We start from the raw sequence: 69660 nt of genomic DNA, 5'->3' as shown, positions 1-69660 counted from the left end.
GGCCAATGTAGTACAGAAACCTTTGTATTGCATTCTTTTCAACAATTATTATAAAAATTGTGGAAACTTAGACGAAAAGGAAGTAATCACTCATTTTCTCTGACATCGTCCAGTTTTGGTCATCAGATAGGACAGATTAGTGGAAAGTATTTTTTTCTACAGTTGTCGTACTGGAAAACGGCAAGTACAAATGTTTCATCAAACTATATATACTCAAGAGTGGGTGGAATCTTATCGTCGTGAGAGAAACAGGGTTTAAAACTTATAAGAATTGGTCGTGTAGGAGATAATCTGGTATTACAATCGACCAAACAAATATATTGCACTCTTGGTAAAAATAAAATTTTTTAATATTGATGTTTAAATTCACTTCGAAATTGTGTAAAAATAATAAAATAGTGAAACTTCAAATATATATAAAGTTGAAGAGTTGAAAGACAATGTACTGGAATCTTATCGTCGTGAGAGAAACACAGTTTTAAACTTATAAGAAGTGGTCGTGTAGGAGATAACCTGGTATTACAATCGACCAAACAAGTATATTGCGTTCTTGGTAAAAATAAAATTTTTTAATATTGATGTTTAAATTCACTTCGAAATTGTGTAAAAATAATAAAATAGTGAAACTTCAAATATATATAAAGTTGAAGAGTTGAGAGACAATGTATTATTCGCATTATATTTTCTTTTTTGAAAATTTGTTTGAATTATTTTTCTCCTTCTTGTTACTTCATACTTTTTATCTCACAGTGACCTGTTTTTCGTATTATTTTGTTAAAACTTCTTATTTCCTTTGCGCCAGTTACATGATTTAAAGTCGTTAAAGAGATTTTAAGTAAATAATGTAATGAGCGAAAACAATCGAAGCAATGCACCTGCTTCATAATACATGAACCACGCCACTGCCTCGGGTCATACAACTCTGCCATTCACAGTTTTTGCATTTGCGGTAGGAAAAATATGTAAAAAATTTTAAAATTTTTGCTTGAACATAATTTATGTCATTTTGTGATAAATTAAAAACGGAAGTATGCGGAGAGACATTGTTAACGCAGTATCTACTGCAAGAAACCTCAATTCGTACGCGCGGTTATCTGAAGGAAGTACGAAAAAAGTCGACACAACGAATCCTGTTTATGTGGCACAACAAAGCGGAGTATCTTTTCGATGTTTGGCGCAAATTTTGTATTTTTGTATTTTTGCGAAGTGGCAAACCTGAAATAATTGGGCATGTACAAGGCTTTAGGGGCATTTAAGTGCCACGGATATTTTGTAGGATAATAACCGCACGGCTTGAAACCTGTTCCATGCAGTGCGGTACGGGAGTTACTATATTTGAAACGGTTCTCCTTTGAAACAGTTAAAGTAAATTGTTATATTGTAGCTCATTATTTATAAAAGGCGCGTTTTTTGGCCTTTCAGTTTTTTCTTCTTTCACAAAGAGTTTTCGACTTTATTTGCTTTATTTTTTTCTTTTCTTTTTTCAATTTGTTTTACTAAAATATTTCATTGTGAAACATCTGTTCACTAAACAATCGTAAATTTTTGTACTTCATATTGAGTCTACTGACCCTCTATCATCACTAACACATCAATTGAATGGAAACAAAAGTAAGGTAAAGAGTTCAATATATTATGGCACTTACCTTTTTCTCGGTGAGTTTTTCGCAGCGCCGTTGTTTGCAGATCTGATGACTCTTGTCATTACGACACGGTGCACATTCGCCGCAGTTGTCTTTGCGTTGACAGCCGATGCATTCGCCGCAACGCTTGCGTTTCTTCTTCGACTGAAAGACAGACGTTTGATTAGACTTAAGCAAAAGATTATTTGTTGAAACTAGATTTTCTCTCAAAAACTCACCTGTTTCTCAGTGCCGTTAGTGTCATTACTGTCACCCATGCCTAAAGCGCTTAAGGGACTCTTAAAATTGGCTGTACTTGATACAGCGTCCACTTGTCCCGGATTGCTAGGATCAACATCCATAGCACTGGCTTCAGATTCAGCACTGGATTCAAGCGAATTAGCACGATTTTTCCGCCGTTCCTTCTTACGCGCATCTACACGTGTTATGGGTGAATTAAGTTCCTTTTCCACCTTGATGCGCGTAGTTGTCGTCGGAGTGGGCGTATGCGACTGTGTTGTATGTGGTGTATGCGGTCCTGTGCTATTCGTATGCGTAGAATGTGGCGTGTGATAGCCGACACCACCATTTGTTGCGTCCATCATAGAGGAAGTGTTGCCATCATATGAGGGCGTCGGTGTATGCATACCCATAGGCGTAGTTGCAATATTTTGGTTGTTTGACAGGGCAGTTAGGCCGTTGCCATTATTGAGATCAAATGTTGTATGCAAAGATTCCTTCTTAGAGAGGCCACTGTGCGTGAGCTGTGAATTTGCACCAATATGTGTAGCCGGTGTTAAAGTCGAAGTTGGCGGAGGTAATGCGGCTGAGGCATAAGAAGTTGTTAATGGTTGATATAAACCTAAATGATGACGTCCATCATCCAACGCCGTGCCACTCCCATAAGCAGCAGTCGTACTTTGTAGAGTAGTAGCAGCTGGTGGAAGTGCAGCTGGCACTAGCGGATACGTGGCACGATGGTGCGGATGCGTATTTACTGCGCTAAGTGGGTGATGAAATGTATTGGGCGGTGGTGGTGGCGGAGCACCTAGGGCAGAAAATGAACTTGCTGGTGGCGTTATACTTGTCTGTAGACCGCTCAATTGTGTTAGTGGCGAACCAACACTCACCATGCCCGGTGAGCTAACTGATATGCTAGCTGGTGACATGGCGACAGTTTGCAGTGAAGACATAGAGGGCGGCAGTGTTGCTGACAGTGAAGCAGCATCTGCCATTAATTGATCGTTATAGCCATGAAATTGACTTTGAAATGAGGGCAGCTTCGAGAATGGCTCGAAGCCGCCTTTCGTTGTGTCCTTTGTATCCATTTCCCAAGGACGTGTGTAATTATTATTGCTATTGCCGTTCGTTTGAGATTGATTCACTGGATCATTTCCATTGTTCGCATCATTGCTGTTGGCATTCGAGTTACTGTTGCTCGTTGAGTTGGGGGTGGTTGATTGTGTTGATTGAGTTGTTGACTGTTGATGTTGTGTTGTGGTATTGGGCGGTGGCGCTGTAGGCTGTTGAGGTTGTTGTTGCAGATTATTTGTTGTTTGCGATAGTTGTTGTTGGCGTGCATAGTAATCCCAATGTTGCTGCTGCTGCTGCTGTTGCTGTTGTTGCACCTGCTGATAGTGCAAATGCTGCTGTTGCTGTTGATGATGCAATGGTAGCAAATGTTGTTGTTGCTGTGGATGCTGCTGTGGATGTTGATAGGTTTGCGTCGTGTAATGTTGACTCAAACTGCTCAAATGATTCAAATGCGAGTTGTGCAAATTTGAAGCTGTTGTTAAAGGATTTGTTGTTGCAGACGTTTCTACTGTACCGCCGCTTGTTTGAGCAATTATTGAAGACGCCATTTAAGTGCGAACACTAGCATGGCTGAGCGTGCTAATCAACCAATGACGATGATGAAAAGTTTAGATTTAGAGTGAGATTTTTCAATTTAATTTTTAATATTCGTTAATATTTTTATTCTTTAATAATTAAATTCGTGTATCCTTCGTTAAGATTACTTTTTAAAAATTAATTTGGGGATTTTGTAAAGTTGTTTTATTAGATTTTGTACACTTTATATTTGTGCTGTTTTTATAAAAAAAATTTGTAGGTTTTTTTTGCAAAAGTTTTATTTTGTACACTGAATTTTTCACTTTGAGGTAGTTTTTTCTTAAAAAAATTCTTTTGTTTTTAATATTAAATTTGAACTTTTTTGAACTCACTGGTTTTTAATTAATAATTTTTTTTATTTTCATCAGAATTTTTGTAGATAAATTTCTACATAATATTTAATTATTGTTATTAAATTATTTTATATTAAATATTTATTAAATATCTTATATATGATTTAATTTCTAATTTGTAATTTGTATTTTGTAATTTGTAATTGCTTTGTTGTAATTTAATAAATTTAATATTTTGTATTTAACGTTGCCTATGCGTATTGTGATTTAATTGTTGATAATTGCGTATATGTTTAATAATTTTTTTATATTTTTATTTTTTAATAATTACTTTATTTAATAATATTATTGCTATTAGAATTCGTAGATGTGCAACTTTTAAAAATTTGTAAAATTTGTTGTGTATGGTTTGTTAGCTTTTGCTTTTTAAGTTCGGTATTTGTACTTTTTTGTTTGTAGATATTTAATTATATATATATATTAAATTCAAAAATTTGTATTTTGTAATTTGTATGTAAACGGCAATTATTAATATTACTACTAAAATTTGTAAGTTGTGTAATCGCTACTATTTTTCTATAATAATTTTATTTCGTTTTTAATATTTTTAGAAAAACTTTTAAAATTTGTATTTAAAACAATGTTTCAAATTTAAACGATATTTAATAATTAATTTTTTTTTTGGTTTGTTTTCAGACTTTTAAACTTTGTATAATTTTGCTTAAAATTTTATTAAATTTTTTTGTTTTTTTTTTATTTTTAATTTTTAATAAATTATTGAACTGCTGCTATTGCGTTGCGAAATACGTTTGAACTTTTGTACTTTAGATTTTTAATATATAATTTTTTGTTTTTTTGAATTTGTGATTAATAAAAAAATATATAAATTTTTAACGTTTGAAAAATTTTGTAAATTTTATATTAACATTGTTTGATTTATTTGACGATTATTTTATTTGTATATAGATGTATATATATAAATGTGTTAAAAATATTAATAATTATAATTTTTTTTATTCATATATGTAAGCATTAACGTATAAATCTATAACTAAAATCTTTGTCTTCCACTGGTTTGTTTGTTTTGCTTAAACTATTTGTATGCTATATTATAATATATTTATTTAATTTGATTTTATTATTAATTTTCATAAATTGTTTTTTGTTTTTGTTGTTAAAAGAAAATTTTGTAAATTTTCACATGTGCTCGTTTTATATACAAGAATTATTTTTAAAATAAATTTAATATTTTAATTAATTAGATTTTTGGTTTGTTTATTATTTTTCTGTTTTTATTATTAATAGAAAAATAAATATTAATCTAAACTAAAATTAAATAAAAATAAAATTAATTAATAAATTTAGAAAATTAATTGTTTTTGATTATATTCGCTTTTTGTTCGATTAGTTTAGTTTTATTTAATTATTGGAGCTAAGATATTATTCGAGTCAATGTCCTTTGGTGAAAATATTAATCTGAAAGAGAAAAAAAATAAATCTATTATTAAATGTAAACAATATAATAAGATCAATAACAATGAGTAAACTAAAATAATAATAACAAATTATAATAATAAATAAAATAATAATAATCAATAAAATAATAATAACAAATTAGATAATAACAATAAATTAAATAAGATTAATAAATATAATAACTATTATTGGTTTGAAGTTTTTGTTCAAATCAAAATCTTGTTCTCATAATTCTTCATATAATTCTTTTTCTTCTCAAAAACATTGAGAATAACACAATAAGATATAAGCAAGACTAATATTTATACATATTGGGCAATAGCTTACTCGGAAACTCAAGAAATGTACGCTATAAAAGCAGTTATGAAACTACTGGACTACATTTTATAAATAAAAAATAAGATATTAGAACTCAAATTTCACCGAAATTGTAAAATTCATCATTGAGAATAACCTGGAATATGTTAGCAAACTTGTCCGAATATTTGCAAAAAAAAGTTGAGGTAGACCTCCAAAAAGATGGACATATAGCTAATAAATTACTTCTTATTAATATTATATTTTTGTATAAATTATTATAAAAGAATAGAAATTGATTAACCCAAGTACTGGCGGTGGATAACTTACCATAACTCATTTTTATGAAGAGTTGCACGTGGGCCTAATATTTTTTTTATAGATTTCAACGTATGCTGTGCAGACAAAAATAATATGGTTGATATTATTCTCAGTATCAAGGGTGAGTGCTGGACACAAGGCATAATGCTTGCGTAAGTTTTAAAAGTTCTAGGCGTATGCATATAAAATAAAACTCAATAATTTACCAAATTGGTGGAGAAAGTTGTGTGAAACGCTTTCTTAAAATCAGTTATCAGTTATTTGAAGACTACTTAAGTATGACAAATATAAAGAAATTGAAAGAAGATTGACTTTATTCAGTAGCTTAATGAAAATTTTTTTATTAAGTAATATAAATATTATTTATGTACATTTTTAGTGTACAAATGATCAAATATAATAAAAACTTTTATTATATGTTATATAAATATGTTTCGCATTCTGGTGTAAACATAATGAAATAAATTTTTAACTTTATTTTTATCCATTGTATCATTTCTGGAGAAACTCATAAACTAACCAGTGTAAATAGATATATAGTTAGATATAAATAAATCAAATAGCATATATAAGTTAAAGTTTTTAGACATTATTCAATGAAATTAATTAGGTCTGCTTTGAACAAGAACAGAACATGAGCTGATAAAATGGTTTTATGTGAGTTTCTGTATACATCATATATTTACACTCAGGAGCCTATTTACATACTTGACTCAAATAAACTGTTTGTTTGACTTACACCATATTTCTACTTGTCTCATTTAAGCAGTTTTGCTCATCAGGATCGTTAATAAAGGTAACATACCATATAAAGAGCCTTCATTATAATGAGCTCATTATAAATAAATCAACTGACTCAAAGCAAAAAATGTGGAATGCAAACCTTAAAAATAAATTATCCATAAGATAAATTATCAAACTTTAAAATATTTGTCATATGTTTCATATGTAAAATGTAAACAAACAAGCTATTTCACATGTATAAATTAACTTATGTAAACGATCAAATCTTAACGTCATTAACATAAGTAGTTTACGCTGCAGTAGAAACATGATATTAAGCCTTTGATATCGGCTTAGTAAAATGAATCACACTAAATATATTTGCAATTGGAGATATTGCTCACAGCGTACTTATATCATTACAAAATATTGTCTAAACATTCTTGGTACCAGTGTTTGTTCTATGTATGGTATATGCAACCCAAAAACACTCTAACCGACAAATTCAGCTAATATTTTGGATTATATACTAATCTCTTTCTGTTTATAAGACATAACCCAATATTTTTCTAAGTATGATTCCTGTTATAAGACTTATTTCTATATCTCTGTTAGTATAGTTCCAATTTGGTAACAATAATGCAAAAGAAATGAAATTGTAAGTAATATATATATAGGGATATATGTGTGTGCTTGTGAACATATAGTGCCATTGTGTGCCTTCAAAGTCGTTTTAGGTTCACAGGTAAGTGAGCAAGCATTTATGAATGTACAGGCATGCACACTAAAAATTTTGTTTTACTTTTATTTCTGACAAAGAAAAGGGACACAGGTGTACTCACTTTTTTGTGCGCTTTTCTTATTACAATTTTTTCTTTTTCTTTCTGTTTACTTTTTGTTATTGGCACCATTCTGTTGTTGTTGTTGTTGTTGTTCTTTTTATTGTTACAGTTTGTTTAAAGATTTCCATTCTGAATCTTTTAAAGAATTTTGCATGTTGCATGTTATTTTTGTATTAAAATTTTTTCTACAGTTTGAAGTGATTACTGAAGGTTGTAGATGTATAACAAAACGGAGTAGAATAAATGCAAAAAATAAGAGGGAAAATGAAAAAATAATTTTTTTTTGATGAATTTGTAAAATTCAAATTTTCATAAAAATTATATGTCAATTATAAAGATATTCATATGGGAAGAGTATAAGAACTTATGTTTATGTTTACAAGTAAGTTTTGTATTCAAGAATTTTTATTAATTGAAGTTTTAAAGTTTTATCAAATCAAGATCTTTGAACCAGAACAAATGTAAAAGATGTCAACCTTGATTCTTGCAAAAGATAATTTGGATGTATCGGGCACAAACTTCGAAGGGCTCCTACCGAAATTTGTCAACAGGCGTTGGTATACAACATGCAAAGTAGCAGAGAAAGAGGTCGTTCAAAAATAACATGGATAAGGTCAACGTTAAATGAAATAAATACCGTTCTGCAGCCCCTAGGAAGAAGAATAAGAAACATTACTGATATAAAGGACGTACCGAAAAGTGAAACCGGTTTATATATAGCCTATTCCCAGTATAGGTTGTGCTCGAAATCATTGACGTCGAATAAGGCTTATTATTAAGTTCTTAAGATTCTTTCATTTTTAGTTTTGGGCCAGTTTAAGGCATTCTTTGTTTTTATAATTTACTTTATTCTTTAGTTATAGAATATTCGTTAAAGGGAAATTTACTATATATATATAACAGAAGTACTAAATTATTTTGAATATTATTAATATTGTGTACTCAGACAAAATAGCCTGCAATGTCTCCAACACCATACAGGGTCACATTGACGTGCTTATTCAGTATTTTAAAAAGTGGAAAATAAAATTGAACGCAGAAAAGACTCGGGCAATTTTCATTACCAGGAAGCGCCGCCAAGCACCCAGAAAATTAATGGTAGAAGAACAAAAAATAGAATAGGCCGATACTCTCAAATACCTAGGCATAACCTTTGATAACAAGCACTCCTGGAAAGCACATTTCAGGTCCAAACGAGCTCAAGCTGCCCGAATATTACACTCCCTTCACCAGCTCATCAGCAGCAAAAAGCTAAACATAAAGAATAGAGTTAGCATATTTAAGCAGATTATTAAACCTGGACTACTTTATGGCAGTATTGCGTTTTGCCAAGCGCCAAACTCAACTTTAAAAATTCTTCAAAGTGGGCAAAATATTGCCTTAAGAAAACTGGTTAACGCCCCATGGTATGTAAGAGGAGCGGATATCCACAGAGATCTGAGAGTCGATTCAGTCGAAAAATACATTAAAGATCGTGCTCTGAAACTGTTCAATATAATTGACAGTCACAATAATCCAACTCTCAGCATCCTAAAAATACAGTGTAATTTGATAAACACAGGCAGATACAAAGGCATCAGATCCATCATATTATAAAGCCCCGTATTCAGTTGTTCTTAGTGTGACTTAAAACTGTCCACAGATAAAATAGAGAAAAGGTGCTGATTCACCAACTCAGACATCTGAATATCAATCAATCAATAAAATATTTTATAATACATTTTAATTCAATACAGTGTATTCAAAGATTAATTGGTTAATTTTTAATTATTAAAAATTAATTAATTAAGTAATTTGATTTAATTATTTTAAAATTAAGAAAGAAAACAATGATTTATTATATTATATAAAATATATAATATATATATAAATATATATAAATAAATGACCCAGTCTCAAATATTTTAAAACTTACATTAAATATTAAATGGTAAAATAAAAGTTTAAAGTCGTACTGATATTTATTTATATTTTACAGCATTTTTGAACAGTATCTTTCCCTGCATAATAAGAGATGTTCTCAAAGGTCTCAAAGAGGAACAAAGTTTTCTGCTGAGTGTGTTTTTTATTTTATATTCGTTAAAAATTTTAGCAAAAGTGTGATAAAAAGTTAAAATGATGTTAAAATTCTTTTGCAGAATACGCGAAATAACAAATAAAGAACTCGTTTAAGGAAGTAACAAGGAGAATATATTAAAAAATTGTGGGGCTGGAGAGAGAGAGAGGAAAGGAGATTGGAAGAAAATGAAACAAATAAAAAAAGCATCAAATGTAAAAAGTTTTATTGTAAGCCAAATTAAAAATTGTGGGTGGAAGTCTCACTACCAACGACACTACAATGGAACCTAAGAAATATTTGTTTTTCCAAGCGAAAATCGTTAAAAAAACTTCTTTAAAATAAATTAATAAAAATGTTCCTTTTTATATACAAATACAAGTATTGTACATGTAAAATAAATTATAAAATTTTGAGATTTATTTTTCAGTTTTAATAAAAAATCATTAATTAAAAAAAATATAAATACAATATTTTTTTGTTATATTTATCTTGCTTTACTGACAAAAGTTGCAGCTGCCATGACATATATAAAGCAATTGCAATTTTCATTTTTTTTTTTCATAATTGTTTTTTTTTTTTGTTATTACAAGCAAATTTCAGTGGCACAAATTCGTCATGTTGATTGCAGGAAAAGAAAAAAATTTAAATACGCGTACTTAACAACAAAGCGGCGCACTGCACTGCGTTCACAACGCTTGTTTTCACAGTTGTCGGATGAGAGAGGAGCGCCAAATTATCATAGCCGTTACATTGTGAAAGAAGGTTCCTGAATGCTAGCCTGAAAAAAACCCATTTTTTTCGAAATTAGGCCAACGAGCATATGAAAATCATATGAAAATAAGTTGCATGCAACATGTGCACAAAGCGCGGTTCCTTTTTGTTTTGGTGCAGTAAACATAATAATGAAGTTATATATAAAACAAAAATAAAAAATTACCCGTACATATCCGACACATACTATTTATAGCTATATATTTGTATATAGTTATACTAACACTGTAGCTATAAATTAATATATAGCTATATATATATTTCGAATATAGCCATATTACTGTGCTATAAATGAGAAACCTATTTTAAACAATAATTGAACCATATTTTTACTACGCTCTACTCTTACTAAAGACTAAACCAAAGAGCTACTACTGACACTATTCCGACTTGCAAGAATTGACGGAGGCTGTTTGTAAGTACAGCTATTTTGGACAACTGTTTTCAGTAACTTATAGGAATAATGAACTTTTAAGTTAAAAATTGCAATTTTCGTATGTACACCCTCAACAAAAATTACGTTAACATTAACCATCTGGACCCACCTATACATATAAAAATTCACTATACTATTGATTGACTATTAGACAGATGGCACATCAAGTTTTAAGTTAGTGTAAAAAGGTAATAACTTTAACCTCAATATATTTAAAAATAGAAAAATGAAAAAAATAAAAATATATATATCGCGAAAGTTGCAAAAATTTGCGTAAAATAGTATCACTACTAAAATCCGAGGTCAAATCACACTTACATAAACTGAAGAAACGCAGATGTTCGAAATATATTATATTTTAATAATATATTTTGAATGGTTCTCAAAATGAATTATTTTTATTCGATTTTTATTAATTTTATTTAATATTTATAGAAGTTATTTTATAAACAAATTTTATTGTTTAGGATATGATATAATTTCTTATGGATTGATTTTATTGAGATTTTCGGTTAAGGATTTTCTAACATAAGTTCCCGTCATAGGAATAAGGAGCAACAGTGAGAGACACTAAAAGTAGAAAAACTCAAGGAAATTAACCGAAATAAAATGAATATAAATAAAACAGTAGCAATTACAAACAACAACAACAAGAAAATATCTTTTAAATTACAATTCAATATAAATTTTTTTTTTCATTAGGTGCTATATAAAATAGTAGATACTGTTTCCACGTTTGAGCTATATACTTGAAAAATTGGAATATTTAGTTATAATGACAAGTCACAATATAAAAGATAAAAATTCTACTTTCAATTGCACTCAACAGAAAGTAAGTACTTATATTTGTTGTAGATCATAACAGAACTGCTTTATAAAACTGATAAAGAAGTCCATCTGTCTATGGAATGATGTCAATTTATTAATTACCAAGTATATTTTTTCGCTAATATTCTAAACTGAAATTCTATTATACTAAAAACAACCAATGAATTGAGAGAAACCACAGAGACTTATAATATTCAGTATCTTTAATGACAACACTAAAGAAAATTTTATAATGTGAAGCAACAACCACACAGTTTGAATTCCCACCAATCATCTGAACTGTACTCAAATGGTACATTAGTAAACCGTCCAGTTGAAAAACTAGTGATGATAAATAATCGCCTATATTCAAAAAACTTTCTGACTTTTACGATGCGGATGCTATCTGCTAATTGACTGGCTGATAAATATCTCAATATTCTCGAGGATATTGAGGAGTCTTACTAGCTTAAAAGCGTGATGTTTAAAGGTGAAAAGGAAGTGAGCGTGAATATAATACTAAGAAGAGGACACGTAGTCATAAAACCATATGTAATATATGTCGAATTTTATATAAATATGAGTGTGCTAATGGAAATTATTGTGTTTAGATGTGTTTTGCTACTGCTATAATAATTAATAGGAATCCATACTTCAGATTTCTGCTCGTGATGTAAAAAAATATTTAGTAAATTTACCAAAAAGGGGATCAAATCTCTCTTGATCCGAATATATTTCTTAAGTGACAACATCACACTAAATCAGAGTTTAGTTTTCAAGTAAAATCTATGGTAAATAAATAGCTTAAGTGACATTACTTGTAGATAGTAGTAATTCCTATTTCTGAGCATTCTAGTTCTGAACGTGGAATATTTATTATTAATAATTAGTAAATGTACTTTTTAAACTATTCTTGATTAAGTCATTCAAAATGTATGGGGTCTTGTGTAGATTCATCGTATTAATATTATGTGGATATGTATATTTGCATAATATATTTGTATAAGTATATATATATATATCAGTTATTATAAATATTGCATAATACTGGCCACATACTACATAACGTTAGTTGTTGTATTAATTGTCATATCATATTTCATATCGACGATATCTAATCTCAAAGTTGAAGTTGTGTGAAGGCTTTAGCTTCATTATTTAATTAAACATTATTTCAGAAAGCTTAGCAATATTAACAATATGTTAAATAAGTACACAGCAAAATGTTGAAGTGGTCTTTGAGAAATTTTCTTGAAATATTACAATGGAATAAAATATTTTCCATAATTACAGATCAGATATATGTACTTATAGTGTATATATATAATAAGAATGTTTCTTTTAAACGGAATAGAGTTTTTAATAATTTATAATGAAAATACATCTGACCACTTTTAACCTGATTAGAAAGTGAATGAATATATTGATGCTCTAGATTACTGAGGAAAACAGAAGATTTTTTGTTTTGTATTATAAGATTATTGGAAATAACATTTAGTTTATTTTCCTAATGTAAGTTATATTTTAGTCTTTTTTCGAAATGACTTTTTTCCGAAACTATTAAGGTAACTTTTTGAAAAAAATTTTTTTCAATGTTTTTAATACTCTTTTTTGTAAGGCCTTGGTAACCTCTCTGGAAAAGACCATGCAGCTCCAACTTTTATTATATTACTAAGAGTACTTAAATAGAAATTCTAATGAATAGGAATTTGGACCAGTGCTAAGTGATACTTCATCACTATAAATAAATAAATAATGGTTAAATGGTCTTTCAATAAAAAACACAATAGCTAATAGTAATACAGCAATTTGTATAAAGTTACTAGAAAAGAAGAATTATTTTCCAAAAGCAGTTTAATGGAGGATCACTAACTCATCGACATAATCTCCGTTCTGATTTTCAGCACACAGTAAAACTTTCCATTGAGTTTCTCCAAACTGTTTCTCATATAGTGAGTCTCCCGAATTCCTTACTCTTTATTTTAGTGAGATTCGTTAAATTGAGCATTCATTAAATTAAATATTCGTTACATTGAACATTCGTTAAAAAGAAAATTATTTAAATTAAACATAGGTTAAATTGAGCATTCATTAAATTTAATATTCGTTATATTGAGCATTCGTTAAATAGAGCATTATTTAATTTAAATATAGGTTAAAATAGTTAACATTCGTTAAATTAAAAATTCGTTAAATTCGTTGATTTGAAAGTTCTTTGAATTATGAGAAATAATTTTTTTAATACATTTCGTTCAGTGTAAACTAAGTTTGTGTATAAAAACCGCTATCGAGTTGATGGCATAGATAACATTAAATACTTTTATATATAAAAGCAAATAAACATTTTTAACAATGTTCACAATTCATTAGAAGAAAAACCTTCACACTATTATGTTCTTTTATTTTATTTTGTTTGAAAATTCAAATTCTTATTTAAATAATTTTTTTTTTTATATTAATTTCTTAGTAAAAAAATAATTAAATAAATAATACATTACAATCACACACGCACACCAATATAAACTAACATAATCTCATAAATAATAACTATGTAAAACTAAGGAAATAGGTGACTTAGCGGCAGTGGCTCAAGGGTACCTACGCCACTTTATTGCAGATAATTACACACACACACAAACAAATAAAGTTATTTATATATTTTTGTTGTATGTAAAAAGCAGTGGTAAATACTTTAAATTAATGAATGAGAATGAGAAGCGCGAACGCCCAAAACGCAAAATGCAAATACAACAACAACAATACTAACTGCAGCAGTTGTAAATACTAAAGAGGAAATGCATAAAGACAGGTACACTTTTGCAACTGACGCTTAACTATTTTCCCAAGTAATTGGGAACGTAACAGGAATCAACATCCAAACCATTCAACCAAGTAAAACACCAGCGAAGACGCATAAAAACAACTAAAACAGTTGCTGACAAATTGTTACGAGCATCGAAGATAGCAGAGAGCAGCGATAATAGCAGCAGCAGTAGCGACAGCGGCAGCAATAACAGCGGCAGCATAGCGTAAAACACTTGCTACGAATTTCTTACTGCAAATTTATAACACAAGTGCAGCATTTGTACGCAGCGTGTTTTAGCGCATTTTACCATGGCAACGATCTAAGGACACCCTTTCCTTTTCGCGTTTTTTTTTTCGTTTCGTTTCGTTACTCGTTGACTTACTCACTCACTCACTTACTCGCTGCCATTTAGAGTTTGTGGCCATTGTGCACATAAGTAAACCTCTTGACGTTTGCTGTCAGTTGTAAACTTTTGCAGCGCGAAAAATAACTGAAATTAATGAGTTGCAGTTGTAGTTGCCGCTACTGTTACAGCCACTGTTGTTGTTGTTGTTATTATTGTTGTTGCGCTGCCTTTTGCAGCTAAGTGTACCCAAACTCCATGACGGAATTTAACAGAAAGTGAAGTTTATACTACCTTGGGTTGCAAACTTTATAGCTACGAATATTTGCTGTACGTTATTGCAAATATGTGCCTTTGAACTGACAAACGTAAACTTAAGAATATATATTTTTCTCGTATAAATTATTTTCAGAGTATCTTGTAGATGAGTATAGACTATAGTCAAAATATCGGTGTCGATGAAATATATTTTTGAGACTAATTTAAAAAGCAGTGTATTATTTGACATTGATCAATTAGATTATAAATAATTTATTGAATTATAATACATTAATATTAAATTTTATTATTTAATTATTTAATATAAACATATTAATAATTTTTATTATTATTAATATAATAATAATTATAAATTTTTTATAAATTATTATTAAAAGGGTTAAAAATTGTATATAAGAATTATTTTTATGTATTATAAATAATTTATTAAATTAATATATTTATATTAAATTTTATTATTTAATATACATACATTAATAATTTTGTAACAATTATAAATTTGATATAAATTGGCCATTCAAATACATATAGGATTTGATCATTAAAACAATAAGTCATAAATAATTTTATTTTAAGTTTAAGGTAGAGGATTAAATTTGGCTGCACTTTTTAGATATTATATATAAAAACCAATATATATGATTAAAAGTAATTAAAATCTAATTATAATCGAAAATAATTTAAAAGTGTAATAAATGGCATTTCTTCAACTATGTAATAGTTGTTCTTCATTATTGAAAATGTTAACAGTGTAATTATGAAGGAATAACTAATTTAAAGGACAACGACTTAATCTTAAACTTAAAAAAGTTTCCTTGGCTACGTTCACTTCAAAGGCTCGCAGTTACAGTTGCTACGATGAAATCTAAATAAAAAAACTACAATCAGGACAATTTGCAGTAAATCCTTTGAGGGCTTCACAATGCAATTCATTACACGCTATAACAACGCATTCTGTCATAAAGAATTTAAGTTGACACATTCAACCATAAACCAAGTAACTCACTAAATATGCAGTGTAAAAAAATTAAATAAAAAAAAATTGAAATCCTTTGCGTACGGGTATAAAAATCACACGAAAAAAAGTTTATGCATTAAAGGATTGGAGTTAATGAAAATTGGGTATTCGATGCCAATGTGGTGGCTGGCTTTTACATTACCAGCATTAAACAACATAAACTCTTCTGTGTCTCCGTATGCATATACATATGTATGCATGGCCATGAATGTGTGTGTGTGTATTGCTTATTGTATTACAATGTGCACACAGTGCAGTGCAGAAGAATCCTTATGATAGCATTAATGACATCACGTACAATAACAACAACAACAACAACAACAATAATAAAAATAACAACAAGCATTAAAGAAGCACTACTGCGCAACACATAAACCTATTAAAACTGGCAGCATAATGAGTACCAATTTCCTATATGCACGCGTATATATGCAAATATGCTTATATTTACTCTCGTATACAAAAACAAAAGTTCATATAAACACAATAACTTACATACATACATATGTATATACGATTTTATAAAATTATGTGTACAAATTTACATGCAAATTTTTACCTTAACTGACAGTTTACAAGGCAAAAAAGGGTTAATACACGCTTAAGTTTCTCTGTTCAGCACACACGTTCGACTTAATAAAGCACACACACTGCGTATTTGTGTGTGTGTGTGTGTGTGTGTGTGAGTGCATTTGTTTGACAAAGCAGGGTTCCTTGCAAAATAAAATATTGCTGCTTTGTTTGTAAGGTTCAAAGGTTTGGGTTTGGGTTTGTTGATATAAAATGCCGCGGGTAAGTAATAGCAAATTGGGCTGGTGTAAAAATTTCGCACATGAAGTGTTAAATTTGAATTCTTTAATTGGAAATTTTTAGTTTCAGATGAAGAATAAAAGGGGATTCAGATTCAGTTAAGATTAGAGATGTATTTATAGCTGACTAAATAACTTTGAAGTACACAATTACAAGTGTACGTTAAACACATACACTCGTTTAGTTGTCTTTAAAACTTTATTAAATTTACAACAGTTACATTAAAATTTTTAAATCCTTTTTAAAAATATTATTTTAATATATTAATGAAATTGTTATTTGTCTCTAGTAAAATTGAGACTTTTAAGCCATGTAGCAAATTTGCAGCAGCATATGCGTTTTCTGTCAACGTAAAAGGCACGTACAAAAATAGATCCATACTCCATAAGCAAGAAGTCACGCACATGTACTGGGTCAAACCTTAATTTACCTTAGCCTTGTGACACGTAAAAAAAAACAAAAAAGTAAAACAAAACAAAATGAAATGGAACGATACACAATAAACAAAGACAAGGAATTATGAATGAAACGCGTATACTGCAAAAAATGTTTGTCCTTCCACCTGCCTCAACAAACATCACCAGGACCACCAAGTTCGTGGTGTAGAATGTGCACCCAAAAAATAAAGCAAAATTTACAGCTGAATGGGCCCACATACACCCATGGCCACATGTGAACATTTGCATACATAAACAATTCTGAGTGCAGTATTTTATGGGTTCCGTATACATTTTTTTTCTTTTTTGACAAATGCGATTTCAAGTGTTTTAAGCCAAGAATATGGTACTCACGTTTGGAATAAAGCCTATATATGTTATGTATAGTATGTGACGTTTGCTGATAATTGTAAAATAAATAAATTATTACACCTCTACGCAATACACTCTAAAAAAAGCAGTTTAATATTTAAAAATTGAGTGGTTTCTATAGATTTTTTTTTGTTAAAATATTTGAATTTATTTTACGGTTTTTTTAATAAAGGTAACTGCAACTTTGGCTGTTGTTTATTTAAATTTATACATTAAACTTAGCTGTGTAGTCAGTGTCTGAATAAATAAAGTAGAGTGGTTATTTCGTAAATGTGATAAATTAAAATTAGTAGAACGACTATTTTGCAGTGTAACTATTTTTGCAATGAATTGATAACTTATTGTAGGCATTACGAATATATAGTATCTTGTGACTTTTGTGGTAATTTTATATGGCATATCGTACAAATATTAAATATAAATAAATATATATTAAATAAATTAAATATATAAAGAGGTAAAAATAGTATCTATTGATTCAAGCTTTTTTCTTCAAAAAAATTAGTTTAGATTATACCGGCGACCCTAAAGATCCACTTAGACCAATAGCATATAAGATCCGTTTAAGAACTCAGAGGCTTGAAAACCTTTTTCAACATTTAACAATCCTGCCATCTTGCTTTCCTGAGGTTCACCCTGATTAATTTAACTTATACGCCGTGATATCTGGTAAATAAGCCCTGACTACTTATTCAGAGACCCATTGAAATAATTTACAAATCATTATACATATATTTTATTATAGTATGTTTGTATAAAATAATTTATAATGTAATGTTATTAGTGTTTAAGATTTTAAAACTTATTGTTACGCTTTAATTTAAAGCGATTTAAAAAAGACGTGTTTTTAAAAAAAAAAAAACAATTGCTAAATGTTTACAAAAATAAACATTCTGGGGCTGGTTAATATTGTGAAAAAAGTAAACCTCTACTTAAAAGTCTATGAAAATACTTTATATTGATTAATTTTAGTATGGCTTTCAATGTTCTTTAATAATTCGGTAATGTTGCTTTAAATCTCTTACAAAAGTTTAAATATTTCCGAACATTTTCAAAAATTTTCTTGAAGTATTACTGACATGAGGATCATTCTTTTGTGTCTCAAGATTCTTGATAGTAGATAGTCTACCAAAGTTATTGCGTATATTTTGGTTTTACAACTTATCTGTACGTACTACGTTTCCGATAGTTACCAAATTACTGAGCTAGGACTGAGGTCGTGTGCGAGTTCGAGTAAATTGAGGTAAGTAAATTGAAATTTCCCTTGGATTTTTTTGCACTGCACTTATTTATATTTATTTATTGCAGTTATTTATTACTTCTGGTTAAAAGTTTTTAAATTCATGCTATGAAAATTGTATTAACAAATTCACTTGCTGTGTTTATAATAGAACGAAATCATAAACCGTCATCATAATCTATCATAATCTAGGAACGAAAGATTAAACATTTTATAAAATTTTCACAATGGTAACACCTAATTTACCAAATTTTTAACTTATTTACCCTATTCGAAATTCTGATAAATAACAACATTCGCTGCCATACCGACATAATTTACTATTTCCCTCAATTTACCATCAATTTACTCGAACTAGCACATGGCCTGAATATCAATTGTATACTAGAATCGGTACCAGAAGCCTTCTAACATAATAAATAATATTATTAAAAGTGAAAATACGACAATAAAACCTTAATCTAGAACCCACCGATTTTAATACAAGTTAAATAATTTTTCAAAAATGCTATTAAAAAACTAATGCAATCGAAAACGCATTTTATCATTTATTATTATTTTCTGTGTATTTACGATACACTACGAAAATATTTAAACAAACTGTATGACAAGTCAATAGTGAAGTTACAGTACAGCCAAAGTAAGTTTGTTGCTAAATTTAAACTAAAGTAAAAAGCAGCACGTACCAAATGTTAATTCGTTGGGGGTAAAAGAGCTGACACTGTGTGTCTTATGACTATTTGGAGCACAAGGCAGCCATTTTTACAGTAATTTTATGAGTGTTTTGTGCCAAAATAGACAACGAAGAGTTCGCCGTTTGCCGTTTGCCACTCTCTGCCCAAGAAACTAGTAATTGAAACAGAAATAGCACTGCTAGACGTTAGCAATTACACTAAATGCTTCGTGTAGGACATAAAAAAAAATTTGCTGATTGTTTTATTTGTGAGCTTCAAGACAAATTAACGCACTTACAAGTGCCACATAATAAAAGCACACATGTTTCAATAAATTTATACCCTACTAATGCCGGCATGTATGTACATTTATTTTGATGCTAACAGAGCCGAGCTGGGCTGTACAGAGCGCTTATACAGAATGCTGGTGCTGGTGCTGATGCACAGTGTGGGCTGACTGTAAGGAGTTAAATATTTCGAATTTGTTGAAAATGTGCTTGTGAACTTGAACTTCTTTTTTCATTTTATACCAAGCATTTCACAGCATACTTCTTAGTGAAGCCGGCTATTTTATTTTTGAACATTTGTTTTTACTCTTATTTTCAGTATATTTTTGCTTGTGTATGGTTTTGTTTTTGTTTTTGTTATTTCTTTGTTTTTGGTTTTTGTTGCTTTTTCGAATAGCTATAAAAGCGAAGAAAGCCTAAATGATATGTGGCACATGCACATGTGTGTTTACTTTGAGTTGCTGTTAAAGATGCGCCACGGTTCAGGCTGTATATTTTTTCTTTTATATTTTATTCTTGTGGGGAGGAATGGTGGAGTGGTGGAACTTGTGTTATGAACAAGAATTCTCTATTTTGTTGTGTTTTACTGGTTTGTTGTTGTTGTGACTACAGTTTGTGTTTTTGTTTTCGCTTCATATATGTTGTTGTTTTTGGTTTTGTGTTTTTTTTATAATTGTTATTATTGTTGTTGTTGTTATTATTGTTGTTGTTGCGTTTCATTGGGGGCCTTAAGTAATTCTGTGCATTCGGAAATGTGTTTGGCGCTTATTTTCGCTTCACATTAATGTTTTTATATTTATGTTTTTTATTTGTTGTCTTTAGAATTTTGTGCTTTTTTCTTGTGTTTCTACTTAAATTTAGCATGGTTTTTGTTTTTATTTAGTAATCATTTTTATTGTTGTATTTGCTGTTGTAAATACATTTTGACATGCTTGTTGAGAGCGCTTTTGCATGAGTTGCTGCTGTACAACCTCATACATAGTTGTTGCTTTTTAAGCTTTGTTTTTATTTTGATTTTCTTTTCACACAATATGCGGGCATACATTTTTTTGTTACTGTGATGTTATTTTTGTTTTTGTTTTTTTTGGACGACTTTGTGCTTGTGTGCTTTTGTATCCCACATATTTGTTTTTTTTTATTTTCATCATCTTACACTTTACCATCTTCTATTGAGAAGGACAAACTTGCCTTTATTTTAGCTTTACTTTATGGGCTTTTCAATTCATCTTTATTGCGTTGTATGTTTTTTTGTTTATACTTTCCTTTTTCGTTCCATTGCTGCTGCTGCTGCTTGTAGTACGCACGTTACTGTTATTTACTGAAATGCGCACGTTCTTTGCACGTTTCTTTATAAGTTGTTTTTCGTCTGATGCTCTTATTGTTGTTGTTGTTGTTGTTGGTTGCTTCTTGTTCTTAACTTTCAATTTTTCTGATTATTTCTTTTTTTATTACTTTTAATTTTTTTTCTTGTTTTTTTTTTACTAATTTGGTGCTATGGCGCAATACAGTAGTTGCCTGCCTATGTCGTTGAATGCGGGCATTGTAACTGTGTTTAGTTCCTTATAAATGACGTTTCATGTTATGTTAATGTCGTTGTTAATGTTCGTGTTGATGAGTGGAGTGTTAAGAGTCTTGCCTTATAGCAACAGTTTGACTATCGTAAACGTTAGTAACATTATATCAGTTACAAAGTAGACACTTTTTACATTAATTTATTATGGTTTTCGCTTTATGACTGACTTTTAACTGTACAGGCGAATGCAAAAGTTTTTTTTTAAAAAATTATTTTTATAATAAAACATATTTTTAAAAGATTCTATGTCTAAACTATATAAACCAAAAGTTTTGTTTTGTTCGTAAAAATACAGCAAATGGTTCCCGACGAAAACATTTTTTTAATTTTAAGGAATTATGAAAATATTAGTTATTTTTACTAACAAATCTAATGTTAATAATTTTTTTCATTGACCGACTTCAAGTGTTTTTGATAATTTATTTTAAATTAGGAATTCTTCTGATGAAGGCAAAAAGCGAATTTGTTGAAATACGTATAGGAATATATAAAAAGCAATGATCGAAATAAAAGTTAAAATTCTAAAAAAACAAAACCGACTTTAAAATAAATTAATACTCATATTTTGCTATAATAAGATATAATATTATAAAAATAACATGAAGTCACAAATTTGATTAGAATTAGCTAAAACTTACTGCGGCTCTGTGACATTCCATGTACATAATTGTGAAATGATGTTTGACTGACTCACAGAAATTTTTATTATCATTGGCTACTGATGTAGCTTTGGCTACTGATGTTGGTTGAATAGTCGTCGAATTAAAATTGTAAAGTACGCTAAGCTAGCTCTCAACCATATAACTGGATAACATATGAAAATACTTGCATGAAATGAAGAAGTAGGCACTTATAACATAATCGTTATAATATTTCTTAGGGTATATAACCATGGTTAAATCAAAATAAAGTGAGGTTTTAGCGTGGTTTAACTGTAGTAAAATATTAATCTAAAGATTTTATCCTGAAATCAAAGAAGAATCTAAACAGTCTTTTGAGATATGAAGAAGAGGTTTGAATAAGACGATATGCGTTATCAGTCAGTAAGGTAGCCACTGATTTTTGGGATTATATGGAAACTTTTCTGTAGCATCACTCGAAATATTTCATATAATAATTGTATTATCTTAGACTACATTACTGAATAAATTGAATATCGTAACAAATGAGAATCATTACTATTTGTAAAGAAAAAAAAAATTTTATATCGCCTCACGAATTGGGCGATACACAAACTGTCTACCAAAATTGTGTATTGGTAGACAGAACTCACGATCCTCTCAACTCAGCTGCTCTGTTGGGAGCATCCCTCAAGTTGGGAGGACCCAACAAGTTATTTTTTGCATTCTAAAATGAAAGTTTAAGTATGTTTTAGGAAAATATTTTAAAATATGTACACAAATGAAATGTGATTTCAACTTAAGCCGTTTGCATTTTCAGTATTGAGGTACATGATGTAAAAAAAAATTTAATTATGAAAAAACATGCAGTCACTTAAATCACTATATCTATATCTCTGAAATTAACATCTGATATAGGTAATTTTCAAACTATTTTTTTGAAACACTATAAAAGTAATATATATTCAAAACAAAGTAAATGCTGAAATTTATTTAAAAAAATAATCCAATACTTTTGGACGACTTGAATAAAATGCTATTAGAAAACATAACGTATTGAGTATTTAAAATACCATACATACGTTCTGAAGTTTGAAATAAAATACATAAAACATACACCTATTAAAATGTTAAATTTTTATTTGATTACATATAGGACATTCTAAGCTTTCTCATGTCCATGAACAGCCATGGTGGGCTGTCCATTTTGTAATGGATTACTGTCTTAAGATCATATACTCTATAATAACTTTATATATACTTATGATTTTATTCGAAATAATATCTTTTCAATTATTTTACCTATAAATACTTTAATATTTGTACATTGAACAATTAAATTTAATTTATAATATTCGAGCTGAAAGTCCTGACAGCTAGTGCTTGTTTTCTTACTTCTTATGGAATATTTTATGTCTTGTAATTAATTATAATAAATAAAAAAAAATAAAATAAATATTTCATATATGTATTTATCAAAATGGTGCCTTATTTAAAATTGTCTCAAATCTGTCAATCTAATTTTAAATGTTTAATTAATTTTAAGTTTATTCAGCTGTGATGGATATTTCCTTGACCAAAATGGCAACTCTACATTTGACTTTGTCTTCCAAAATTAAATTTGAGTTTTTTTTTTAATTTTTAAAGAAAATATTTTTTTTTTTTTAAATTTTTGGGATTGTGTATTTTTTTGCTTGACCCAAAACATTTGTCATTTTTATTTTTAATTTCATACTTCATTTCTCAAATTATCTATATAAGTTTGTTCTCTGGAACATTAAAATATGTGAGACTTTTATTATTTTATAAAAGATATAATAACTAAAAAAGGAAAACATGATTGTAAGAGCTTCAAAGATTATAAAAAACTAAATTCTGTTTTAAAATAAAATATGACAAAAAAAAAAATAACTTTAACACAAAAAAAATTCAAACAGTATTGAGTTTTTATATATAAAATATTTGTAATTGGAATTATGACTTCTTTTAGGAACTCCATATAAGTTAAAGATATCTTCAAAAATAATTCTCTTTAGATAACAGAAAATCTAAAAAGAAAAAAATTAAAAATAAATTAAAACGAGTACGTTGAGCTGAAAGTAAACTGACTGAAAAGCCGATATAGATTTGCTGGAGCGAAATATATATGTATATATATCGGTTAATTTCGGTTCAACGCAGTACGTTTTACTTCCTGAATTTAACGAATAATTGTATAATTAATAGGGATTAGTATAATGAAGTAGTTTATATTTTTAAACCTAGAGCGTAATTAGAAAAAAATGGAATGATTTTAATTATATAAAGTAATGTTGGACGGTTATATATAAAAAATTTAAATTAGAACTGATTCAAAATAATATTTAAATGATTTTGAATGATTTTGATTATAACAAGTAATATTGGACTGTAATATATAAAAAATTTAAATTAGAACTGATCCAAAAGAACTGATATTAAAACTAGAATTAAAACTGGAGTTAAAACTAGAATCGTACTTATAAATTTCTTAATTGAATCGGAACTAAAGCAATATAAATAATAAAACTATTTATATGTATTAATTTCTAACTAATTTAATAACCTTATTACCATATATTGCATGTTAATAATTAATGAAAAAGAAATGATATCATTAGAGAAGTTAGTTAATTACAACTAAATAAAAAAATATGTTTTTTAAACATGAAGAAAAAATATATGAAGTGCTATTTTTTAGCACTTTATTTATATATATAATATGAGATATATAAACATCATATGTACATGTTTATATTGTAATATTATATTTATATTCTATTATATTATATAAATAATACTAGAAAATAAATTTATATTAGAAAATGAACTGATGAATGTGTAATATTCTGGACAATAATGTTCAATATGTAATACATTGTCATTGTTATATTGTACAATATTGTTATATTGTACAATATTGTTATATTGTACAATATTGTTATATTGTAAGTTGTGCTTGCTAACCCCATTTAAATAATTTAAAATAAATGTAAAAATTTATGATTTACTAACAAAGTTATTTATACATTCTTGTATGGATTAATTGGGCCGTACATAATCTAATATATTTATTGGTAGGCATATAATGTTTGCCGTCGGTAGTTCAAATTAACTATATATCGTTATCAGTGTATTACTATTAAAATTATTATTAAATAAAATATTCAAATGTTTAGTCTACTGTTATTATTTTAGAAACGCTAGTTTCTAAAAAATAATTTTGATAATCTCTTCCAAATTGAGGCCATCGTGCTACCCGCGTCTATTCAATTTTAGTAACATTTTTAATTTTTATGTGTTAAATTAACGACCTTAGCCCAGTAATAATAAAAAAAGTGTTAAATATTGCTAGTAATAACAAATTATTATATATTTGACTATAAAATAAATACGAAAAAATTCATAAATTTTATTCTAAAGGTTTATATTTATACCTCTTAAGTAAAAAATAAATAATTTTTTTTTAAATAATTATTAATAGTTGTAAAATATTTTATAATATGCAATAAATAATCTATACATACATATATATGTGTATATATATTAATATATATTTTAAATAAATCTAATTTTCTTTAACAAAACCGTTTGCCATTTAGAATTTATATATCGTGACAGAAATATGGATACATAATATAAAAAGGATTATATATAATTAAAGATCGTTAAAAGAAAATAATTATTTTTGATATAATTAAATATAATTTTTTAATTTTTATTCAATTTATTTAACTTATTATTTTCATTTTTGAAAAAGGCTTATTGGTTAATCGTTGAAATAATATTATTTTCGTTAAAAATTAAGCTTATTGCAAAAAATTATATTTTTTAAAAATATTTGAAAATTAATAAATAAAAAATGTTGGTGATTAAAACAATATTTAATAAAATATTATTATATCTTATTGAAAATAAAATATAATTTAAAAAAAAATAAAAAATAAAAAAATAAATAAAAAATGTTGGTCATTAAAATAGTATTATATTAATATATAATATAATTTTATGACATCAAACAAATAAATTTACGTAATTAAATTTTTTTCTGAAGTTGTTTTACTGAGTTTTTATGGGAATCCTTTTTACTAAAACGGTTTACAGGAGGCGATTTTTTAGACTATTGTACTTAACTCGTAAAATATGCAGCACTATGTGCCATATTTTTATAAAAAAAAAATCTTTCAACATCAATAGGAATTTCATATAAAAATATTCTTAAGTAGTTCGGTAAGTCTATGTGTAAACACAATAATAGAATGATACTTTATGTTTGCAATTTATTTTGTAATAAATAAAATTTATTTTTAAATATTGTTTTAATAAACTTCATTTTTAAATAATTTTTATTTAAAACAAAAATTATTTAAATAATTTTTATTTTAGATAACTAAATTATAGAATTTAGTTATCTATATAAATATACTTAATAAATTTAGAAGTGGAGCATGCAATGTTGTTGTAATTTTTTACTTCATAAGGAATGAAACAAATCTTTAAAAAAAATAGGCATACAACTTTCGTCTAGACTATAACTTTTTTTTTAGGAATAAAAATTAGTTGATGGAAAATTTTCAACTCAGACTTCACTCAACCTCACGAATAAATTCACATATAGGTCACTTATTCGGTAAAACTTTTTATGCTTCCAACATTTTAACTATTTTTTTTATTCAAAATAAATTTTATTTTTTTTAGAATAGAAAAAAATTTACTCTATAAGTCCATACTGTAATTAGAATTATTTTAAAAAATTTTTACTATTCAAAATATTTTATGTCGCACGTTTTGTCGTAGGACTAAAAAATGTATTGAATAAAATATTTGAGGATTAAAAATTATAGAAAGTAAACTTTCATGGCTGTATAAGTCCTTTTAACTGAATTTTGTATAAAAATTTTGGGGACTTTTTTCTCATGGATACAAATATTGGCGCCATTTCAGAAACATGTTCCTTAAATTGGGTCAAGTGTGTGCATCACTTCCCCTAAATTAATTTGCCTAAAGTTCAAAGATTTAACCGAGCTCAGTCAAGTAGTTTATTTTAATTACTTTAAATTGGGGCCAGAAAAGATTCACGTTTCCTTTCATAAAATTAATTTTAAATATTTTTTATAAAGCATGGAAATTTTTTTATATACAAACCGTTGTTAATCCATTTCGGAGCTGAACGTCGAACGGTGTTAAATTAATCCATTTCAATGTTTTTAAAATGCAAAAATGACAACAAAAAAAATATTTATTTTTACTTCAAAAAATAAATAATCGCATTTAATTTTAAATTAAATATATTAAATATTTGTATCTTTATTTTTTTAAATCAACACATATTTTGTTTTTGTCAATGGAAATTTTAAACCATAAAATGCAGTACAACTGCAGTTTTTATTTTCACTTTTTTTTTATTAAAATTTTGTTTTATTTTGTAAATTTTTTGTTTTTTAATTTGCACTTCCGATTTTTGTTTTTCGACACAATTTGTAATTTTTTTTATTTTTGTACATTTAAAAATGCGCTTTGTTTTTTATCAGTAATGTTTACTGTTCACAGATTTTGTTTATATTTTTCAAAATTATTTTTTGTACATTAATTGTTTAAAAAATATATGTATATTTTGTTTTTTTCTTTTGTATATAAACAAAACACGCAACGGAATACACAAGAACATAAAATAACGGCGGCGATTTTCAAAATTATTTAAAATATTAACAAACTATGGCCGCATGCATACGGTGTAAAAGTTTCAAAAAACTTTTCACCCTACGAAGGATACACAACAACTGTTTGTGCCGCGGTCGAGCATCAAGTAAAACAACCCTTGTTCCATTTCCAATAGTAGCAACTCGTTTTCATTGCTGCATGTTCGGTGGTGTTACTGTTATCAAACATGTTCGCTGTGTTGCATTGTGACAATGCAACATGTTGCTGTGTTGTGTTGATACGAAATGGTAAAATGAAACATTGGTTTACTTTTGCGTTTTATTTTACATTCATATTCTTCTCGTTGTTCTTGTTCTACTTTTTGTGTTTAACAGTTTGTGTGTGAACTGCAAAGCGGTAGCAACAACAAGAACAGTACTTAACGTAAAAATTTCACTGTTCCATTTTTTTCTCATCTGCCTCCAACATGTATCTCATTCCATTGAATTGTTTTATGCCGGTGGCACTGTTTGTTGTTAATGATTACCAACTGTTTAATTATTTTCAAATTTTTAATTTCTTATAAACAAATTTTTTTATTTAAATAATATTCTTTTATTAATATTTTTAATTACATGATATGATACGATTTTTGTTATATTTTTATTTAATAAATATTTATAGTTAATGAAAAATCTATATATCATATAGTATATATCATGCTATAAAAATTCTGAATTGCAAAATGTTTTGTTAAAGAAAATTTGTTGTATTTAAAATGTATACAAATATATGTACACATATATGTATATGTTTTTAGAAGTTTATTGTATATTATTTCATAATTAACCATTATTAATAATTATTTAAAGAAATGATTTATATATTACTTAAAAGGTATATATACATAAACTTTTAGAATAAAAAACTGCTTGTTCAGTTCTTTTTGTATATATTTTTATTTTTGTACTCAAATAATATATAGTTATATAGTTTTAATAATAAAATAAAGTAAACTCTCAGCAATTAAAGCAGCTCATATAATTATTTTTATTTTATATATATTCTCTAAGTAAATTTTTTCAATAATATATAAATTCTGAGCCACCTTTTTTTTATATATAATATTTTCTATTAATATTTTTAATTATATGATATTGTATAATTTCAATTATCATCAATTACACAATCAAGAAAATCAACAATTATTTAAAATCTGCTCCTTATTAGAGACCCATTGTTTCCTTAAATTTTGGAATTGAAAAAATGATTCCTAATACCAAGTACTAGTAAGATAGTTTTCAAAATCAAAAATTTGGTTTTTTTAATGGTTAATAAAATTATATATGTAGTTGAAGCCAGTTCTATAAATAGTGCAGTAAGTGCAATTGTTGTTTACTAATAAACTCTAAAAATAGACAGAACTTTCATTTTTAATAAAAAAAACTTAAGAAAAGTCGAATCTGTGTGTCACACACAAGTCCACGGTTCGAATTAGAGAAGGTTCCATTTCAGACATTTGTAGCCCAAAAATTAAATACGACAATTAAAACAATACATGTTCCCGAACACCACTGATAATAAATATTGGCAGTATCTGACACAACTATTTATTTAACTCAAAATATGTATTTGTTAAAATATAACATCTAATGTTTGAATTAAAAAATTTCTTTAAGATTGTTGTTTGAGGTCATCACCTAACCTCAAATAAACTATAATAACTTCAAAATTAACTTGTCTATATTAGTAATACGTCAATTTTATAAACTTGAACTTAATGTAACATGTGCCTGTTCACATTTATTGAATATATCAATTTATTGCAATTTAATTTATGAGTATATGTAAAAACAGATCTTGGGAACTCATTAAAATTACTCGCGTGAATACTGCAGGACTTACTGTAAGATTTGCTGCCATTCTCTAGCCACTGTTGTATAGAAACCCAAGTGGAGAAGCTGTGTATTTTGTTAAATACTTATTGTATAAGTTGTAGAAACTCAAAGGGAAAACAAACAATTTTCTCTGTAGATGTCCAGTTTTGGCCTCCAAATAAGAGACAGTTTGTCGTACTGTTTATCGGTAAGGATTAAAGTTCTGTTAAAAAAATCAAAATTTAATGAAATGGATTTAGTTTTTGTCCTTTCTTATTTTAAGATTTTTTACGTGAGATTTGGTAGCAGAACGGCGAAAATTCGTCTTAGCGTCCTAACGTCTTAGATTGCATTGTTTCTACATTAGTGTTATTAGTTGTGTTTTATGACTGTATTTCACATGCTATAGTTACATCATTTCTTAATAAAGACAACTTTATTATGAAGTTTAAGTTTAAGATATTGGTTCTGGTTCATTTTGTGATATGATAGCAATATGTGCCATATTTAAAACAAAATCCATACAAAAATGTGCTAGTAGTTTGAAACTAACAAAGCAATATTTAATATGTATTAAATGTAATTGATGTAGTTATTAATATGTAGTTGATTTACATATTAATACCTTATATCAATAATGTTGTAACAATGTTTCCATTTGTCTCATTTAGGCAGTTTTGCTCCTTAAGGCCACTAAAGAATATAATTTCGCACACAAAGACAAACGGAAATATTCTTTTACAAAAGTACAACTTCTCTTCATACATTATAAGATGTTTATATCGACATCTTTTAATGATCCAACTGAAAATTAATTTTTTAATAAAATCTGTAATTAGTTATTAATGAAATAATATATGAGATCGGAGAAGGTTTTGCCTATTCTTATTCAGGCAATTTGATAATTTACTATACGAAGTGCTTTCATATAAATGAGCTCATCATAAACAAATCAATTGATTTAAGGCGAATAATGTAGAATGCAATTCTTAAAAATAGAGTTCCCACAATGGATATGACCAAAATTTAAACATTTCATCATACGTTTTATATATAAAATGTAAACAAACAAGTTATTTTACAAGCATAAATCAGTTTATGTCAATGGAAACGACCAAATCTTAATTTGATTAGCAAAAGTAGTTTTAACTGGAGTAGGTACCTCGTATTCAAATACTAAAACTAGTAAACGCATATTGACCATTGAAATAAGTTGGCAACTCTTTCGCAATGACTACATAATGATGACGATATCTACAATACACACGTACAAGTTTGAATTTGCATAAATGTATGTTGCATTGTACAGTTGTTCCAATTAAAAATTTTTCCCTAGTTTTGCGCGCACAATGCCGGATTCTTTTGTGCTTAGTTAGTTCGGTTTTCGTTCCTTCCTCTTGCTTTTACTTTTTCATTTATTTTCTGTTTCTGTTTCTGTTTCTATTTTTGTTGTTGTTTTGTTGGTCTTTGCTGTTTGTTCAGTCCTTGGTTTTTCATACTATGTACATATGTACGTACGTATTTCCACTTTACGTGTGTTTTGTTTCATTTTCAGTTTGTTTTATTTTCAAAACAAAAACAGAAACAAAAGCAAAAATACTACATTTTGGACTTTTATTTTGTTTGGCGTCTTATGGGATTTTGGTACATTTTTGCATTAAATGCATTTCAGTTGCATTTCTTTTGGTTTTTGATTTTTCTTTTTACTTAATTTTTGCAACACACAGAACTTTTGTTTTTCACAGCAACATTTGTTATGATGTGTGTGTGTAAGTATTGTGTGTGTGTGCCTGTGCTAAATTTGTATGCGTAGTGTCAGTTGATTTTTCTGACAGTAGAATTTTTTATTTTCCTGTCTTTTCAAAAAACATTTTATTTGCAATTTTTTTTTTGTATTTTGTTTTGTTGGCTACTTTCCTTTACTTTTGTAATACACTAACTCTGCTCGCTCTGCCTTATGCGGAGTTCTTTATTTTAATTTCATTTTAAGAATTTCAAATTTGTTTTATTTCCTTTTCGCATGCCACTTGCACTTGTACTTGTTTATAGTGTGTAAAGTGTTGTATAGTTTAAACTTCTAAACACTTAAGCATGTCCTTTCTTCAAGGACTTTGCTAAGAAATTGTTTAATAAAGCATCAACTTAAGCAATAACAGAAATAGAATTGGTTAGACGGGATTCAAAAATTTTTTTTCTAATATATATATATATTTCTTATTTATAATATATAATAATAGACATTATATTAAGTATGAATGTGATATAATATTACACATATTTATATATATTAATATAAATATTATTAATTTAATAATGTAAATATTATTATTAATATCTAATAGGAGTAGTAATAATAATATATAATAATGACATTATATAAAGTATGAATGTGATGTAATATTACACATATTTTTGTATATTAATATAAATATTATTAATTTAATAATGTAAATATTAAAATCTAATAGGAGTAATATTAATTATGTAAAAAAATAGGTCAAAAGGGTTTAAGAAATTATAATTATTAAAATTAATTTAATAGAAAAAACACAATGTCCATCTTGAACTTGTTATTCCAAAAATAAATTCTCATTTGAACTTATGAAAATTATATCCATCTAATAAAAACACATTTCTAAACCGCAATAAAATAAAAAAAAAATATTAATGATACCCCTTTATTAACAAATGCTTCAATTTTTAATTAAATAATGAATTTTAAATTGGTTGGTGCCAAACAAAAATATTTGCATCGTAAAATATGTTGAACAACCAACTGAACATGCAGAAAATTACAATTTGTTTAAATCTCCATTGCGTAATTTAAGGGTGCAAAAAATCCTGACCTGTCCTAAAGCCAAATCGGAGAATTTAAATGCAGGCAACAAAACATTTTCAAACACAACTACACACGTACACACATAAACCCAAAAATGTAAAACAAACAACACAAGTGGCTTAGGAACTCTATTTGGTTTCAGGGATTAACTCATTATGAAGAAAAAAGTACAAAAAAACAAAAAGAAAAACAAAATGCGAAGAGAAAAGATTTGCGCAACAAAAAAAAAAAAAGGGTGAAAGATTCCTTTTATGAATCACGTAGGTATTTTTTGTCTTCCTAAGCCTTGTATGATTCATAAATCACTTAATTATTCAGAATATATATTAGCAATAAATTTTATTTGCATAAACATGAAAAACGAAATAAATTTTATTTTGAAACTATTTTATATCATATTCGTAAACAATACTCGGTAAATAGATGATTTAGTAGGAGAGAGTATTGTTCTATCAACCCCAACAAAACAAAAAAAAGTTTTATAAAACGTATGTGTGTAGGGGCTCTATGATATATAGTAAGGTTTAACGTGTTGGATTAAAATAGTGACCAATGAAATTGTGGTGGTACTGACAAAAACTTAATCTGTTATTATACAGTCTATTTATAGCAAGATATAATCCATGGTCTGCTATACATATTTGATTAATAACAGACAACCCCCCTCTATAATATAATTAAGAAATCCGGTTTGTTTCCTACAAACCAGTAATGCATGAAGAAATTTAAATAACGATTACATTGAATAATAATTATTTATTAAGAGGACTGACTTTTTAAGATAAATGTGGTTAATAATACAATAAAATCACATAAAGTTAAAAAAAAGTGTTTAGAGTAGTTCTATTCATATTTTCGAAAAAGGTTCTTTTAATTTTAAGATGACTGAATTATAAAATTCAAAGATGCGGACAATTTTTTGGGTAATGTTCTTGGTGGTCTTGCAGATCTTGACTCCAATCTTAGCCATACCTAGTAAGGAGTGGTTTTCTAGTCTAGCTTTCTACCTTTTCGTACCTTTTTTGAAACTCAATTTTTCAAATTAGATTGAAACGAGCAATTATGGACGTCGTTAACGAGGAATTCTGAAACAGCTTGGACTTGAATATATTGAATGGAGTGATAACTATACACTGTCTTTTAAAATAGCATAAGGTGCAGTTAAAATTAACAGAAACCATGAGTGCAGACTGATTTGAAAGACACAGAAAAGTCACTACATATTCTTACAAAATATTGAACTCGGCTTACTGCGTCAGGCCGAACCCCGGTAACGAGTTGTTATGACCAAACAAAGGAAAGGAAGGAAGTAATTTACAAACTAAAAATTATTGATAGAAGTGGTTATATTGTGCTCTTAGTGAGATAAAAATTATGGAAGCCATTACTACCACTTAATCAAATTATTGATTTGAATCACTGTTGTTTCTGAAGCAAAAAACTAGAAAAAATAAAGCAAAATTAATCCACATGAAAAGTATTTTATTTTAGTATGATGACGCTAAGTTCCATGTATTTTTCGTGACCTGAGAAAAACTGATAAACCTCAGTTTTAAAATATTGACATTGGACCACTTCTCCAAAATGTTGGCAAAGAGCTGAATAAAAAAAAAATTAGATGATTGTGTTCTTTATGAGCCGGGTATTAACGTATTATTTACATATCACTGCTGCGATATGCATCAATAAGAACTTATAAACCTCACCTGTAAAAATTCGATGTAGTATATAATATATATGCATGTTCTGATTCCTGCAATATTTTCTTGTATCTGAATATAAGATATCGGAAGCTAGCTGTGGAAAGTACATCTGCCCACTTATTAATGATAAAAAGTTCTTCAATAGAAGTGTAAAAGTTTCAGCTAAAAATTGGGTGAAACTAATCGAGGAAAATGGGTCACATTTATATAAACACAATAAATAAACTAAATAATTAAATTAGTTCGAACTAAGATAAAAAAATGATGCACGTAAAATCATTTACATATTTGGGCAGCATCATCACGGATAAAAGTGGTGCTGAAGATGACCTCTCCGTTCGATTGAGTAAAGCCAAGTCAGCTTTAGGACAGTTAAATAGTACGTGGAATTCTAATCAAATAAGTACTCGTACTAAGCTACGGTTTAACTCGAACGTCAAATCAATTTTGTATTACGGATGCGAAACGTGGATAATCTCGGCGCCTATTCAATTGCGCATCCAAGTATTCATATATAATTGCTTAAGAAGAATACTGAAAATATGGTAGCAGGAGCATATATCCAATATTGGTCTTTAGAAATGCACGGTACACACACAAGCCGACACTGAAACTAAAAGAAGAAAATAGAAGTGGATTGGAAACACGCGCAGGCAAACACTATCCTGCATAACAAATCAAGCCCTGCGCTGGAATCTACAAGAACGAACCGTGGACTAGAACGCACACTACTACTGGAACTAAATTACGAGAGAAGCCGACAACAGCGTAAGATTTAGAGATTGCTGAGGCTCTGAGGAATACTGTTGATCTGGAATACTTTGGGGGTAGCAAACTTTCTTGAGCTTGGGAGAAACTTCTACAAATAAACATTTTGGCTAATACTTTGTTGATTTAAGATAATACTGCACATACATATAACCAATTTAAATAGATGAGGTTGGATTGCGAGATCATTTTGACAGATAATTGGGGTTATTAATCAATTTATTTACTCAGTGTAGATTTGTTTAAACAAAAGACAAAATATTTTTCAAACATTTTTTGTTTTTCTGTTTTTTTTTGTTTGGTATTGCTGCCCTATGCTCCTCCTAGGAGTTAAAGGATTTAATATATATATTTTTTTTTTTTTTAATTAATGACATAGACAGGTGTGAAGGTTATTAGGGTAAATAACTACTGAAACAAATCAATAGACAATATTACAATGTAAATAAAATTTATATTCTTCAAGTTATATTCTAACCCTTCAATGTAAATAAATTTCGAGGAGTGAGTATATTTCTAAAAACTTTTTAATCGGATTTCGAACAAATACATATGAAAAAAGATTCTAATAAGCAAATGTGCTTGATTATTGAATAACAACTTGATAAGATAACATTTTAATAATGTATTGTATGTATTAATATGCAATAGAGTCTCTATATATTAAATATGGCATAAGTACAGAAAGTACACAAAATATATTATGATACAAATGAATATATACAAAGTATTTAGCAATAAATAAAAAAAAACGCAAAGGTGTTTATCAAATAAATGATAAAAACAGACAAATCAATCTTGAATCCTTTGCGCATTTTAAAGTTCATCCTTAGGGGTTCAAAGTCTGTCTATCTGTCTATTTGTCTGTTGATCCGTTTGCCGGTTTATTTTTTTTTTTTTTTTGCATGACTCTTTTAAAGGTAAGCGATACTAAACACAGAACGTCGTACATACGTGTATGTGTGTGTGAGACAGATAAAAATTTTCTCATACATTAGTGTTTAGTGCATTTATTTTATTTAATAAAATTTGGTCTGTCCGCTGACGTATTAAAAAAGCAAAAATTACAAACACATTAAAATGTGATTGAGCGCACACATGGACTTAAACTCACAAGCTGGCTTACATGCATTCAACACACACTCACATATGCCAGCATAAATAATCAACTGCGAGCAAATGTGCAGAAAAGCGAAACAGAAGTGTGTGGAATGAGAAAATACAAAACACAAAAAAAAAAATACATTAAATTTTGAAGTTTTCAGTTTTCCGAAATCATGAAAGGAGCAGATGTTAATTTTTTTTTTATTCATTCAAAGCATTTTGTATATGTTGCTGCTGTTGTTGTTGTTGTTGTTGTTGTTGTTGTTGTTTTCGTCGTTGTTGTTGTTTGTAGTTGTTATGGCTGTTGCGCTAGTTTTTGTTGTTGTTATTATTATTAATATTGTTTTTATTATTGACGTTGCTTCCTTTGACCACTCAAGTATGATTGTCGTTGTTGTTGTTGTTGTTGTTGTTGTTGCTTATTTGGTTTTTGCTTTGTTATTGTTATTGTTATTACTGTTGTTGGTTGGCGGTTGGTTGCAGTGCGTTGCTTCGGTCCAATAACCTGAAATGGAACCGAATCGTTCATTCATTGTACTTTCCAAAGCGTATCCTGAGGCTCTGTTGCACAATTGCAAGTTTGCCTACTGACATCAACTGATGAAAATAAAAATGCTCAATTAAATAAAATAATTGTTGATTTTATTTTTTAAATATTTTGTTTAAATATTCATTGAAAATAAAAAAAAATCATTGGAATAAATACATATATACGAATTAATATCATAAAATGAAGATTAATAGTTGCGTCTTCTAAGTGAATGTAGCTTAGAGGTGTTGTTCCATTGGTGGCTAGCGACTGTGAAGTTACTGTAGTGCCGACTATTAAATTAATTTTATTAAATGAAGAGATTAATAATTGCGACCTTTAAGTGATTGTAGTTTAAGGGTGTTGTTCCATTGTCCTGGCTGGCTACTGTCAAGGATTTTATTTATCACAGCCCTGCAGTAACAATAACAATGATATCAGTCTAGACACCACGCCAAAGATTCCATTGCTAATAGTTGTTATTATGGGGTCAGTAGGCAATTGATAAATAGAGCTCTCTTTTGACGTACAAAACTTACACCCAATATGTCGCTCATCCTACTTCAACCTACCTGTGCTTGCAAAGATGATATCACAGAAAGATGAAGCTGCACTGTGAGTTTTTGAAAGTTTTTTTTAAGATATTTGGTTCTTTACAAGTTGACGATGACTATTGCATTGGAATGAAGTATGAGCTATACGAGCTCAATCACGACATTGATTGAATTAACATTTCGCTGGCTTAGTCATGTCGCGAGAATCCAACTATGATCCAACTAAAACGATTGTTGAATCAGCAGTTGATCAAGGACTGATAAAGTTGAATAATCAAGCTAAATGACGTTCAAGAAAGAAATACTATAACGTCTGTTGCGTCAGAATCCAGACTCACTCTGATCAAAAATAATCATACAAGAATGATATTCTGTACTTTGCTACGCAATCTCTTCAATACAAGACAATATCAGTTAAAGAATTGCGTTCATTGAAAACATAAAAAATATAGTAGAATTATTAGTATTATTTACTAGATATTATGTTTATAAAGAACTTAAATTCGACTGTTTGGATATTGACTGATAATATAAGTTTGTATTTCAAATATTTGTAACGATTTTTAAGGTGCTTGTATTATTGTAAAAGTTATGTTAAATTAACTATGAAATACCGTGTGTAATATGCGCTATTTTCAAGTTGAAGATGATATTATTCTTTCAAAAGGTGAGTGTACAATTTTAAAAAAAGTAATAAAATGCCTACTTAGGAATATTAAAATTATGTTATATATCCAATATAAGCCGCTCAAACACTCTGTAAGGTATAAACAAACCTTAACGAGTGTTAAAGATGATGTTAAGCTTTTAATAGTTAAAACTGATGGTGAGCCTGAAAGTTATAGAAGCCAAAGGTACTCAATATTAGAAAGTAATGATCGAAATTATAGAAGTACTAGATATGTTATATGAAAAAATATGGCCAATATTAGCACAATTACAAATAGATATATAGATAGATAGATAAGTCCCAAATATGGAGAATATAGAAAAAGAGAGAAAAATGAAGAAAAAATGAAAAGTTTTAATATCATAGGTAATACTTACAATAATGTATGTACACATATATATTATAATTAATGAGAATAAATTATAAATTTAGAAATTTCTTGATATGAGAATGTTGTTAATTTATCACACTTCCATTAATATTTGAATAAATATATAATCTAGTTGACGACATTTAAGCCATGACTTAGATTTAAGTTTAATCTTAGATTTAAAAATAAATATTTGTAAAAAAAATATACTTTTCAATAAAAAATAAAATTATGGAGAAAAAATTGATGGTCTGTGTTCAGCATACATAGATTAACATTTGAAGGAATAACGATTTAGGTTTAAATACCACTAAATACAATTATTATATAAAAAATAATAAAATAATAATAAAAAAATGTATTAAAAAATATATAAAAAATATTAAAAAAATATATAAAAATAATGATGTACACATGAATTTAAAAATTTATTAAACTTACCGGTGCTTTCAAATTTAGTGGTCCACATAATCATCCATAGTATGTACATCCATATACCTATGTATGTAGGATAGTCGTCGTATATTATTTTATATGCTCATAAATAAACAGTTGAAGATAATTATCATTACAAAACTGCTTCAAATTATTATTCTTCAACGAATTCTTTGAACTCATTCAATATAAGTCTGAATAATATTTTACACTCATTAAAAAATAATGACGTCATTCATAAAATAAAACAAAACAAATTGTACTGTTATATGTATATCAAAAAAATTACACCAAATATTATAGTGATAGCATTTAAATTTTATATAAAATGGTTTGTACAAACTTTAAAGCGAAATGTTGTAGATTTTAAATATAATTTAGCATAATTAATAACTATTATTTCACTATTAACTATTTATGATAAATGAAAATAATGCACTTTGGTTAATCAATAACGCCACTTAAGTTTTTGAAATGACACCGGCCGGCCACATATTGAAACTAAATAAAACTAATTCTAATCAACTCTCAATCACTAATCAAAGCAGCAACTGCAGCAACGGGACTGCAGAGATAGGAACTCGTTCAAGTTTCTTTCTCTTCACACACTACTCCGGAGACATATCTTTGCATATATCTCTGATCTCTCCGCATAATTTAATTGCTTGAAGTTTTGTTAAAAATAAAAACAAAACAATTTTGATTTTTTTTGAAAAGTGAGGCAAATTTATTGTTATTAATTATTAATAAAAAAAATTAAACGGTAATATTTGTTTGTTTATTAAAATTTTTGTATTTTTTTTTATTAATAAATCGATTTGAAGTTTACGCATAAATATGAAGTACGTGGAATTGAATGAATTTACTATAGTTTTGAACTGATAATAACTGTCTTTCAATTTATTGTATTTTTTGTTGTTATTATGATAAATTCTTTTTTTATTTAATTCAAATTCAATATCTATTCTGTCACATTATATGGTGATATTTTACAATTTTTTAATAAACACTATTTAAGTCATGATAATTTACAATTAAGGTAGTTTTACCTATGGAGAGCTACTCTTTTCTTTTTAAATTAAGATTTAAATTAAGATAAATATTAAAATATTCATTTAAGTAAATAGTTATTTACTTAATATTTCACTCTTAAGAACAGTGTATGAATATATTAGAATCGATCATATTCATGGAAAATGAATTTCTTTTCTTAAAAAAGCCTTTAACATATTTTCATTAAATATCAGAAATAACGCACTTTTTTATTTTAATAATTAAAGTAAATATAAAACTGACGGTTTGCACTTAAAATATTAGATATTTTTTAAAAAAATAATTTCTATTTAATTATTTGCAAGAGTCATCATAACTAGAATGGTATGATGACTCTAAGAAGTATCAAATAATCCTCATATTTTATTAGCGGTTATTACTACTGAGTGTCCCACATATGTCTACATATATACATATCATTTTATTTTATTTTACTTTATCTTATATTCATAAATAATACTAAATTGTATTATTATGTTGAAGCTATTTGAGCCAATTGCACTTGAGCACTTTTACTCTTTCTTAACTCGTGGTATTTTCAAAATCCCTCTTTACGCCTTCACTGGATTATTGTTAATCACTTCATCAGACTAGGCAATAATTGTCCTCAGATCCGCATATCTCATCGAGGAGCTTGTAACCATTCTGAGATTTGATAATGCGTTGTAAATAAGTCTGTCAGTTTTCGCAAATAATTTTAGAGCTCTATCCTTTATGTATTTTATGATGAGATTAATGTTGAGGTCCATGAGGATGTCATTCGTATTAACAAATAATAAATAACAAAAGCAAATACTTTTTTACAAAAGTACAATTTCTCTTCATACATTATAAGATGTTTATATCGACATCTTTTAATGATCCAATTGAGAATGAATTTTTTTAAAAAAACCGTAATTAGTTATTAATCAGTTCATATATGAAATCGGAGAAGGTTAATACATACCATGTTTCCACTATTCTAATTCAGGCAATTTGATAATTTACTATACGAAGTGCTTTCATATAAATGAGCTCATTATAAATAAATCAACTTATTCAAGGCGAGAAAAGTCGAATGGTAAATATGTGGTAAATTATGCTAAAGGGTCTTAATGAGCAAAACTGTCTAAATAAAACAAGTGGAAACGTGTTATATTCTTTTTCTTCACTCCATTGCGTTCCCAGGAAAACATTGGGCCGTGGACACATGTTATAATTCTGTAAAACATTTTCTCTATCTGACAAATCATTCGTGTGTAAAGGATAAACTAAGGCACACATATCCTCCAACAGAAATGGCACAAACGAAAAGTTTTACAGTTTATATATATAATCTTATGTAAAAAAGTAGAAAAATATTTTACAAAGTATTGTTATGTAAATAAAATCTAAAATTCTACACTATCTTTTGAATAGGTATAAAAAGTATAACTCGATATTAAAACTAATGAATTAGTATATAATAATTTATTATATAAAAATTATACTATAATTGAACATTGTAGAATTGTTGAGTAATTTTTGAATTAATATAACTATAAGTAGTTTTAGTGGAAAAAATAATTTTTAATATTCAAAAAGCTTCTAGCAATAAAATTGGTAAATTTATATATTATTTTAATACTAATATTTTTTTGAAAGGTAATATTTAGGCTCATGAAAACAGTATTGCAAAAATTCATAAAAGGACAGAACTGAAATCAATTAATTTGCACAATGTTTGACTAATGATATATTGACACATTTGTTTCAGTACCTGAACCTGAACGTAGTATTAAAGTATCTACTTTCTACCTGTGACTTACCTTTAAAAGATCTCTATTGATGTTTGTGCTTATATGGCAGCTGTTGCATTGAAGACTACACATTATATCCATTTTCTAATACTGATTTCTTTGTCTATTGTTGGATGTCATGTGGTGAGCAACATGGGCAGTAACTTGTTCCAAAGAATATTTCGTACTTCGTTTCTAGCTTTGTGTTTTATTCCAATGATCTTTTAATATAATTTTTTACTAAAAATAATTGGCACAAAATCATTGATAAAATATATAGAAATAAATTAAAAAATAAATAAAATATATATAAAATCATCTCACAAATAAAATTTAAAGAAATTAAAGACAAATAAAAATAAATTTTATTAAATACATAATTAAATATAAAGAACTAAAATCAAATAAGATTATGTAATAATACAACATAAATTGAAACAAAATAAATTAACTTTATTAATATTTAATAAGACTGATACAGATAATAACGCGAGCCACCGGGGTCTTGAATAGTTAACTAATTAATATGGGTGTAAATTATATTGCTGATTTTCTTAAACATTGTTGAAACTTTTCGTTATGGTCCAATATCTCAGTTCTCTGTAAGATTTCTAATTCGGATTTTGAAACCGAGATCTATACTCAACGTCTACATAAGCACATTGAAAAATCACTGGGGGCAAGACTTTATTACTTATCGTAGAAGTCATTTGCTTAACCAGTCTGGGCAACCATTAGTAAATACAAAGGTATCATCTACAAAAGTAGTTATGTATGGGGTTTTGCTAAGGGTAGGCTAGGATAGGTGCTGAAGGTCTTTCCTACTTTGAGAGATTGGTTACTTCGTTATTTGTTTTAATTATAGTTTTTTTAATTTTGAAGTAGTTAAAAAAATAGCTATCTTTATTAAAATTTGTTGTCATACATGTCTATCTTATTTACTATCTTATCTTACTATTACTATTCAACTACAAGACGGTTCTATACCTTATCCTGTTGTATTTACTCAGTGATATAGTTAGCAAGTAATAGAATTACCGATATGTTTGTAGCAATTTTTTTGAATAGCTTAGCTTCTATCAAATCTCTAGTAAGCTTCAATCTTAGCAGTTCAGGAACTCTAGCCTATTGTTAACATGTTGGCTGGGATTGTCAATATCTAAGTGATATGGTTACTAGGATATTACGGATAAATGCAAAGCAGACGAGTTTGCCAAAGCAGGTGTTAAGATTAGGGATACAGATAAGGAATAAGGAGCATTTGGCAGTGCAGACTTGTTAGCCACGTTTACTTCTATTTAAATAGCATAATCGTAGATTTTTTAACTTTGGTTTTCATGTCCTTATTATTGTTCTATTGTTCCATTGGGTAAACTAACCAAACTCCAAGTTTGCACATACAACTCAGGTATGGCTTTAGGTCAACTATATAATGGACACTGAATCTAAGTTTCTAATTTGGTGGGGTACGAGTTCAATTCTTGTTACTTGCAGTCTCAAACAATTATTTACAAATAGATAAGTAACAGAAATAGTTCCAAGACCACTGACGATGGGTACTTGGTAATACTCGAAACAGCGCTCAGCTGAAAATTCAATTAATTAAAATAATAAAAAAAATTGTTGTTGTAGAAGTTTATTGCTGTTTAAACCTCTCTATTAAATATAATAGTTTCTATTAATTAAAAATAGTCACTAACATCTTAACTGACGTTAAAATGCAATTACAGTCAAACTTTTATAACTCGAAGTACAATTTTGCAATGAAAAGGTGCAACTTATGGAGATTTCGAATTAAAGAATTGTAAGAAACTTTCTTTCTAAACCCTGTTGCACTTGATTTAGTACGTGTTGTAGAAAATTTGAGTTAAAAAAGTTCGAGTTATAGAAGTATATATAGAAGTGAGGTACTATAGAATATATATAGAATATACATTTACATACATTTTGGCAGGGTTTCTATTTATATTTATCTATAGATTATACTGTCAAGTGGAGATCTATCCTTTTCCTGCATACGTCACTCTCAAGATTTATATATATAACGATACTTATTTATGGTGGGACGTTGAGAAAGCGTACCGTAGACCACGAAACTACTTGGGTCATCTTTCGTTCTTCTATTCTCGGATGTCGTTATTGAGTTAAAGCTGGAGTGACTTCTGTTCGCATAACTACATCGCTTGTTAATGCAAGCATCTCATTTAGCTTAAGGTTGCCTGCCAAGTCATCACCAAACAAATGGTGGCCCAAGACAATCTTCCTCCTACTTGCCAGTGCTGGACGATATATAACGATATATATTTATATATATTTATATATATGAATTAAGTATTTAATTCAAGTTAAGAAATAAATAAATAAAATCCTTACAAACTCTTTAATATTTCCGTTTTATATGTGAGCGGAGCTAAACGTTATATGCATTTCTTCCACAAACTGTAAATGGAAATGTTATTTAGAATAGTTGTTTATTTTTCAAATTAAATAAAATAATTCATTTTTATTATAAAAATATAATAAATCTGCTTTCCATGATATTTATTTAGTTATCGGTTCTCTGAAAAATAATTAATTTTTTGTTATTATTTCATTTGAAGAGAAAATAAACTCACAGTTGAAATGTTGAAAATTATTCATCAAATTATTTATTTAAAATAAAGTATAAAGTTTTTTCTTTCTTTTATTTATTAATTAATTAAATTAAATATTACAATTGATATGTAAGGATATTTTTTTGTGTGCTTTTTACATACATTTAAAATTTTGTACATTTTGAATGGAAAAAATTTACAAGAACCAGTAGAAATGATTTTTTTTTTTGCGTTTATCTGAACTTTTCTGCATTTTGCTGAATGTATCTGTAATTTTATTGTTTTCCGTCGCCTTTGTTTTGCAGTTGATTGAAGCGATTTATTTGCGTTGAATTGGAATCAATTTGCCGATATTGTACAGACGCAGCAACTGGGAAACCAGAAAGTGTCCGTGTAGAGGTTCTGACCGTTGCCCTGCAACGCAATTAAGCGTTTCTGCACGAATTTCTGCTCGCATCTGGAATTGTAGCCGTTGGGCAGTTGACAGAGATTGGAGCAGGTGTTCGAGCTGGAATGATAAAACACATCAGAAATTACATAAATTAAAAGCTGGCATACATTTTTCGCGATTCTCGAGATGTGCGTGAAAAAAGGATAATTGCATGAGGCAATTTAACAAAATTGCATTCATGTCCAGTCCAGTCCAGTCAACCGTTTGTGAAACCACAAAACTGGTTGGTTTCGTAATATTGAGTTAATATATGTTTGATTTTTAAAAGAATGAGTTATTATCATAAATAACGGTACAACAAATAACATTAAATAATTAACAAACATATAATGAGACGAAATTTTTGATATGATTTGTATAATCTGTCACTTTAATGAGAAAATACTACTAAACCATAATCACCAACTACTTTTTAAAATAATAATAATTATAATAATAATAAGCCTTGCTCAACGTTAACGGTTTCGTGCAGCCTCTTAGGTTGGGCATAGGCTATATACTTTCTAATAGGTTCTAAAATTATCGATTGACATATAGCTACGTTCGTATTTTAAAATAGTTGTTATAGTTCTGACTGCCCATTTTGAAAGTTGTTCTGAAATGCATGACAGGACTTAAAGGAACGATATTAGATGACATAAAATTATGCTTAATTTCCATACTAATATATTAAATAGTCCTATTGATTAGATACAAGCAATTTGTGAGAGAGATATGGTCCAATGTTTCCCTGGGAACGTAATAGAATGAAGAAAAAGAAGGATTTGTGAGAAAACTAAAGTATCCTACTAAGTCCCAAACAAAGAGTTTGTCAGTATTGTCAAATTTTATAATGAACTCAACTTTTTATATTTTTAAAGCAGCATAAAAGCTGAAGACAAGTGGTTATCTCTTAAGATTGATAGCAATAAAAATTATTCATATTTTCTTTCCATGTAAAATAAAAAAATCGACGTGTTGACAAAGGAAATATTTGATGAAGATACTGTGAAACAGATATCCCGACAATCTTAATATAGCGTTTAATCAACTTAGTATAATACCATGTTTCCACTGCAGCTAAATCGATTTATATTAACGAAATTAAGATTTGGTCGTTTCCATTGGCATAAGTTGATTTATGTATGTGAAAGAGCTCTTTGTGGTAGAAAGTTCTGTGAAAGTTTCAGGAGAGTTTTTGTTTGTGCTGATAGCCAACAAATATGAATAGTTTTTGTTAAATATATACTTGATATATAATCTGATATATATATTACTGTATATCAATTATATATTTTATTCATAAAAAACAAACTTTTTATAAAATTCTTACCTCAGGTTTGTTTGTCTAGTTGGTTTTTTGTTTATTTTCATTTTATTACGTGTGTTTCATATGTCAAATTGCGATAATTTCCCTTTTGGGAAATATATTTTGCAATGCTGCATTTGATATTATTGTTGTAATTTACCTCCATTTATTCTTAACCAAGTTAAAAAGCACTAAAGCTCTTTGTATAGTAAATCAACTTCATTAGCAACCTAAATCAAATAAATTACTTTAATGAAGGCAATATGAACATACTATAAGTGAAATCATTTAGTAACTTATTTGTGTTACACATAATATTAGGTATTACTAAGTTGAAGATATTTTGAAGTGTGACTTTGAGATCTATTGTAGCACCTTAAGAGGTTCCCTCTTTTTTAAATGTTACCTCTTTTTTATATGTATGTGTTCTTGATATTCTAATAACTATCAAATTTTAAAATTTCATTTTATTTATTTTTATTATTATTTTATATTTTTAATTTTATTGTGAGTGGTCCTGTACATTTAGTAGGCTACTACTAGTTGTAAATATCATAATATTAGTATAAGTTATCTGTGGTTAAACTTTTCTGAAGATATTATATCGCCTGTTATTATTTATCATATCTAATTATATGTTATATCAAAATATTTTGCTGATATTTTGTATCCATTGTTTCTATTTGTTTATTTCTATATTATGAAAAATAATTTATTTTAATTGTAATAAGCTAAATGGCTTGGATAAATTGTTGAGGACTAAATTACAAGATCTTTAACACTTTATTCTATTCATTCTTAATAAAAAGTTTAGTTCTTATGTTAACAAATTAACAATTCCTTCACAAAAGTCATTCTACGACACTTGTTATTTAAGTCAAGCATAATTACTTAAATGAAAAAAAAAAAATAATTAATAAGAAAACTTGTGTTTTGTTTTACTATATAAATCAACCCTTTACTACTTGTATTGCACCCTAAAAATAAATAAAGGATATAGAATTTATTAAACAGGGAAAATATGAGGTAAGAAAGAAAATATTAGGTATACATAAAAATAAAGACACAAGGTGAAATAATATTTAATAAATAAACACACAAAAATCAGTGAACTTTTTAAAAAAAATCACTTCAAAACCTACTTGCACTTGTAACAGAACCCTATCGTCATACCCTGTTCTTCCAACAAAAAAGCGCTCTGTGAATAATATCAGCGGTGAATTGGATTGCATTTAAGCCTTTCCATAAATACCTGCCTCACCTTTAAATGTTTACACGCTTTGAAGTCAAATTATTAACTTACTTAATCATAAACAATTAACACTGCTTCCCCTCTCTTCGAAACCCTTGGACTTGGACACCCTTTTTAGCAGTGCGCAAGGTTAAATATTAGTCCGCTGAAAGGTAATGTGCGCGCTAATGGACGATGGCAAAGTAACGCGGTGTAAGGAATGTCGTTGCTGTACTTCCTAACCGCAATAGGGCATTGCCCAAATAACACAAATAATAAAATTTCCCCTAAATTTTGTCCATCATAATTTTAACTGCTTTTCAATCGAGGGTTCATTTCCTCATACATTCGTAACAGAACTCACTCTATGGAGAAAATTAGCTTCCCTGTTGACAATCTTTTTTTTTTTTGGAATGACAATACAGTGTGAAAAGAGTTCGCTATTTTGTAACAAGTGAAGTTCTTCACATTGTTGTTGTCTTCCTATTTCACTTAGTGGGGTGACGGGTATGCATTCGAGGAGTTAGTAGGTTTGTGTGCACTTAGTTGGAATTTAAAGATATCGTATGTTACCCATACATATGATAGGATTTTTCGGAGCCTATTTCTTTAGGGGAGTAAACCTATGAATTTCTTATGCAATTATTTTCATAAAAAATATATATAAAGAATTTTTGTTTTAAAAAGAATTTTTATTTATTTTAATTTGTTTTATTATTTATTTTTGACTTATTCCATTCGTTGAAAATGAGTACTTGATAGGGTTAAGTGAAAGAATACTGCCTCATACATAGAGAACAGTTGTAATAATAAATAGTAGGTAAAGTGCATAATAATTGCTTTAGGTGTTATGTGAAATATGTTATTAGGGGGATGTACATAGATACAGATTTTTATAATATAAAAGATATAATAGGCTTTATTGAAATAATTATTGTACCTCCTGAACTCATTCATCATTTGTCAAGATAATTTAAAAATTTAGGAATGAAAGTGAAAATGCAATAATAATCATTTAATAATCATATAATCCAGATTTTTTTTACTTTTTTTATTTAGTGAATTTATTATTTTAAGAAACGTTTTTAACAATTTTTATATATATCCTCTTCACTGGCCGCTGTTGGAGTAATTTCCAAAACTAATCCTCCACCAGTCGATTACAATTATATGAAAATACTGGACAATTGCAGAATAAAAGCTAATCAAATGGATAAATATTTCGCTCTGCTATTCCGCAGATTTTTATTTTCATTAAGGAAGACGAAGGTGAAGAAATAACTTGGTCTTTAAGAAGGATAAGGCGTTAAGGATTAAAAAAAATTATGCGATTTTTTTAAAGTTGAATTATATTAGTATTCAATTTCAGACTTACAGCACATGACTTCGTATATGTATTTTTTAATTTAAATACAAATTAGTAAAATTTTCATCCAGGAAGTTGTGATTTAGATGAGAAAGTGATATATTAAATACAAATAATTTATTAAGATGTGAACAAAATAAAGATGTAGTGAACAAAATAAAGAATTTTGGACCATCTATACATTATCTCTCCTTATGTAAATTTTTTAAATATAATCCCTGATCACAACTCATTGTGGAATATGCTAATCAATATGAAATCAATATTAATGAGGTTTTAATATAATTCAGTTATAAGAAATATATATGTGTATTATGAAAAATATAACTGAGTTTACCACAAATCTAAACATTTTGAGATCAGAAGACAATTTTATAAAGTATATATTTAATCAGTTAAGTTTTACAAAAAATATACTTTATTGCAATTTTATTTAAATTACTTGTTTACTCAGAGATACTAGAGATTTCATGAATTTAGTTAACAGTTTAGATATACAAAAAAAATATATAGGACAACCAAAGAGATATGTAATCTATAAGGGCTAAAGCAATCGAAATAGGTTATATAGACTTTAACTTAAAACGATTTAAGAACGGTATGCAAATAAATAGAAGCAACATAAAAATAATTACAGAAAACTGGGAACTTACTCTAATGGAATTTGAAGATTTTGTGGGAAAGGAAATCAGACCTCAGAAAGCACATACGTAGCTGGGAACTTACTTTAATAGAACTTGAAAGTTTTTTAGGAAACTAAAAGACACCTCAGAAGACACATACGCTGGAAACTTATTTTAATGAAATTTGAATATTTCATAGCAAATAAATTAAGATCTAATTTACCGAACTGGGAACTTACTTTAATATAAGAATGAGATCTTAAACGTGTTGGTAGTTTCTGATGCTGGCATCACCTTACATTTGATGATAAAATAAGACTTGTTATCAATACTATAACTTGTTATAAAAATCGGACTTTGCGAAACACTCAAAATCTATAAAGGGGTCACAGCTCAGGAACCGGCAGCTCAGGAATGTCTATATCGTTCTAAAACAAATCGATGTTTAAAAACATAAACGTACTTTTGTTGTTAGTCAACTTACGAAGTGTTTGAGGGATACATTAAATGCACATGAAAACTAATTCATTCCGTTTTTATAAATCTAAGCTCCTTGTATATATATTAGTATAAGAGTGATATTATTCCGTCCGCACATATAAACTACATATAAACCCATTCTTATCATTCTAAGTTGACTCCGTTATTTGAGTGTGAAATAATATTCTTCCATTAATTCTAAAGCTTAACTTGTGTTAGTTAATGTAGATCTTGTTCTACGTTATTGGTGTGGTAATGAATTATTTTCAGTAAAAACTTTACTTTTTAAAAACAATGATTTTTAAAATAAATCTTCCTATGTCAACCCCTTTCAAATTCGATTTGTAAAGTAAAGAATTTTAAATGGTGCTTGAAGTTAAAATAATATTTATAGTTTATATATAAAACCATTTAATCAATTTTAGTTAACAAAGCGACATAAAGACTTCATACGTGTACTCATATGAGTGTTTATTATTCCCTAAAAGTTAAGATCAAATTTAAACAATCAATCCAGAAATAAGTTCTTTTCTTCAGTTTTACAAAAGAGCATTGTGAAATCAGTACCACTACCCTTTCTTCTAAAAGTCTTTTTTTTTTTTTTTGACAAAATGGGATGAAAGACCCTAGATTTATTCACACCAGTGTTTTGTGCAAAATTATTAATGGCCTTGCGAATCGTCTAGAGTGGAAAGATTCATTTGTTACAATTTAATCTCTTCACACATAATAAAAGATTTTGATTTTTGAAATGTAATTATTGCTCAATGAAGCGATTGAAATTAAATGTATGTACATTAATATCTATCAAAAAAAAAAAAAAAATAATAAATAAATAAAAAATAAAACTCCCAATTTCTACCTGAAAAAATGCTATTTTCAGTAGTTATTATTTTTATGCCTCAGAAAACTATAGGGTGCATTTAAATAACAAATACGAAGGGAGGAACTCGTTAATTTTGCAATTGAAGACTCTCATAAGTTTTACTAAAATAGAGGAAAGGGTTTTTATGTCAGTTAGAGTTTATTAATTATTTATACATATACTAATATCACATTTCCCTTTCAAAAAAATAAAAAATCAATAAGACAATCATTTTATTGAAAAAAGGAAAGAAGTTGGATTCAGCTTTGTCGAAACTTAAATACCTTTCACACTTAGATCTCTCTAAGATAAGAATATTTTAGAATAGTAATCACAAATGCAATTTTCTACGCATCATTTTTGACAAGTTCCAGTCGTATCCATTAGTAAAGACAGCTATTTTGAAAAACTACGCTTAGTATATAAGTTATTAGGGCTTAAAGTATGAAATTGTATGTGAACCACCTTGAAGACTACCAGTAAGAAGTAGATGCGCCGAATGTATTTGTTTCTGCGACCCTCAAATCTGTTCAGTGATTTATATTAGCCCGCGATCGCATCTAGCCTGGACAGCCCTGTTCTAATGAATACTACCAGCTAGCTAGATGAACAAGGAAAGATCGAACTTTTTCGTTGAACTGATTTCGAATTCTTAATAAAACCTAAATAAAATTAATTAACATTTTTTAAACCACAAATATGGGGGCGAAGGGTGAAACTGCTTGAAATAAAACTTCACTCTACTAAGGTTCACTAAATTATTTAATAATTGCTTTACTTTAATTTCAATAACTAAATATATATTTTGACTACCTTTCAGTCATGACTTAATGATGTGTTACTGAAGGAAGTACATTACAGTAATGATATATATCATTCTTATCAATCTTCTTAATCTGTTTGGGTTAGCAGACTCTCTCACAATACATATCACAGGCTATAGTGTACTACTGCCTTTTCTAATACAGATAATAACATAATTGTTAAAATATAACCAAACCAAACAGGTTTAAAGTATACCAGCTCTAAAGGTCTTATTTCTATATAGCTATTATTTGTTACTTTAAATGGTCGTCCTTCAACTAAAGTAAGTTTCTTTGGCTATATCTAAATTTCAGAACCTTCATATTTACAACAAAGATTTGTTGAATTGAGTACTAATGGTTAACGCTCTGGAGATTATATGTAAATAGAAATAGAAACAAAAATTGTTTTTTTATTCTATATACTTCTTAGAAACAGTGTTACATCGGATACTTGATTACTGTAGGTTCCCAATTCTTTTGTTACAGTCCTAAATTTGACTTTTTTCCAAATATGTTTTAGATAATCCTGTAGCATGATTAGCTCCACCTACTGTAGCCAATTTCAGCTTCATATTTTTCTGTACCATGATTTGTATATAAGTTTTGTTTTGCTTAATAAGCACCAAGATTTTGTAGGCGTTTATGGGTATTTAATGATGAATATCTGATATCAATAGTTGTTTACTGATATCAATAGTTGGAAGACCTTGCTTATGAATTGTATTTACAATTTTACGAAATGATTTGTATGAAGTAGGATGATGGATGGAAGCTTCATAAAGCTCTCAATATAGTATATATCTGACTATTGCAATTGATTTGGAATTTATTCTAAATAACTATTATTCTAAATAATTATTATTCTAATAATAATCTGTTTGCAAACATATTGTTAATAACTTGAGTATAATAAATAAATGAAATTAAGTTAACAAATAAACACAGAGAATATAGACAGAGAACAGAGAACATTTAAACAAGATACGGGACAAAACGAACGACTACGAAAAGTAATAAAATTTCCACTTACCAATTCTGAGTAGATCTCTTCATTCTTTAGTTTTTTAGTAGTTCTTTCTCTTTCCTGCACTACTTATATTATATTATAATAATATTAAACTTTAAATAACTTGACATGTTGGCGTCACACAAATACTTTCTTAATAGAGAATTATTTTATTTTTAGTGCAAAAAAATCGAAAAAATCGAACTATTTTGTTTCCAATAATTTACTTCTATGTATTTTATATCTAATTGAAATTATTCTATGTATTCTAATTGAAATTATTCAATAAAATACATACAAGCAAATTCTCAATTAAATAATATGTATATAATCATCTCCCAAGTATGTTAGACTGATTTGGGTTCGATACAATGATGATAACAATTGATCCAATCCTTCAAACATCTTAAGTGAATATTCGTTTCCCAACTCAATCAAATCCAAACACCTTCCCTAAAAGTGGTATTACCAGCTACTGGAAGTTAAAATTGCCGCACGGAACTATATCAGTTGAGTAAGGTGTTTGGTTTATCACACTCGTTATGTTTTGTCCAAAAAATCTTGCACACCACAGAAAACTCACAGAACACTCACACAACACTCAAAGGTATAATATATAAAACCAGCTGATGTAAACATATTTTATGACAGTTCGCGCTTATATTTCATATTGTAATATCACAGACAATTTATATAATAGATATTTAGAAAAAAATTGATCTCACAAAAAACGTGTTTGAAAAATGTTCGATATACGATTACTTAATCGTTAATAGTGCTACCAACTTGTAGAAAAAAATTATGGACGCATATTTTAAGCATGTTTTTCGATAAAATTCTGATGTATTTAATTAGAATATAATCAAGAAATTATAGTCAAATGAATTTACAAGGGAAGTGCTGCTTAAACCTCATTTAGCACTTAAGTTTGTGCAATTGTGAAGTTAGTGCTTAATGTAAGCACTTTTCAACTATCAAAATGTTTTTTTTTAAACTTATTGTTTGTTATACCAGATGGTTTGTGATTTTAATAATGGGTAGCACAATTCCGGAAGAAAACTTTAACATTATTAAACTATTATTAGAATCGAGAATTTATAGAAATTGCATCACAAAAATCAGAATGCTTAGGTTTCAAATGGAATCATTTTATGGGTTGAAGTACACTTTACGAATAATACGATTAAAACAAATGCAGACAACTCATTCTTTGAAGATAACTGGTTGGAGATAACCGCCGATAGGTTATGTCTTTTTTTAAAGAGCGCTAGTTTTCAATACAAACCATGAAGATCTGTTTACGCATAATTAACGAAGTATTTAAGTATTGATTCTAACCCTGAAGATTATATTTTCCGAAGCATATATTGAAGAAATTATAATAGAATTTGTTATTAGTTTTAAACTTTGTTTTATGTCATCTATTCGTATAGAGCAAGTAGTTACCAAGTAGATAAATGTATACATTTATAGTGTATTTATCAGTTTAGATTCGCACCATTAATATTTCGGATTTTCAAAAGTTCGTTCATATGCTTTTATTTTATTAAAATATTCAAAGCAGAAGTTAAGCTCCTCACTTTCATGTGAACGTTATTGATACATACATATAGCTGAATTTTATAATAGTGAAGGTATAAACCGTAATTACGCTTCAATTAAACACTTTTTCAATTCTGAATTAATAGCGAATTGTTTAATACCATTGTTTGAATTTCGTGTGTGATTAATTCAATTCAGATATTATTATTATTATGAAGAAGGGATAGTACTTTGCGATCTAAAAGATCTACTGTGCTTTTTAATCGGAGTAGAGTGTTTCTCCAAATCAAATTTCTTTAATGATAGACCGTATAGAACCTTTCTTTCCTAGTCTTGAATTCCTATATACCATGAAATACCATGCAATCAGCCATTATATTCCCTATGTGTTCCTATGTGTTTCTTCCCATTGTGCATCAGTCCCGGCACTACCCTAGCACATAGTATGTGATTTCTCTCTCTTCTCTACAATACCTGTAGTTTGAGGTGGATTGGATTCCTAACTTTGTTAGGTGATTAATTGAATTATCAATAACAGATATTAGAAATAATTATTTTTGTGAAAATCTTTTCGAAATATATCACACAATGGATATATCATACACGTGCTTTTGATTTCAGGTATGCGATAAAAAAATTTTTTAAAAATGCTTTCTAAGAGGAAATCATTTTGAAATTTCTGATTTTTATGTAAAATGTAATGATTCAATCAAATTTAAAATTAAAAATAATCATTTTTGGTGCATGATTTGAAAAAAATATTTGTTCCGAACTAATGGTTAATAATAGTCCTTAAATATAAAAAATTTTAATTATTTAAATTAATTGAGAAATGTTCTATAATCCGTACATTAAAATTTGAGTTAACTTTAAGATTCCACCATATATAGACCTAAGACATGGTCATTAGAAAAATCAGTTAAAAATGTATAATCGCAAAACCAATGAGCTGATATCGTATAGGAAACAAATTTCTAAAAACTTAATTTGAAATAGAAGTCTTTCTATTTTATTGACTTATAAAAATAATTAATAATAATAAATTATTATTTAATAATAAAAAAATAGCAAAATCTAAGGAGTGATTAACTGAATTTTTGTTAAAATCTGTCCAGTTAATGATGGAATGAGATCCATATTTGGATTATTATTTTCTATCTTAATGCCTTCAGAATTCTTTTTTTATCTTAAATACTTCCCATATTATGTTCATTGCATCACAGTTTATAATTCTTACTAATTTCAGTATTATTGAAGCAGAAACCTCCAACGCACTTGCTTCAACTGTTCAGGTCCATTTAGCCTATTAAGTGCAATTTTCGATTACTATTTTATGTTTCATTTGCAATGAATAGACCTAGTTTTTGGATGTTACGATGTTTGTCTCAAATTATGAGACTTCACATAAATAAGACTGTATATATTACGGTCTTTAATATAATAATTCAGGTTGTTGTATTAGCTAATCTCATCAAAGCTTCAAAATTGCACTTTGTGGCAAGCCACTTAATTGTGAGAGACCGTAAGATTACGGTCTTAGCGGTACACTGCGCACAAGTTATGTTATAACCGTAATACATTTACTATAACGGAAGGAAGTAGTTTATTAAATACTCGAACCTATGGTGAATATATACTTTTATTGAGCGAAGTAGTCGTAGTTTATTATAGTAAATAAATTAAAGAAATAATGTTTTTTTTTGTAATTTTAATTAAAAATTTTTAAATTTTTCAATAATTTTAAAATTATTGAAATTTTTTAACTATTATAAGATTATTAACGTATAAAACTTAACTTAATCCAATTACTAATAATAATTATTAAGTAATTGCTAATTTTACTCAAAACATATGAGATATGGTATGACAAATACAAGTGACAGATGAATATATCACCAACTAGTACCAACTAACAATTCTTTGTATGTTGCAGACGAAAATATAATGCTATATTTCTAGAACGTGAACTGTGAACAAAGATCCTGTTACGAATTTTTGCTCAGAGACTGACAAATATATTTTAGACAACTAACTTCAAAACCTTCAATAGCAGTGGGTCTATGGATATCTGAATACCTGGATGATAAAACTAACAATTCGTTTTTCAACGGAAATGTGAAGACCGTTTTCTTAGCAGAAGTGTTTGTCATACTTAATGTGGGCAACTGAATCATTGAAAAAAAGACATGGGAAATACATTTACATTTGCTGTGACAGTCAGGCTGCCTTAAAGCTCTTATTAAGCCCGTCAGCTCTTCAGAGACAATAAATAAATGTAAGATTAAACACTGTTGCAAAATACAATAGACTATTTGTATGGGAACTATTTGAAATTGGGGACTATTTCAAAATATAGGACTATTTGAAATTGCAATGTCAAGGGAATATAATGGATGATTGCATGGTTATTCAGTACTCTGCTAAGATGCTAACAAAACAAATTTTCGATGTCAGCTCGGCAGAAGTGCCTCGCTGGTTTAATGACTTCTTTAATGCCGTTTACCAGAGAAGATGAAGATGGTACGAAAAAAGCTTAAAGGAAACCAGCAAAATTTTTGAAGAATTTCTGTTTTTCTCTGAAGAGAAAGAACCTCATGGGGCAGCACTAATATATAACATATTTAAACTGTGATAGTTATTAGAGATTCAACATATCAATATAGTCATGAGAAGGATGATAAGCCTGAATATTTTCTATTATTGCTGAACTTTTGCTAGAAGGAAACTAAGACTATTGGGTTATGATATGTTGAGCGTAAACAGTGTCTTAGGTCTTCCTTTATTTGATCTTGTTAAACTCATTACTGAAACCAAGAAATTCAAAGTGAAGCCACTTTTTTGTGTATCCTCTAGTCTTTTCTGGTCTTTTCATCAGTCAAGCGTTATAATTTTCCAGCTTTGTTCACTATTGTTTGCAGATTAAGTGCCCTGGTATTATTCTGTTCTTCATATATAAGAAAAGAAAGGGATTGCAATTATGTTTAAATCCCGTAGCCATTTAGAATGTAACCGCATTTGCACTAGTGATCTATGTTTGAAATTTAATTAACACTATAAATCTTAAGATTATTTATATTCATAGTGTTAATCACATTATAATATACATGCAAATGATGCAGATTAAGGTGTGAGTCAATATAGAGTCATCATATATATAGTCAGCAGATTTAGACTTTTAGCCGGAACTCTTTCCGCGTCTCTCCGTGGCTTTCCTATATAAATATAAATAGTTTATCAATTTATTCAGATTTTATGGTCCACTATGATTCAGCTACTAATAAGATCCTAACTCATAGTTGATTTTAGAAACATTTTGAGGCCTTAACAAAGCGCAGTTGGTTTTTAATCTTAGCACTTCAAGAGGGTGATGAAAACATGATTGCTTTAATAGCTGGCTCTACTTCTGGTGTAAGAATTGACAACTATTGTAGAGGGTAGGTGATCATAAAAAGGATATAGTCCATCAAAAACAATTTTGAAAGCTTTATTTGGTGGAGACTAGTGTGAAGTTAACAAATGAGTACTTCCATGTTGCATTGAAATCAGGATTACTTTTAAATGGTAAGTAGTTCATGTGTAGGTTATGAATTATCTTGCTCTTACAAATTTTGTAATTCATGTTTGGGACGAACCTCACAGATCGTTCCAAACAAAGAATTTCAAAAAATAATCTCCTTTATCAACTGCACAGATTGGTTTTCAAAAAGATATTGTCATGAACGGATGTGCGGTAACATAATAGCGATTGTGGGCTACTTATACAATAGATGAAGCTCTTTGTTTTTTAATATTATCATTTTGCGTTATCTCAAGAATTTGCTTTATTTTGTTTATTTCTTAAAATTATTGTGATTATGTAAAAATTATAAAAACTCAGTACTTACGCGCATAATTCCGCTTTGACCATTTGACGCGCAGTGTTGGCCTCATTTACCACAAACATCCAGTTTCCTTTGCTATTTAGAGCGGCCTGTGGAGTGATGAATTGTGAAGTGGTCTGACAGAGAGTTGAGCGACCAGGACTTTGACGTTTAGAACGTGAATTACTGTCTTCCTTGTTCACGCCGACAATGTCCAAGAGATCCATATTGAGAGAAACATCTCGAGATGTGGTAGGCTTTTCACCTTCAGTTTCAGTGTCTTTCGTGTTGTTTGCTTTCGTTTTATCTGCAGCCGTTAGAGGATTGCTCTCTGCAGCACTAGTGTAACCATGACTGATGTCACGCACAATGCGCTTCAGCCAATAAGTCGGATTATTTGGCGTACTTTTTAGATTGCCATGAAATGGATTCACTTGATTTTTATTCAAATTCAAACGTGAACCACTAGTGCCGTAGAAGAGAAAGCTAAATAAAATGAAAGTAGAAGTCATTTGAATAGAATATTGGAATAATCAACTAGAATTTTTAAATCTTTACTAGTCATCACTCACGTTGGTTGTTCAGTTGTTGGCTGCTTAGAATAAGACCGGTAAGAGTCGTCACTATATTTACCGCCGCCAACACCACCCAGTGGTGGTGTTATATATTTATAGCCGCTGAAGTCATTAGCGTTACCATTGTAATGTCGTTGCGGGAATATGTATGCGGGATCATAGAAAACTGGAGTCTCATGCCACGCCACTGATGCAAAATCATCCCATGTCTCATCTACGAGCAGATTTTTGGCTTCGAAGCCCCATTTGTGTACGAGATGCTTGATGAGATATCTGAAAGTAGGAGATTTATTAAAATTTTTAATTAAATTATTTGCGTGCGTTTTTATTCGGAATCATTAGAGGCACTTCAAACACTTAAACTTTCTTTTCACTCAAAATTTATTTTATTTGAACTCCATTAAAAAGTATGGGTTCGGTTAGATAATGTGAGGAAGTTGCTTTCTGTTGGCAGAAAGTGCGTACATAAATCTCGGCTGATGAATTCAATTGTCGACACGCGCAGCATTAAAACAAGACGCGCTTACATCACGGCGTGAAGTGTGTCTTCGAGTTTTTTCTTTTTTTTTTTTGGTAGCAACCATCAATGACTTAAATTCCAGCGAAGCCACTTGCCACAAAATGCAATTGTTTTCAGCCACATGAGAAAATTTTTGGGGTTTTGTAATCTGAGATTATCTGCCGCTTGTTCAGTTGATTTCGTTTCGAAAATAAGTCAGTGACTTGCTATTGTTGCTGAGCTTGGAATCAACAATTCATAATTACGAACGAGTTGCTCTAAGTAAAAAAATGTGTAAAGTGCATAATTACATACTCGCTTGTACCTAAAATCACAGCGAATTGGAAGATTTATGATGTACCTCACTTTAATGTGACCGACTGCCCGAGTGCCCGACTGCTCGACTGCCTGAGTATCTGAGTATCTCAGTATGTGATGTAACAGTTGAGGTGGTTTTTTTTAGTGACCTAAAGTGCTGTGTTTCACTTTCAGTGCGTTAACTTATGATGTGAGATCAACCTTAATTGTTACAAATATTTTTTGTGTAATGGCAGTTTCATTGGATTTATCTCACATCAACGGAAATTGGTAAAAGTTTAACTTATTTCAAATCTAATATATAAAACCACAGAATTATAAGGAAAAAAAAATTAAACAAAATATTTCATATCTAATACATAATGAATTTGTTTCATACACACAAATAACAATCTAAAGCTTAGACTGTCATCCATTCTCTTTAAACGGGATCACTATTAAAAAAGTACGATTAATCTATGTTCATCTTTAATGCAGTTTTCGATTAGTACATCTGGAGTAACTTTTCAATCAAGATTTACTTTCAGTGCAATTATAAGTTCCGATTGGTAAATCTTGAGCGAAATGTATAACACTTGAGTGTAATTTATAACACTTGAGATTTATTTATAACATTTTAGATATTTTTTTAGAGTAGTAAGATCACCCCGAAATTAACAGCTGCGTTATATGATTTAATTTTACAGGTGAAATGTAATTTGATTCGACATATGTTTTGTTAAAAAAATATAAATGTCCACTAAGATAACTACAAAAATTTTAGATTAATCTAAAAATGTTCAATTGGGCAACTAAATTTGATATATCGAGAGTAAATCTAAATTGAATCTAAATAGACCAAATGAAAATGCCTTAACACTAACTATTCAAAGGACAAAGCATATAATTAGTGTTTAGTAAAAATAGCAGAGTATATGGATTTGTTATATCTACGCGATTTCCTATTCACGGGTATATCGTTTTGGCAAAGTATATTAGTAGTGAAAAGAATATTTTGCTCTCATTCTCTAATAATTCATATTAACAACAATAAGTAGCTAGATAGGTAAAAATGGCTATCGATTACATAGTGTGGCAGACGATACATTTAAGCACTGTAAAATCCCTTTGGGATTATAGCTAGTGCTCAATTAAAATCAGGATATAGCATCGCGCTAATTAGGCATTTGTCGCGCATAAGCACGTCTATTCCCACTGTGTGCCCAATCTCGAGCTCTATCTGCCATGCTTTCGCCCATCTTTTTATTTGCCACACTGCACACACCAACTTCCGCCTAATGGACATTTGGATCCATACGTTTGAAGTGGCTAGGTTTCTCCATCTGAATCCGGGTTGATTTCTATTTAAAACCCACCCATTCTCAATCCAGCCTTCTTCTTGATTCCCCCTCTTCTAATTCCTTTCTACCCTAATGTCCTTCTGCTCTGAATCAGTCAGCTCCTATTTCCACATAACCCGTGTATTCGTCTTGTAAGTCCTGTCAGATTAGTTGCTATAAGATCCCAGCGGGTTATAACAACAATAACAACATACAATTAAGCTAAATTGACTCATTGTGTTACCACATGATCCCGGCAGAATCTCTAAAATTTAAGTTTCACTAAACTATTGTGTTGCTGTGAACAATCGCAATAGCATTTGTAATGAAAAGCTGACAACATAATGTGTGACAGAAAATATTATCAGTGAAAGGACCAGTTGGTCAATTATTTGAGAGCTCTCGGTACTACTAACGGCGGCAGAAAGCCACTGAACAGACTGATTGGCGGATGTTATTTGACACGGCAATTAAGTAAGTAAGTATTAGAGAATATTTTTGATTGAATGTAATATATATTCTTGGAGCATGATGGCCTGCTAGTCAGTGTTCGGTACTGACATCTAATAAACATTAATGATAAGAACAATTTTTAACTTGATGTGACCATGACTGTCTGTATAACATGTCTCTTACAGTAATCTTTGATGAAGTTTAATATGTGAAATTTCTCAAAAACTATTGATAATTGACTTAATATGTTTATATCCGATATAAATTGCTTTTATCCATTATCTTTTTATGACAACACAGTCTTAGTAGCATTAAAGATCCATTAGTCATCGTCATCGTATTTTCTATCTATACATAGTACCATTAGACGATGTCAACAAAATACAGCTAATATGGGCTTAGTATGCCTAAAGTGTGACAAATTTATGGTCTTTGGCATAGAAAACGTACACCTACAGACAATACCTACAACAAGTTTTTCGTAAGTCTAAGCTTAAGAGTGAGCAAAGCTCTTAATGCCATTATTCGACAATAAAGTATGGTTATTGTTTTTGCCCGGCATAATTTAAGCATTGGGCACAACATTTTCGTAGTTTGTGGGCTTAGACACATACCTATTTTGAAGACATGGAAAAATGCATAGCAAAGGTTAAAATACGCATTTAAGTAGCAAAGTGCATTCTTGTCTCTTGTTATGACTAAAAATAGCCCAAAGCAATCTGGAAATGTTACTAAAAAGCGTTAAAAGCGTTGTCTACATAGGCCGAGTTTGGCACCAAATCGTGGCTTGGGCAACTCATTCATGTCACGTGCCATTTGCCGTTGGTGTTTGGGTCGGGCTCGGCGTATGACCGGCAGCAAAACTCATAAAATTATACAAAAATTTAAATTGAAAAATGAAATTTTGAAAAAAAGAAATATTTTGTCTCCGCATTTCTTTATGAATTTATTAAAAAAAAAAAAAACAAAAATAATATTATTTAACCTGACTTTGGTTAAATCACATTAAAAGCACTGAGACAAATTTGTCTTGAAAATATGGCTATGTTGGCGCCAAAGTGCGACTTCTTCGAATTATGCGACGAAAATTAAAAGAAAAATTTATGTTTAAGCTTTGTGTAAGACTAAGTTTTCGAGTGTTATTTTTCAGAGATATGTAAAGAAAGCTTTTAGTTGATATTATTTTACCAAAACCCATTGAAATTAAGCAATAAATGCATTTAAATCCAACTGATGATGCGTTAATGATGTGTGTCTTTATATTCAATGATGTTGCTAGCCACTTTTTGTATATTTTTTAAACAAAACTATATCTTCTAATTAAAATTGAATAGAAATTGAACTCGTTTGGGAAAAATTATTTCCTTATTTAGATATAAACACAATTTTTAATTGTTCCACTAAAGACACTTTAAGACTGGAATGAGACATAAAAGATCACCCAATCAGCACTTAAATCAGTCTCAGATCAGTCCAAATGTTATCAGTGCAAGCAAATAAATTTTAACGTCTCTTTTAATTAATAAAACTCAGTTTAAACAATAAAAAATCGTATAAATAAAAACAAAACACACTCATACGCTACGTTCGCCTGCAGTAGACATGCAAGTTTCGGTTGATTAATTAGCTAATTAGTAGCAAAACTACACACATGCCTTCTATGCTAATTTAAATAAATCGATTTTATTTGTCGTACAACTGCAAAATATCACAACAAATCTTCTGAGCCAAGCTCAGCTCAACTGAACTGAGCTGAACTGCGCTGAACTGCGCTGGGCTAAGCTGAGCTGAACTGAGCTGAGCTTAGAGTGCTGAACATGGCTAAACATTAGACCAAATCGAGTTAGAAAAAAGCGTCATTATTTAAGCAAAAAGAAATCAATAATTATAAGGCAAATGACTAGAGCTGTCAATTCAAGTTTATTGGGTCAAGGAATTCCTTAGCTTACGGCGCACACAGCTTAGATACAAGATACAACTAAGTTAAGATACAATTCAAAGCAGCCAAAAAGATTGCAGAGCAAAGCTGCGCTTGAATTTTATGCAAATTAGTTCAAGTCTAACGCTTATTTTTAAATTTTTTTTTTTTTTTCAATTTTGTATCTGAAAACATTATACAATGTGCTCAACTTGTTTCTTAGTCTAAGACTAACGTTTCGCTTTTGTTGCCCAAACTTCTTTTGGCCAATAACTGGTTTAAGCCATTTAACGTTCCGTACAGAAAACTGTTAAACTGATGTGGCTTTTAGCATTTTCAACCTTTTTCTCAAGTTTATAGATACACGCCGCACTGAAATGCTTTCGATTTCATTTTCAAGTTTGTCTGTTTTCTGTTTTTGCTGTACTTACGTTGGATAATTGTCGACATGTTCGCAATATGTTTTTCCCGGTCTGGCACATGAGGGCGTGTGACCCGGAGGTGCTGGCAAAAATTGACATGGTGGTGCTCCATAGAGACCGCATGGGGGTGAACTAAGTGCTGATGAAGTATAAACTAATATCTGTAAGAAAAATATATAAATTTTATTAATATATTTGATAAATGAAGACGTATGTGTTTATATTAATATGGTTAGGTTAGGTTATACCGGTGATCCCTAGTGGATCCACTTAGGCCTTTTGGCCCATTGTGATGCCGTATATAAATAATAAAAACCTGAGGGTTTAAAACCACCTAGAACCTTTTGCAAAGCATAAAATGCTATTTAAAGCCCGATCCTATAACTGGTCCAGGTCCTCAAGGAAGGGGGCTCCTAGAGTACTAAATCGCCGACGTGCATGAGCTGGACAAAAACACAAAAGATGAGATGCGCTCTCATCGTCCTCCCCACAGCTACGACAGATTTGGTTGAAAGGAAGACCTAGTCTTCTAGCATGGTTCCCTAGTTTACAGTGTCCTGTAGTCAACCCTACCAGAAGACCAATGTCCTTGCGGGACATCTCAATTAGAGTTTACGATTTCCTTTTATCGGAAAGTGGCCAGATTGCATACAGATGTCTACATATCGTTGAGTCTTCCCATCTTTTGTTAAAAGTATTAGTGCAGAAAGAACTCAATAACAATTTACATGACGTTAGCGATATGCCCAGATAGTCTAGGTGCTCCGAGTATGGTTCTGAAGCACCCTTTCTGGCTAACTCATCTGCTTTGCAATTTCCGAAAATATCCCTATGGCCGGGAACCCAATGTGTAGCAGTCAAGAACCGTCCTAGATGTTAATTGGACCGAACTCAAGGACTTTAATGCAGCTTGACTGTCTGATAGTATGTATATATTCCTGCCAAATATATCATCTACATTCAAACAAGCTATAGCTTCACTGATGGCGACTTATATTGATATAGAAAATGAAAAAAAAAGTAAGGGTTAGCTTTGTCGATACTTTATATATAAAAAATAGGAAGAACATTGCCTATTCAAAATATTTTTAATTTTTTTCTTATCAACTAATCATTCAATCCTGGGTTGAACATAAACTTTAGAATACTGCTATATATCTATAACCAGTGAAGTAACGTAAATTAATGTTGTTTATGATTGGTAAATCTGGATTCAATCTAGATTTACTCTTGATCTGCGATATTGTGATGCCCAATCGAACGTTATCTAACATTTTTGTAATTGTATTAGTGGGCATTAATATTAAGTGTAACTTTTTCAATTGAGAATCACATTTAGTGCAATTTTCATTTTCGATGGGAAAATCTAGAGCGAAATATATAACACTTAAAATTATTTTATAATATTTGAGATTAATTTATAACACTTAAAATTACGTTATAACACTTGAGATTAATTTATAACACTTAAGATTAGTTTCTAACACATGGGATTAATTTATAACACTTGAGTTTAATTCACAATACTAGAAATTAATTTATAACAGTCTAGATATTTTGCCAGAAAGCAGAGCTTAGAAATTCTCCTTAGTTCCTTTCTAGTTTATTATTTCCATTTACATAAAAAAGATTGCTTCGGGGTTTGAAGCGAGAAAAAACAGGGGATAACTTTTGGCTCAGTATTCTTTTTCAAACTCAGATCAAAGTCAGACTGTTTAAAGCTGACTGCTAGAAGCTGTCAATAAGCAAAAAGGAATTTCTGACTCGGAAAACATTTTCTACCAGATTTTATTAAAGATAGTAGCGAGTTATGTTCTATGCCGCAAACATTGCATTGAAAAGGCTAAAGTATCTTCCCTTAGGAAATTTTTTAATATTGGACGAGGATAAGTACTTCTGGCTCAGTACTTTTTTTCAAAAGCTAGATTAAAGCCGGACTTCTTTCTAATTGGCTTATATAAACAAAAAGGCATTTCCGAGTTGGAAAACGTTTTGTTTTGTGATTGATATAAAATTATAAAAGTGCTACTATGTATCACAAATATGTTAGTTTTGCTTACTAATTTCTAATTATAAAATTATATACTATAAAAGCGAAGCTTTGAATTTCTAATAATGCTGAAAAACATTTTAATATATATACATATCAAGTGTTATGGATAGGATAGAAACGCGTTTGTCGCCGGAATAATTTTTTTCACTTGCTGGGCTATAGTCTAGTTGTACTGCCATAATGATAGTAATAATCATAAAATTATAAAAGAGCTGCTATATCTTTTTTATTAAAATTTTGCTATTTAAAAATTACAGAATGGCGAAGTTTTAGAAATCAGTTAAGAGAATTTTCCTGTGATATCCGAAAACACCTTAATATATTTATATCAAATGTTATGGCTTTAAAATGAAAGCAACAACGCTGGAATGATTTTTGATTATTTATAATAAAAAGAAAGTATAGAATTTTGTTTTAATATCAATATTTTTAATATTTATTATTATACCTATATCAATTTATACATTTATATAAAATTTATATATATAGCATATACCTATCAATTTTTAACAAATTATCTGATTAAATTCTAATTCGACGTCACGCCAGTGACTATTTTAATTATTCGAAACTATTGTATTTAATAGAGGTTTTCAACAGTTGTGAATTACAACAACAAAATTTTATTATTTCGAATCAATTGTATTTTTGGCTGACACTAGGCTCTTTCGATTATTTTGTACTCGAAATCAGTGGTCTTATTTCTTATGATACTATTTCTTATTTCTTAATTATTCCTAAATAATATTTTGAGACTGCAAGTACCAAGGGTTGACTTTGCACCCAGTCAAAATTGAAGCTCAGAGTCAGTATTCATGAGCCTACTAACCGAAAGCAGTATTTGACTTGTAAGTTTGCAGTTTAAACAAATTCTTTACGAATAATTACATATAAGAAATATTTCTAAAATCACTGATGATGAGTGATTGATAGTACTTGTAACAGCTGTATGGTCAGTCAAAAATTCAATTAATTAAAATAATTTATATAAAATTTTGTTGTGGTTTATTGCATTCTGAAGCCTTCAAGGTGAGCAGAATTCTATTCGCATAGTTAACGGATATTCGCCGTTTTCCTCCGCACTTTTCGCAAGAAACTTGAAGAGAAAAATACTAAATAAATTCCGTTGAATTTAAATTTTTTTGATGAATTTTCTATCCTTAGCAATAAACAGTCTAACGAGCTGCCATAGATATGTACATCTAAAAAGTTTTTGGCTTCTTGTGGAAGTCAAAGTTAAGCAGTTACAGATGAAATGATTGGTTGTGACTTCCTGTAAGCTTCCATAACCTCTAAAATAAGTATTTAAAAGAATACTTAGTTTAAATATAGATTACACCAGTGACTACTGAGTTCTACTAAGTTCCCAAGGATCTAGTATTTTTATATAAAGATCAAGTCAAAGAAAAAAAAAGATAGTAAGCGAAAAATGTAGAGAAAGCTACTTCTACCAGCACAATATAGAATCCATAAGTTTTATCCAGGGAACCATCACGACGAATCACACTGTCTGCTTTTAATCAGCCAATTTTCATTGGTTGTCAATGGAAAAGGTAATACTCCAACTTTTCTTGATGTTCTTTGTGATTAACCGGTATGTCTCACTAATATATAATAAATTAAAACTTCAGCCCGAAAAACAGTGGCAGCTTAAGAAAGTGATTTACATTTTAGAATGGTCAGAAAATTTCTGTCCCAGGAATAATTTTTTGGGGTTGCAGGTACCAAGGACTGAACCTGTACTCTGCCAAATTTCAGCTTCGAGTCAGTATTTGTTAGCCAATTGAAAAAACGTACTTGATTTGTATCAAGTCAAGTGATGCTTGACTTGATATGAGACATATATATGATATATATATATGATATGAGACATAAGGAGGAACATTTACAGCAAAACATTTTTAATATTAAAAAAGTTCTATATCTATTTTATAAGGTATCGATTGATGAACTCAATTAAGGTGAACTTATTCTTCTAAAGTTTATTTGGATAAAAGTTTTATGTTTTTTTGGTAGATGAGATGTGAGTTAGTGTTTAAAGCACTTTTACTCAATGATGACTGACTGTGGCCAATAAAGTTATATTGATAATATATTTATTTATTAATATATTTTTTTAGTAAAACTTTTAATATTTTTATTATAAAACTATATATGTTAGAAACTTACCACATAAATAAAACTAATGCCATAACTTCTAAAAATGAGACTAATAATACTCTTCATTGTTACATGGGACGTATTTTCATTTGTTTTGGTTTTGCGCGCAAAGCACCTGAAAGATTAAAAATTTATTATGAAAATTAATAATAATTAAAAAATATTTAAAATAAAATAAATTATTTATATTTATATTATATATACTTATTTAAAGTACTTAACATGAAATGCATATTTTTCATAGTTTTCTTTCTTGTGTACTACAGAGTGTAATTTAGCGGTGAATATTATTTTTTTTGCAAATTATGTAAAATAAATCTAAATATTTGTCTATTTATCTTTAACTGTTTTGTATCTTAAGCGAAATAAATCCGCGTTTCTATCCATACATATTGAGGGTCTTTGTATTTTTCTACTTGATGAGTTATGCTCGTCATCGAATAACAACAAATGTAAACTACTGAACTTGTTAATTGAATTGGTGAGCAAATAGACTCAGTTATGAACAATAAATTTACAAGCAAAAAACAATCTGAGTATAAACAAATAATTAAAATGAATATTTAACCTAAAAGTGAAAGTTATTGAGGTCTTAATTTGCAAAATACCGAATGTAACGTTAATTATTTCAGCCATTGGCAAAAAACTGACAGTTAAAAATTCCAAAGTAAATAATGTAAAAATAGAAAAAAAATACTAAATAAAAACAAAGTTATTTGAACTTTGACGGTCATAATGTTGTCGTGAGAGGTTTTATTTATTTTGTAATATTTTTCTATATATTTTAGATAATAATTAATAATATTAAATAAACAAGAAATAAAGATTTGTCGATATGCGGACACCTATACGCAAGCTAGTCTCTTTAAATCTCAGTGAGTTGTCGCGTTAGGGTATCAGTCTTGTGAAGGATTTGTTGGTGGATCTCAACATATTAAATGAAAAATATTTAATTTGTAAAAATAATTTAAAATACTTTATTACATTAAGTTTTATAAATTCTTAACTCTTAATGAATCAAGAAAAATATTTGAATACATATTTTTTATTTAATAAACCCTGATATACAAGAGCCAATAAATTTATTTTAATATTATTTCATAATTATTATTTCAGTCGGGGAGTTATGTTGGAAAATTAAATTTCCCACATAATAATAACTATCGAGGTTAGGTATTGGTAAACACGAAGAAAGTGCATCATATCTATTTTAACACTGTAGGATCTCTATTTTTGGAGGATCTTATCCACCTTCAATATCACAATTGGCTTTCCTAAAGGTTCAAGATAGTCTTTACATAGTAATAGGAAGAAACGCTCCCAACGGAGCGGAGCACTGCGACCATGATTGATCTTTTGTTCTGCAACAGACCCTAACCGCACAGAAGACATTCCCTCTCCCGAATGAAAGTCAGAATGTCGGCCGTTGAGGACCTCTTAATGTCAAAAGGGGAGAGTAGTTCTCGACCTACTAACCTTCTTTTGGCCCAGATCAAGGCTGGGCAGTCACAGAGAATGTGACTGAAGTCTCGTCTGCTTCTAAGCAGAATCGATAGTCTTCACATAGTCTTAAAGTAAAAATTAAACGTAATCGTACAGTAGTCCAATGGAGCTAAGTGGATTCGCAAGATTTCGGTCACAACTTGACATATATTGATTACATATATAAGGAGATAAAAGAGAACTGTTAAAATGGAAATGGGAATGCAAAAAATTTTAAGAAAATTTGATGTCAGTGTACATTTTTTGATGCTATATTAATTGAATACAAATTAACATGTTTACGAATAATAAAATTAATATTCTGAAACGTTTTTTATTTTCAGCTATTTTGCAACAAATCCATTTTATGTTCTATTTTTTTTTTAATATTACAGTCTTTGATTTACCAGTGCTCTATTAATCAAAGTGTTTCATCTTTTCTATCCTATTGCAATGGCTCTCCAACCTGTATAAAACTGTTATTAAGGTTGCGTTAATCTAATACAACAAGGAATAGATGAAATTCCTCTTATACTAGTCCTATTTTTACCAAGTCTACCATTTGATGTCCTTACCATTTTCTGCATTCTTTATACATGCCCAAGCTATCTCAAACGATAAGATTTAATTCACTTGATCATATTGGGTTCATTTATTATACAATCGAGCGTGTTATTGAATCTTATACGGTAGTACCTATCATCAAGTAGTACTAAGCCATATATTTTCGATTATTTAATATTAAAATTATTTTTTAATATTGTATTAGACGAGAATTCCTAATTCGAATATTAGGAATTTTCCTAATGAAGGCAAAAGCAAATTTGCCGAAATACGTATAGATATACAAAAAAAAATTAACGCTCGAAATAAAAGTTGATATTCTTAAAAAAATAAAACCGACTTTAATGTAATTTAAATTACACAAAAATCGGATAGTTCAAGCCTCATATAAGCAAAGAGTAATTTGCAAGTTGAAATACCTTTTATGGTAGATTTTAATAAAGATGATAGTATGGTTTATCAGTGTAGATAA

The 69660-nt window shown here is 28.8% G+C and overlaps 2 protein-coding genes across 2 annotated transcripts in view; both read right to left on the bottom strand.

Annotated features, from left to right (window-relative positions):
- The window catches only part of LOC119667642 (DNA N6-methyl adenine demethylase-like), a 21776-nt gene extending 18190 nt beyond the window's left edge, over positions 1-3586 (bottom strand). The window contains exons 1-2 of the mRNA XM_038076948.1: positions 1862-3586; positions 1647-1787 (exon numbers count right to left, since the gene is read on the bottom strand). Of these exons, the coding sequence (XP_037932876.1) occupies positions 1647-1787; positions 1862-3484 (1764 nt within the window). The 5' untranslated portion in view covers positions 3485-3586. The remainder of the gene's footprint in view (positions 1-1646; positions 1788-1861) is intronic.
- Positions 3587-44090: 40504 nt separating this feature from the next.
- On the bottom strand, positions 44091-67258 carry LOC119667976 (protein spaetzle 5). Its single transcript, XM_038077330.1, has 5 exons — positions 67152-67258; positions 62939-63090; positions 57998-58273; positions 57450-57911; positions 44091-44415 (listed from the first exon to the last, which is right to left on the bottom strand). Exons 1-5 carry the CDS (start codon positions 67206-67208, stop codon positions 44247-44249), a joined length of 1116 nt encoding a protein of 371 aa, XP_037933258.1. The 5' UTR covers positions 67209-67258; the 3' UTR covers positions 44091-44246.
- Positions 67259-69660: the final 2402 nt, after the last annotated feature.

This window comes from Teleopsis dalmanni, chromosome 1, assembly GCF_002237135.1.
Source record: "Teleopsis dalmanni isolate 2A chromosome 1, ASM223713v2, whole genome shotgun sequence".
Classification (NCBI taxonomy): Eukaryota; Metazoa; Arthropoda; class Insecta; order Diptera; family Diopsidae; genus Teleopsis; species Teleopsis dalmanni.
Note: the sequence above shows the minus strand (reverse complement) of the source record. Positions and strands in the feature narration are given on the sequence as shown.

Coding starts and splice junctions, on each gene's coding strand:
- LOC119667976 (XM_038077330.1), bottom strand. CDS start 67,208: ATGAAGAGTATTATTAGTCTCATTTTTAGAAGTTATGGCATTAGTTTT. Junction 58,274..62,938: donor CATGTCGACAATTATCCAAC/GTAAGTACAGCA, acceptor TCCTACTTTCAG/ATATCTCATCAAGCATCTCG. Junction 44,416..57,449: donor GTCAAAGCGGAATTATGCGC/GTAAGTACTGAG, acceptor TTATCATTCCAG/CTCGAACACCTGCTCCAATC.